Consider the following 72,089-nt stretch of genomic DNA (forward strand, 5'->3'; position numbering starts at 1 on the left):
ATAAAAAATTTATTCTGAAATGAAATTTGTTATTTCAGTCATCTATTTGTTTTTTTGTTGTGGTTGAAACTGCATTTAAAAAAAAAAAGATTTTAAAATTGCATTGCATAGTAAGGAATCAAGTTGTAATTTCATAATTTATTTATTTTCATAATTATTGTATTAATATTATTTCACAATAGATTATTTTTTTATTTTTATGGTCATTAAAATGTACAATAATTTATGAATTAGGTTATTTATTATCAGATTAATCATTTCATTTACAATCCAATTTATTAACCTGCATTTTTGTTTCCCAATAATTACTGATCACCGGACTGCTTTATTGCCATGTCAGCATCACCACTGGCAGGGTTTTCGGTTCTCGGAAACCTGCTAACCTCACATGTCCGACGTAAGTGTGGACACTCATGCACCTGTAACATTAATCATTTTTTGCAACATTTTATGTTAAATAAAGAGAGATATATCACTAAAGTAGACAAAAATCTTTTTTTTTTTTTTTTTTTTTTTTTTAATATTTTTATCCCAATATTTTACTCATTTTATCACCCATTGCTCCTACCTAAGTGACATTCCTGGGCATTGCTCCCCTCTACCAGCCTCGGGAGGCCCTACACTGAGCTCAGGTCTCCTTTTTAACCTGAGGAATGAGCAGGCCGCTTCTTTTCTCCAGACACCGGAAATAGCGTGTGGAAGGATCACATTATTCCGGCCAGATTCTCCCCAACGCATCTGGTGTCCCGGCTGGCCAGAAGGGGCAGTGTATAAGTCATTCTATTACATGTTAATGATCTGTATAAATCCCAAAGTCTTAATTGTACTACGAGTGCAGTTGCTAGCTTTCAATTTAAGCAAAACAGGATCTCCTACTCAAACTGAAAACATCCCCTCAATAATCTCAGCTGTTTGTCAGTTAAGAAGCAGCACTTCACAAAACTTTTTCATCCTTCTCAATTTATACTTTTCTCATAATAACATAACAACACATACAGCAGCAACCTTTGCCTTCCTCTTATTGTAGCTTTTTGATCATGTATTTAAATTTCTGGTGAAATAATGCATGAAATTTGTTCACCATCAAATACAAACATCTCAAAGACACATGCAAAAAGGTATCTTTAAACCTGACTCATCTCCTAGAATTTATGTAAATATAAAACTAACATTATTTAGCCAAACATTGTGTAAAACTTAGCAGCACATGCAGCTGACGGTGGTGATAGTCATGTGACCTCAGAAAGAAAGAGACTTGAATAGTCCTTGAATTCTGAAATGCCTTCAGAGGATTCTTTTTTGTTCTCATTCTTGCTTTCAGATGCAGCACAAAAGTGAGCGCCAAAGAAAAACACATTTGGAAACCTTCAGCTTGAGCTCCTTGAAAAAGTATGAAAGTGTTTGCGTTTTAAAAAGGCGACATTCACTTCAAAGTCAAACAATGGTTTTAAACTCTGTGAAAGCACCAGCGCAACTTCAAGAAACAAAAAGGAAAAGAAAAAATTTACAGCTATCTGCGCATATACGGTTCTGACTCTGTGATAAGTCATCACTGGACTTTTGCAGACGCTCATTTAAAATCCACACAAGTGCAGCGATAAAACAAGAAGAGCCGAGAAGAGCCAGTGCAACGCTTCAGATCAGTGGGAGATATGTTTTCTGCCCTTTGGAGGGCAGAATGTATTTACCAAACAGTTCAGAAAGGTCTCTATAAAAGCTTTGCTATTCACTGAAGACATTATCAAATGAATGATTAAAGACTGAAGTCACTGAGTCATTTCATCATTGCCTCTTAACATTCAAATGTATCACTGTGCACAGTGTTTGGCTATCAAAGCTGATGATAACATGTTTCCAATGGTTTTCTTGTTATGTCATTTATAAGCAATGTTTTTAACTGAATTGCCTCAGACTGAGCATTGTTGATAGAGTATCTTTAATAATTCAGCATTCAAACTTTGAAGTTGTAAGACACTCGGGCAGACAATTCCAATGGAGCTCAGTGCAAGTCCCAGTTCTGTCAGCAAGCATTAGTAAACCTTTTTTTATTTTTCTCCATTGTAGTGCAACTTGTCACCCATTTAAGATTAATTCTTTGTTGTCTGCATATACACCCAACCATAGATGTCTCTGCCAACCGCAAGCCATTAAGCTGTGCCTACAAGCTCAGAGAGAGAGAGAGCCTCAAACAGTCAGATACCTTTTCTCTCAGATATTGAGTGACTGTTTGAAGTCACCCGAATTGAAATGTCTGAACTTCCAAGAAAAAGATAAGTGTTAAAATCTAATATTAAATGGGTTATTTTCTGTCATTTACCAATACAATGACGAGCTTGCAGATTGTTGTCTTGAAGGTACATTAACGCACCATTTTCAGCTCTTAGCACATCACTTTGAATGGCGGCAAAATGATGCAAGTGTCTATAATTACAGATGGCATGCTATTTCTTGCAAGGTTAGTTGTAATTTCCTGACAGCAAAGTCTTATGTGGCTGCCAAAGTCTAAATGTCTGCTATAAAACCAGCAACTGTGTGGCGAACTGAATTGCAGTGCAGTGGAAATTTCCACTCAGATATCAGATGCATGAATTCACTCAAAAACTATTACAGACAAATGCCGAAGTAATTATATTTCATCTTCAAAGCGGTAGATATATTCAATGCTCAAAATATAATTTCAATTCTTTTCAGTCTTTCAAGTTTTCTCTTTTTGAAACCACTGGAAGCTCTATAACAACCTTAATCCTTATCTTGAGTTTGTGTCATCTAACTGTTCTCTTCAGAATCTAAAGGGAAAACTAGCCAATGTCATAGAGTACTTTCTTCTATCGCATTATCCTTTCCCTAAATTGAGTCTCTCTATATGATTTTGAGAAAAAAAGGTATATCTCTTATATCTGTGTGTTTGAAATAAGAATAATAATTAAAACTTCAAGCAGCGATGAACAGGCCCTCCCACGTGCAATTTTCAATAATAAAAGTCTAGGACTTTAAGTAGGAAACTAAGTCCGATGACACCACCCATGACTGTTTCCTCAAACAATTCAAAAGTTATGGCAGAAAATACGAACTATCACATATTGACCAATCAGAAGAATGGGCGGGGCTAATTTGCACCAATTATGGTCAAAGACTCAAAACCATGTCCGATAACACCACCCACGAGTCTTTATGTCAAACCATTCAAAAGTTATGGCAGAAAATAGGAACTATCAAATATCGACCAATCAGAAGAAGGGGCGGGGCTAATTTGCACCAATTAAGGTGAAGGAGTCAAAACCGAGTCTGATGACACCACCAACGACTCTCTATGTCAAACCATTCAAAAGTTATGGCAGAAAGTAGGAACTATCAAATATGGACCAATCAGATCAAGGGGGGGGGGGGCGCGCTTTTTGGCATCTATTGTCGCCACGGTAACGCTTTTGACTGAGAAAAGTAATGCCCATCGTTGCAGGATCGAGACGCACATTTTGATGTATAACACACTTGGGTGCACATTACGGTTCGGGCCGCATTAACGGCCGAAGAAATGGCATAAATTGCGCCAAAATTACACGATTAATTCAAAATGGCCGACTTCCTGTTCGGTTTCGGCCATGGCGCCAAGAGACTTTTCTTTAAGTTGCGACATGACACAGGTGTGTACCGATTTTCGTGCATGTACATCAAACCGTATTGTGGGGCTTGAGGCACGAAGTTTTCTAGGGGGCGCTGTTGAGCCATTAGGCCACGCCCATTAATGCAAGCTATTAAATATCACATTTTTCGACCCTAATAATCAGGATTAGGCTCATGGGGAAACGGAGGCCCAGACCTCCTTTTCCCTAACTAACACCTCCAGTTCTTCCCAATAAGTTAATATTAATACCATGTAATGGAATTCCTGCTGTGCTTGCCTCCCTCACCTAAGTAGCCTAAAAATTAAGGATGAATAAATCTAAAAGGTAAAGTAGCCAGGTACTGATCTGTTCTCAGTTCAGCAGAGAGAAACAATGTGCCCATCATGTCCTTAGTCTGCCTGAGGGTCTCCTCATGGTTGAATATGCTTGCCATATCTCCCAAGGGAGCTGTCATGGGGACATCCCATGCAGGTGCCTGATCCACCTCAGCTCTCTCCACCTCAATGTGGAGCAACCGTGACTCTACTACAAGTCACTTCCAAACAACTGAACTTCTTGCCATTTCTCTAAGGGAAAATCAGTTATCCTGTGGAGGTAATTCATTTTAGGCACTTGCATCTATGATTTACTGACTGAATAACCTTCACTTTTTTTCTCTCAGTTTTACCACTTTATCACAACAAACTAGAACAGAATTTGCTCTATTCTTCCCCCAGTCATTAACAAGACACTGATTTTTAAGCTACTCCACTCTTAATTGTCAACCAAAACAAGTCGCTCCACTCTTTTCTAACTGAGAACCATGGTCTGTGAGGTGGACGTGCTAACCCTCATCCTCCCCGCTTCACAATCAGCTGAGATGGAGTCCTAAAGGCCACCAAACGAGAACCTCTCTGCCCCGTGGCTGCACTTTGAGATTGTGTCCATAAAAGTTATGAACAAAATCAATGACCATGGGCAGCTCTTGCAAGGTCCAACTCCAACTCTATAATATCACTCCTATTGAATAGGAACTGAATGACGCCTAGCCTAGAGTATCCCATACTCCTGGAGCAACCTCCACAGAATGTCCTCAGGGACAGGATCCAATGGCTTCTCCAGTTCACAATGGATCTGTGGAGGAGTTGGACAAACTTGCGAAGGTATAGAGCCGGTCCAGGGTTCCTCGCATAGTTCCTCTTGAATCTGAGGTTTGACTGTCAACTGGACTCTTTTCTCCAGGACTCCACATTCCCTTTTCTTCTCCAGACATCCCAAAATGGCTGAGGAGTGTCATTTCCCTGTAATTGAAACACAGTCCTCTTTTTTAGGAAGGAGTTCTGCCACCCCTGATGTACTCTGTACCATCTGTACAGCCCTGATGGTCATGCAACTTTGCAGAGACGTGTCAACGAAGGAGGAAAGCCTCACAACATGAAGAGTCTTCAGGAACTCATCCCGTGACTTATCCTGTGACTCCCGTGACGTATCATGAAACTTTTTAACTACTTTGGTGGCCTCAGTCCATTTTAGAGTCCACAGGCTCATCTTCCTCTGTAGAGGACGTGTTGGTGCAATTGAAGAAAATAATTTGAATAGTCGTTCCACCATCTGAAGACATCCTCAGTCAAACCTTGATTTGTTTCAGAGAAAATGAAAAAAAAGTCCTGAAACGCATCTTAACCCCCTATAATTAACCTTTTAGGACAGATTAAAAACGGATGTGGTCACAAATCATAAATGTTGCAGATGGAAGTGTCCAGTTCTGCAGCCGAGGGCCTCCATAAACAAGGCTGCATTGCAGTAAACTGGCCACTAGGACCAAAGCAGATTAATTTATAGCACACAAACAGACCTGTTTATTCTCAGTAGCCTTTATCTCACTTGCAACACAAGAGGAGCTTGTTCGACAATACCAGCCATATAAATATGAAACTGATTACCTGTTCACTTCTTTGGGTCTGCTCAAAAAAAGAGAATGCTGCATAGCATTTTCTTTGAAGCATACTTTTTTTCTAATCTTTCTAATCTTTTTACTATTAGATAATACAGACGTTACTGTAATGTTTCAATAAATCAAGTTCTGGCAGTGTCAAGATATGATGTATTTTTTATTTCCTTTGTTCCTAGAAGATATTGGTAAGTGAAATGATCAATAATCCAATGCTTGATCACTTCTGGACCTGCAGAGAATCAGTAACAAAAAACATGTTTTCATACAACCAGGCCTTGTGTGTAGCCATTAACCCAGCAGTGGAAACATGAAGGTAGGCTCATTTCTATATTTACAGATCACTGCATCTTCATTCAGATAAAGGTGGACTTTATTTCAGGACTCAGATTTAATACATGTGCACTTTCTGACTTGAAGCAGATTATTTATTGTTGACAAGAAAAACAAAGTCCCCTTTTGGGCCAAATTTAGAAGAACATAAAAAACTTTAAAAATCCCCCTCAAGACCTACTGGAACTACCCTGGAGCAGACTGAGTTCGAAGCGGTGCTTCAGTTCATAACAGTAATTTGACGACTCACAGTAGGAGATGCTGCATTGTTAGCTTTGGACAGAGCCCGACTGACTGTAGCTCTGCTTCTTGCTGAGTGTGTTGATGACTAATTGTGCACCTACAGACTGAAGAATCAAATTTGCGTCAAACTACCCATTAAATGTAAGATCTCCAGGTATTCACATTAACAGCAGACTCAGCTGGTCGATGCTCGCTGCAGATGCAAAATTCGGGCACATTTTCTTTCTCACATTCTCAAACCACTGGAAAATTTATGCATAGATGCAGATTTCATCTCTCCACAGCAGAGAGAGGTATGCTGCAAACTCAAACGATGAAACTCCATGAGGAAGAGTAATCAGAGCAGAGAGCTGCCGGAGAGAGCTGGAAATATCTTAAAATATTTAATGTGTGGGGCGGGGGTGGAAGCTCGCTGAAAAGGGAGATGGTTAAAGATAAGAGAGGGGAGAAGGACTGATGCTGACTGAATGAGCCCATTTTCTCTGAAAGCGTGAAAGTAATGACACAATGGAAATGCTTTAATGAGTCACATTACACTAGAGTGGAGTCAGTGTGATTGCAAAAAGCTTCACTACAATCTATGATAATTTCCATCAGAGGATCTATCCAGGCAGGCAGACGCAGCCTCAGTGGCTTTGCATGTGCTCTAATTATTGTCTCCTGTTCTCCAAAATAAGAACATTAGTTTCGCAATATCAGGGAGTTATATTCAAAAGATGGTTTCCTTTTTTTCCTTTTTTATTGCAGATGAGGCAGTATATCAATTCAAGGCGTCTTATATTCAATTGTTTGACACTGATGGCATTTTCACAGCCACCATGACACTGCTTTAGCACTGTCATGGTGGCAAACTTCATTACAGATAATTCTCATAAACCTCATCCTCTAATATCCTTCTAATTACATCTAAACACATCTAAACAAGCAACACAAATGAGCAAAACTGATCAACAGGTCAAATAAGATAATTTTTGACAAGTAAATACAACACAGAGACGGGTTCAGATTCTGTGAGTGTGAAAGTGTGAAAATATTTTCCTATCCAGTGAGTTAATGACTCACGAGCACGTTAAACTCCTGTCAGTCACACACATTTCACTATATCGGCATATTATCCACACTACTGTACATTTTCTACATTTGCTGTAAATTATCTCTTAAATCCCTACATGTTTAAGTCGGGAAGGGATTGAGAATGTGAAACAAGACAAACCGTGACAGTAAAAGGTCACAGCTGTCTCTGTTTGGTGAATACTATGGTCATCGTGGATTATTATTATTATTTATTTATTTTTTTTTTATCCCTGATTTTTTTCTCCCATTTTTACCACCCAGTGCTCCTACCTAAGTCAGTCCTGGGCATTGCTTCCTCTGCCAACCCAGGGAGGGCCCTGCACTGAGCTCAGGTCTCCTCCTTAAAGGAGCATGAGGCTCCTTTTAAGAAATGAGACTCATTAGCGCCACCTTCGCCATGACGGCCGTCGGGGGTACTGCAGCCAACAGCGAAGCCGGCACGGGAGAACGGGGAGAACGCGCATGCATCGTCATTTGACGTCACATCCGCAGGACAGCGCGGGAAATTCCGGCCTGGAATTGCAGCACATTTTGCAGCACACAGCCTGTTCAAGGCAACGGAGGGATACGCTAGAGGGCTCATTCTTTTCGGTTTGGAACGCTTCATCTGACATTATTACTAGAAAACTTAAAACGTATATGAATTTTTTTCATAAATCCTGCCTCAATCCTGCCTCATGCTCCTTTAACCTGAGGAGTGAGCAGGCCGCTTCTTTTCACCAGACAGGGTGGGGCTTCTCCGGCAGTACGGAAGGATCACGTTATTCCGGCCAGATCCTCCCCACCCCATCTGACGCCCCGGCTGGCCAGAGGGGGCATGTATAGCCCAGGACTGTTGCATGTTTTTGTGAGAGAACACGTGGAGAACATGAAAACTCCACACAGAAAGGCACTTTCTCCAACCCCACCCAGGGTGTGGGAGCTGAAGTCATGGACATGGAGTCATGGCCATGAACCCAGGACCTTCTTGCTGTGAGACGGCTGCACTACCAGCTGCGCCACCGTGCCCCCGTCATTGTGGATTATTAAATTCTTCTTCAGTCAGTTTACGTATGTCATTGTATGTTTTTGCCCATGATAGTAGTGCATGGAGAAGAACATAGGCGCAAATAAATAGTACATGTGGGAAGTGCAGTAACATGCCGGCTAAATCTGAAAACGTCTATAGCCAAGAAGCAGAAAAAAGATGAATTTAGCTGTTTTTGGTGAGATAATCTGTGAAACCAATCTTTTTTTGTTAGAGATATGTTGAAGTGAATAGATGTTTTTTTTTCTAAAAGTTGTACAGGTGTGAAACTTGGCAACTACGGTCACCGCAGCCATGATATTTGCTTGAAAATACACTTAGGTGCTAATTGCCAATATCATGTAATTTACTTACCACCTTCATGTATTCCAGTCTCATAAATTCGTAGTGTTGGAAAAGCACGAACATTCAGCCTTAGGCTCTCTGTAAATCCAGTGGCAGGCTCACTTGCATAAATATATAAATATGCTCCTGTCCTGGGAAAACAAACAGCATCTACTCATTTTTTTGGAAACTCCTTGAAAACAAAATTCAAATGCTTATTAAGAAATACCAGCAGATTCACTGGGATACAAAACATATCCCATCCTTGTTGCACAGTCATAAACTTTAAGTTCAAAATCATTGCTAAAGCTCTATGGCGCCGTAGAAAGTCTAAACAGGAAAATAACATCTCCAGCAGAAAGTGTTCTCAGCATCCTGCAGACCAAATAGACGTACAGTATGTACACTCACCAGCCACGATGGAAAAGCTTTAATGAGTCACATTACACGCAAATGTTAACTACAGCATACATTTAACTTACCTCTCTGGCCTCTGGTTACATTTAAGATTATAGGCAATCATAATAGCACTTTAGCACAGTCGGAAAACACAGAAAAGCACTTTGATGACAGTTTAGAAGTATCATTTGCGCTGATTCAAGAGACGTGAGAGTAAAAACAGGAATCCTAAAGTGAAATCAGCCCCTAAAAAGAAGTCAGGAGGAAATAATATATTTTCCATAGAGCTAATTGATTATTGTACAAAATAAACAGGAGATATGTCTTCTGTAAGTTAGGATGTAAAAAAATACAACAAAAAAACTACATTTTCAATACACTTTTTTAATATATACGTGTGAATGTATAAGAAATGTAATGATTTGGAGCTTCAGGTGCTTTAAGTTGAGACTGATGGGATAATTTCTTTTTTGGGGGGGTAAGTGGTGAAAGTTTGGGGAGCCTTGGTCATTTGGCGCAGCTCCTTGTTGTGCGCTGCACTCCTGAACATGCTGCCAGGCACATTTGCTCAGTTGAGCAAGCACTTAATTATGTGAGTTACAAACTCAGACAGGCTGCATTCATCAGGCATCGCGGAGAGGCCGTCTGTTATCGTTGCATACCCTGCTTTTCTTTTCCTTTGGCAATCTCATGGGCGCAGCCCTGTACAGCGGATTGACTTCCTCTGTGATCCCACGTTTTAACAGAAAGCTGTGGGCCGAGCTCGCACCGCTGCTAACACAGCACAATAGTTTGACCTGCAAAACTGCAGCCTCCGTAACAGTTTGCTTGTTATAATTTGCCTTTCAAATGCTTTTTTTTTTTTTTTCTAAACAAAACACTATTTACATGAAACAACTATGGCAGCAGTGGGAGGCTGTTGGAGTACTAAGTAAAAAAAAAAAAACATCTACTGATATAAATCACAAATCACTGCCAAAACACTGTGTTTTTAAGGGATGGTGGAACATTCTGGTCTTAATGTTTATTTGTCATCATACTAAAATGTAGCTGAAAAGATTGATAGCATTTTAATGTCTTTGCTAAAATCACTGCACCACTGAAGGTTGTGGATCCCAATTGACTAATCAAAAGCTTACAATGTAAAAACAAAAATTCACCTTTCATAGGGAGCATGTACTCGACCATCTCATGGCCAGGACCATGGAGTTCCATCTAGTTGCCTGGCAACTGGAAATGGATAGGAAATACAGCAGTTCTGCACATAAAACACACACGTGAGTGGCATGGTAGTAACCCTGTCCCACAGAGACTACTGTACGTTTGCCTGTGATTAAATTGTTTTCACAGTTATGCTGGGGCAATGTGACAGTTGGATTTGCTTTATGAAACCATCATGTGCTAAGTGCTAAAACCATCCCATAATATATTTTGATGGACTCATTGCATCCAATGAAAGATTAGATTAAAGCATGCAGAGCTTTGATTTATAGCATGTATAGCAGTTTTTGAAACTTCATCCTACACCCTTTCAAACAGGTACGGTAATATTTATCTATCGGTATATACATTTTATGTATTCTGATTATTTTTTTGTTTTTGTTTTAACCTGTTTGAATAAATAATTAAATGAAATGAAAAATAGCAGCTTGCCAAACAAACTAATTTACTGTAATGCAAAATTTCAACAGAAATGGTGATTTTAATTTCCCCTTTTGCAAGATTGTTTTGTAATTAAACACAAGGTTACACTCCCTTTCAAGAAACCTTTCCTTTGATGACACAGCTGTGATAAAATCGCCTGAGATGACATTTAGTTGGTACTTGGTTCCATACAAATACAGTATAATTAAACTGAACTGGGTTTTGTCGTTAACGTGCAAAAGTTCCATTCTCTACCTTCACATTCTACTTACGCTTCCAGAATGCAAAAAGAATAATTCCTTATTTGACTGATATTTACTCATAGACAGGAGCAGTGACTACGAAGACACTTCCTTTCTTCTTCTTCTTTCTTTTGACCATGCAGTTGCTCTCTGTCCTCCACCGACCAGAGTTATTTTTATGTTTTGCAGGACAACAAACTAATGCTAATCCCTTCCTTGCTTACACATGAAACAATATATCTGTTAGCCCAGAGGGTGGTTACCAACCACGGCTGTATCCCGGGAGCTTGAATGCATCTTCCACGTCTATCGCTTAATTAGACGACTGTGTGCCTGGAGACCCGATCTGCATTTGACCTTTTCTCAAGGTAAGGCATGTTCAACAGACCACAGGAAATGAGATGAGGGGAAAGGTTCTTACACGGGTTAGTGGTGTGCGTGTACGTCTCCATACAGCAGGCATTTATTTGCGCCTATGTTCTTCTCCAAGTATGCATGGGTTCTGTAATGAGAAACCTTGCACTGAAATATTTTGAAGAAAAAAACTTGCATCTGCGGGAGAAATAGATCCTTTTCGTACATCTTTTAATTTAAAAGCACAGCTTGAAGTACCTGGAGATGTACAGTGACAGTTCGAGAAGAAACCCCGGGGACTGATGACATATTCAAAAGGTGCATCGATGCAGATAGAGGTTAGCTTGCATGCCATTTTAGTATTTAATGAGATTTCCTCTGGAAGAGTTTCTGGCTGCCAAGTTTCAAATCATCTAAAGGAAAATCTGCTCTTCTCATTGTCCATTTGGAGAAAGGAAGCATCCTCATTATCTTACATGACTTTGGCTCATTAGCAGGGACAAGGAAATGTCTTGGAATAAATACTTCAAATCTGCCTCCCAAACAAAGGAAGCCATTTTGGTGAAACTGCACATCCCAGCGTGTCGCAAAGATGAGATCTGTTCCATCTGAAAATGTCAAGTGATGCGAGAAAATTACAGTAAATGTGGTACACAGATAATCTAGTGTTTTATTTACTTATTGTTTTAGTTTCACTGATGGCTTCTTGTTTTGCGGCAGCCTTTAGTTGATGTCCTTTCTGCGACGCTCACATTTGCAGCTGTTTTGATTAAGATGTCTCTGTCACAACACAGTGATTACAGTCAATAGTTTGCAATTTGCAGGATTTTAACCAGCACCATTAAAAGCCCTTTGAGGTCTTTTTTTTTTTTTTAATAAAAGGGGAAATAAATGGCTGAAAGGGATTTTAGTGTGAGCTGTTAGACATTTCTTATGAGTGGCAAAAATATATTTTAATCTCTGAAACTTTCAAAGTTCATGACATTTACCAACAGTTTCTTTGGTATTTACTGTGAAGGTTAAAACGGTCAGTCAGACAGCTTTTGGTTGTTCACTGACGCCTTGTATCTTCATAATGAGGAGTAAATACAAAATGTACACAACATCTGCGCAGGTGATATGGCAGGTGTGGGCTGTTGTTGTTACGGTTAGAAAATGTACAAAGAACGCATGAAATTTACCAATAAAAGTCCAGCTGTTATCTTGTTTTGTAACAGAAGTCACATAGAAAGAAGCAATATGAAGTACTAATAATAGATTAAAGTATTCATCGGGTGTCATACGGTTTGTGTTCACGAGATTTTCCTCTGTGGCGTGTAATCAAGCCCTCAGCATTCTTGGGGAGAAGTTATAATTAACTGAGCTGAGATAAAGTTATTGCTAAACTGGCGTGCCTGCTGATGGCTCACTAAGTAGCGGGCAGCTGCAGACAGCACTGGCAGGTTAATCAAATATTAATAGAGAGTATCACAAATGACAGCTTAAATACTGCTGCTGGCCAACAGACATGTGCTGGAGGAGTCCAGCTGGAGAGCAAGAGAATACCTCATTTCCTTAATGTGGAAGGTCACATTGTCACATTTGCACATTATTCTAAGAGTGACTGGATAAGGCTACTGAAATCGCAGCGTTGCAGCCGGGGATTAACCAGGGAAAGTGAAACATGAACGGCAAAAAGTCACAGAAAGTCTTTCATATTCATATCCGAGAAGATAAAATGTTAATTTGCATTATTTTTACTAGAGTAAAATATTTTAAGCAGTGTTTGGATGAGACACTTTTAAAAAAGTTATTTTGAATGCTTGTGAATAAAGCAGTTTCTCAAATTCATGATATAAAAAAGAAAAGAATATTCTGTTTTCCCTTTAATCAGAAGTTGATTGGATACATTTTGCTTGGTTGAAATTCATAAAGTGAGTGTCTCAATTAAACAGTTGACTCTTGATTTTTCCTAAATATGCCACTGGATGAATCTCAAATATTCTGTTTCGGTACAGAACGTCATCAAACTCAATGCAACACGGTGCCGACGCTCCGTGTTGCATTGCAATGAATCGTGCAGGAGCGTCCAAGAGCCACCTATAAACTACCAAAGAGGCTGAAGTATTGTTAATAATACCTTTGATCAAGTCTCTTAAACGGTAAACCGACAGCAAGCCTTCCGACTGTTCTAAATACCATCTTGTGTGTCTGTTGTTGATTCTAGTCTGGTTGTTTAGCTGGTTACTTGTTTACCTGTCCAGTGCCTTTAAGACGCGGTGTCATCTGCATATGTTGGTACTGCCCCCTAAAAATCAAAGTTGAAAGAAATAAACCACAAAGATTCTTAGTATTGAGAAGGAAAAGAATTAGATGGTAGGCAAGACTAGCGTCGCGTCGCCCACCTTTTCAATCCACCTTAATGTAAGGAATATCAATATTGATATCAGTTAGACGAGCTGATTTGACATTAAATCTATTGTACATGCGGAGAGTTCCAACACAAGTGGAAGACCTTTTCCTCTATTTAATGCTGAACCTATTTTTTACATAACCATATCAGATAGTGTAAATTTGCATACAAATAATTTGGATTTCATATTATTTCTATCCCTATTACATCTTGCACAGACTGATCCTTTTCATATCTGAATTATTCCACGTCTTTTCTGCAGAGGACTTTAGGTGCACTGGTAAAAATCATTAGTGACAACTCTGATGGGCTTCATGGTGAAAATTTCAGGAGGTTAATGTAGCTGCTTAGCATGGAGAGCCTTTCAGAGGAGAGACACCATCAAATCAATCAAAAAAAGGAATTGTGGAAGGTAATGAGATCAATGGCATGCATGGCAGCACTTGGAGAGGAGCATTTTATTTGTGAAGAGCCACATTGGAAATAATTCTGCTAAACGCTCTTGTTTTTTCCATTGAATGTCCTCAGCAGATGCAGATGAATTCCCATTTATTTGATGTTACGGCTGAAAAATTAAACCCCACGTCTCCGCTTATCCAGGTCCTCCAGGTGTTTGCTGCATATGACTTTTGATTTTGAATAATATTGTATGAAACATTCAGTGTTTTTTTGAACCATGTGTATATAGTTCTATGACATCAGTCTTGGCAGAAATGCCCTCGGTCCCTGGCATTTGTGAGATACATATGGTAACCTTTAGCACTAGTACCAGAATCTCCTGGATATGGCAAAAACACAGAAAGCTCAATTTTATCCAGTGATAAAATTCTGTAAGACATTGGAGGGTAAGCCCCAAGAGAAATTCAACACTGCCTGGCCAGTGGTATTTTTCTCTCCGTTTGCTCTCATTATATAGTTAGATTTAGGCAGCAGAATCTCCTGGTTATGTTTAATTACTAACTCTAAAGTGAGGAAAAGTGATCTGGTTTGAATAATATTACAAATCAAGCTCTTTATTGTGTTCACCATGTGTTGAGGTCTCTGTAAAAGGCTCTCTATAGGCATGTTTCCACTAGTGGGAGTTCCAGGTAGATTTTTCGGTGCCGGATCGTTGGTGCGTCTCTGTAGTGGGAGAGAGGGAGTCAGATTGGCCAACAGGAACTTCCTGGCAATAAGCACTTCTATTTAAAACACAAATCATGTGAAAACCACTTTTTGGCACCTACTGGACCAGAAATACTCAGCTGCAAGTACATTTGATGAAGTTGGCGATTATGAGAAAACAAAAAGATCGATGGGCTGACGAGTTGGTTCAGGTCTTGTTGGCGTATTTACGCGAATGTGGAGGTTATGGGGGTATTCTTTTCATCTCAATTGCTAAGACCACGGTGTACATTAAAAAAGAAAAACAAAAATGCCAATTGCATCCCTCGTTTACGTGTTTCTTATTATCCTTCTTCTTTTCCGGCATTCTTCTTTTTGTCTCCTTTTATGCTGCTGGATGTTTGGCAACAGCCAGAAATGGATATTACCTCCACTTGGTGGTCGGCTGTGTTAAATGTTCTTGTGCAGTGTAATGGAGAGATGTCGGCTAAAGGGGCCGAGGATGCAGTCGGACCTGTCAAGAGGTTCTTATCTGGCAGGTTTACCCTGGATCCCCGCTAATGGAACCTTCTTTGTCGATTTTTTAACACTGGAACCTCAGTTTTTTTCATAAATCTTATATCCAAACATCACATCACCAGCTTTCTTTTAAACTTTTCTACAAGATAAAAAAAGTTGAGGATAATAAATACTTGAAGTAAAGAATTCAACAAAAGTTAAACGTGTCAGTGTCTAGGCAGCTCCCTGTTAGAGCTGTTATTTCCCACCTCTCATTTACAGTACATTTGTTCAGTGCATCTGACACTGTTGCTCATAGCTTTTGACAGCAATAAAGAGATACATTTAATTGCAGGATAATCAACAATGATTTTATTATTCGTCTGACATTCAGAGGCGATGTGATGATGCTCACGTTGGCGTCTCATTGTGACAGTAAAGATGCCAGTTCATTTTCAGAGGAAATGTTGACTGAGTAAGCAATGTAAATTATTAACATGAAAGTCGTCGTGGTATGTCTGGTCTGATTAAATGCAGGAAGGCTTTATGAGGATTTTTCAGCACGTTGGCTAGAAGGAAGCTGGGTTGGTATATACTTTTTGGGTGAATAAATTACATATACCAAGTGCATGATGGGAAACTTATAGAGTTAGATTTTGTATACAACTTTATAACAATCTGAACCCTATACAAAGTTCATTAAATAATTTGTTAAAGACATCCTCATTTTTGTGTGACATGTCTCCAGAGGTAGCCATTTGAAGAACTGCACTTATTCTTTACATTCAATCCCATTTGAAATCTTTTCCGACAGTTTCATAGAATTTGATGTTAAATGGCCTATAAAACTCCTGCAGCTGCTCAATGACCTCCTGGTCGATCTGTACGTGAGTCCTGCCCTTGGATTTGCCAAGACATCGCGGCTGGCTGCTGCTCTCGGGCTTCTTCAGACAGGGGAAACCTTTGGTTCGATTGAAGTAGAAGTGCTTGTCCGTGATTATTCGTTTGAGCCCTAAAAAGTCCTGAACGCGGCCCATTTCCCCAGCTGGATCCGTTATCAGCCGCTCACCGCTCACAAAGTGTATCTGTGACAGGCGGAAGTACTGCAGCCAGTTCTCCAGGTGCAGGATGTACATCCCAATCCGAATGGCATTCCAGGACGTGTCCACGAGGCCCGAACTCCTGTTCTTAAAAGCTAGCTCTTCAAATGTAGGGATGTCAGGCTTCTTGGAGAGAGTCTGTGTGTAGTCCGAGATGGCTCGCGTGACGGGGTTTCGCACCACAACGATGAGCTTGGTCTCGTGGGACATGCTGGAGATCCGTTGAGGTGCTTCTCTGGTCACAAAGTAACTGGGAGTCTTCTCCAATGTGATCTGGCTGTCCAGTGTCCGTGGCATCAATCCCCTTGTGAGGAAAAACAAAGAGGAAAGCAAACAAATCAGTCAGTTTTAATTCAACGTCAAGGCCAAGTTTATTCTCATAGGACACTTAGAAAAACAACTGACATTGACCAGAGTGCTTTACAGGCAAAAATAAAGCATTATAACTGATGCAACATGATAATAATATAACAATATTATCAAGACATCCATTTTCAGCTTCAATTGAAGCCCAATCAGTAGAAATAATTCTTGAGTAAAGATTTAAATGTAGCAACATTTCTTTTTGTTTCACAGAATGGGAGCAGCGACTGAAAAAGCACCTTTGCTTGAAAGTCTGGATCTGGGAACATCAAGAACCGTCTCCTGGAAGATATCAGTGCTCTGACAGGAGCATGAACAAGAATACGCTTAAGCATATATGGTGCTGCCGATCCACTACAAATCTTGGAAATAAGCAATCTTAGAATATATCCTAAAATAGACAGGAAGCCAGGGGAGTGATGCAAACACTGGAGTGAAATGTTAACTTTTTCTAGTTCGGGTTAAGAGCCATCATTTCATGCCAAAAGTTGGTGAAGAGACAACTGATGCAAAACAAAACAAAAATAATCTGTTATGCTTACAAAATCATTATTTAACCAACATAATAAAGTGGAAGAAGATGCTTTTTACAAAAGAGATAATCAATTTGAATGTATTGTCAAAAAATCCCACACAATTCTTTTGCAGATTGCATAATATTGCAGTAAAATGACTTGATGACACTAACAAGAATAAAAGAGAGAAAGTACTTTAGTCTTTGAATCTTGCTTTGAAAGTCTTACTCGAGTAGCAGGAGTTAAAAATAAACCAATACCATGTGGCAGAACAGGTGCATCACATAACTGTCTTTGCAACACACGGGTGGCTGAGACAAATGCCTCAATATGCATGATGTGAATATATTTGTTGGAGAGTCATTGTTGATGGGGCAGGTTGTACAACCAAAACATGCATCATAATTATCATCATCATGCTGCCAAGATAATGGCTTTGCAAACCACGGGCAAATGATTGCATTTGTCTTGTTTCTCGTGAGAGGTTTCCGTCCAAGTGTAATATGTCATTCTGCTTTGGCACTTTGGTTCAATAAACGCTGATTAATAACCATGTGGGGTTGGCAGTTAAGAGAATGAATACCTCATTTTCAATTCAGAGATCAGTCATACAGCTGCAGCTCTCCGTTTCCTCAGGATGGAAACGTGACTCAGCTCTAGGATCAGCACAGTAATTCAGAAGTTTTGGAGGGAATAATTTTGTGACAGTATTTATTTTATTTTTCATTAATGTGATGATCTTAGAAGATATAGAGTCTAAATTTCTGTCGTCACGGTCACAGCAAGTTGGCCAGTTTCTGGGCTTCAGTTACGTCGCCACACAGTTACGATGATAAATGGTGCAGTCTTCTTATTTTTACTGGAGGAAAGCTTCGATTAAAACCTAACCTTTCTTAAAGCTTCCTCTCACAAGGTAGGGGTAGCCAAAGGTTACCCCCAAAGTCTTAGAAATATTGATCCATTTACTTTTATTTATGAATCCAGAATAGTTGGCTTGTGTACCTCAGGGGCTCCGGGGAACTATTAATACTTTATGACAATAGCACCTTTGCAAGCCAACGCTTTTACTAGAGAGAGACACAGAGATACATCAACACATGCATCCACGCACAAACACATAAAAAAAGATTGAGGGTATGGAGAGGTGCCTTTGATATCCACCTTGTCAGTCGCACACGTTTCCCTCCATCCTCAAATACAGAATCCTGTGCATCCTGCTTTAAAAAACTGCAACTTGTCATATCACAGAACACAACTGACAATGCTGACACCTACAAAGAAAGGTCACATATGGTTGTGCTCAAAATAACACAGCCACCTGGTATTGACTGCACAACAGTTCACAGTGTTGTCTGTGGACATGTTCGCACTAATGCGGCACAGCAGGAGGAAGCTGGGACATTGTGGAGGAAAAAAGAGGATGTTAAATTCAGGATTTAATTCACGCTGGAATCCTCCGCTCACTTTGGTCGCTTCGTTTGCATGCAGACTGTAGAAGGGAGCCTGTCCATCAGATAAAGTTGCAGCATCTGCTAACTTGTCTTGAGTTATTGATTTTTACAGCTGTTGTGTTTGTTTACTCCCAGGGAGTTTTAGTAGCTCATAGATTAAATGACTGCCACACCGAAGATGTACGACACCAGCAGAGCTGGTAGGAGCGAGATGTACGTCAAGTAAAACGGAAAACACATGAAGAAGCCAGCAGGGGAGAGCTTAAATACATACAATACAGTGTATTTTTCCAGTAAGAAATGCACAAAAAAATAAATAAATAAATCCAACGGTTGACTAAGTTGAATAAAGTCATGTCCAGATGCACTATGATGAAGTCCTTGATGAAGTCTCATCCACATGAGGTATTCATAAGATGAGAGGTGGAAAAACACACCCTTCAAAAGTCGTTAATGTGTCCAAAACACATTCAGACCCAAAACACATCTCGATTTCATCGGGAGGCGGTCTGAGTCATTGTCACAGCAAGATGATAAGGTCTAACTGTGTAGGCTTGTTAAATGCATGAAAGGCAAAAACTTAAAAAAAAAAAAGAGAGAGAGTGACATCAGCGACTGGACTGCAGTGGGAGTTTTGTAAGGAAGCCTGTGGTTTCATGGAAAAGAAGCTTGTATAGGTGGATTATCTGAGCGTCACATTGAATGCGTAGGGAATGCGTGGTTAAAAGACACCAATATTGCATGCGCGGCAAACAAAGAAACTCCAGTATTGAAATCTGAACATTATCCCGTTTCCCTTGTTGTGGGAAAAGTCATTGAATACAGTATATAGATAAATAGAATAGATCATAATGTAACCAGATCAATAGATGAAGGTCTCTAAGCATAATCTCTCTGAATAACGAGCTATTACCAAATATGAGATTAGTTAATTATTTATTCGCTGCCCATTCACACACACTTTCGCAAAAAAGCAAAAGTTAACAATATCTTGATGCGCTCATTAAAAGTGAACCAAGATCTGGTTCGATCAGTTGTCCATTCAGAGATTTGTTTATCTGTACGTGCAAGCAAGGAAAACATGGAACAATCCAGTCATCAAACAACACTTTTCTTTATTTAATTTCATCTTTTTCTTCTGGAAATCAGTTCGCAGAGGCTTTCATGTCAGCAGCCGGCACCAATAACTTCCCTGCTGCCCGTCTTGGAGGGATGTTAATGAGGAACACTGAAGCGTGCCTGTAATTTCTACAAACATCCTTTTTATTTTTTATCCATCATTCTGTAGTCATGCTCAGGTTTATTTATCTGACTGAAAGAAAATGAGTGTGCTCATTACAGATGGCTAGTGATTTCAGGGACTGTATGAACCTTTTAATGTCCCCTTTTAAGTGAGGAAACAAACAGAATGGGAATGTTTTGATAAATGATGACAGTGATAATTTTATTTAAAAGGGGATGTAAGTGCTTATTTTGAGAAGCGTTTTTAGTTTTATTTGTTCATTTTGTTTCTACATGACAATAATAAATAGTTACATAGACATTATTAGGATGTCCTTGTTGGTGATAATTGAGGGAGAAAAAGGAACCGAAGAGTGGTTATTGTAAGTCTTTTGGACGGGTAATTGTATTTCCCCCTTTCAGGTATTAGATATGGTTCAGGTGTGTTGATGTCTTGTTACTAAACATTAGCAACACCTGGCTTGCAGTTAGGTTCTCTGTTTACGTGGTACGCTGGTGTGAGACTGACTTTGGCTACGCTACTTGTTCACCTCCACATTTACACTTAAGTTTAAATGAGCATGAAGCAGGATTGAGGCAGGATTTATGAAAAAAATTTGTATACGTTTTAAGTTTTCTAGTAATAATGTCAGATGAAGCGTTCCAAACCAAAAAGAATGAGCCGTCTAGTGTATCTCTCCGTTGCCTTGAACAGGCTGTGTGCTGCAAAATGTGCTGCAATTGTGCCTGGAATTTCCCGCGCTGGGCTGCGGATGTGACGTCACATGACGCTGCATGCGCGTTCTCCCCCTCTCCCGTGCCGGTGTTCTGCCATTCCATGCTCCCTGCCAGAAAATGCTACTTTGTGGTTCTGCGCATGCGCACAGTCGTTTTTCAAAGTTTGATTGCGACGCCAATCATTTCTTGCACAATGTAAAAAGGATAATATGGGATGTCGAGTATTTGATCCTTCAAAATACATTACCCATGACATGAATTGCATTACACTTTGTGAAAATTATACGATAAAGAGGAGAAAAAATTCAATTCTATCGCTTTATTTGAAATTCATTCAGTCATTCACCTTTATTTAACCCGGCAGGTCATTAATAACACATTCTTACTTACAATGACGGCCTGGCAAGAGACAAGGACCACTTGGGGGAAAAGGACGTGGTTTAGGGAGTAAAACACAATAAAATTGTAGCTCTACAAAGGTAGAAAACCATTAGGTAGCATTTTTTGGCAAAGCAGCGGCTTCACTGTTGGCTGCAGTACCCCCAACGGCCGTCGTGGCGAAGGGTGGCGCTAGAGAGTCTCATTTCTTAAAAGGAGCCTCATGCTCCTTTAAGTGCACAAATACCATCAGACTTCTTTTCGAGTCCGTTGCAATCTCAGATGTGGTTCTGCCAGTATCTGGAGCGGGTCACAGCTGTTGGGGTGGGTTCCAGGTCCCGGGGGCTGCACTGGGGGGCCTCGTAACAGTCCAGTAGGTGGGACATTGTCTGTACTGCTCCACAACTACATGTGTCTTCTGTCTGGTAGCTCCATGCGTTTATGAGTGCTTTGCATCTCCCCTGCTTCACTCGTAGTCTGTTGAGGGTTTTCAGGGTGGGAGGTCGTGCCCGCTGGCCTGGCATTCAGTCGGGGAGATTCCTCTCTCCATCCAGTCATGGGCTCGTGTGTTGAGCTGGTTCCATTCATCTTTCCAGATGCTTGACCATCAGACTGACAACTTTGTTTATGTGACAAAGTACCTGTAGGATCCTGGATGATGAACACAAAGTGGTCAGAAAGTTGTATGTGGAACGCTGGACATGTAACACACTCTTGTTGAAGTGTTGGATGATGGTGAAGCGTCTGCCACAATCTTGGCTAAAAGAGATCAATTTGCATCTTACCCTTATACCGTCTTATCCTTCAGCGATGACAACACAGCTCTGATCTCTCATTAATGAAAAAAAAAACTGGTTATATTTAAACAGTGAAAATTAGGTTGACTAAGTTGAATCCTTGGGGTAAACAAAAGAAAAAAAAATCAAGCATCGTCATTTTCGTTTCACAGCGGTACTTTTACGTTGGGACAAAAGTTATTCGCGACACAGCACATGGAGGAACACAATAATATGCTGTGCTGGAGTGTGTCGAATAAAATATGCATTTGTACCACACCAGTTAGCTTGTAGTCAACTTCAATTTGCATATTGTTCTGAGGAGCAATCAAATAAATATGCAGCTACCCGTATAAATAATGAGTTGAATAAAAAAGAAGAAAGCTGCAGCTATGTAGTCACAAAGTGCAGCAAATTACAAGGCAATAAAGTCTTTAAGAAAGACAGGCTACGAGTTGGGATTACTTGAATCCTGTTGAGTTTTGCAAACAAATGTTATTTAAAATGGTAAATCATGAAATGGTTGTCATGGGCATGTTTTATTCTAATCTGCTCACTTAGCTGCTTTAAAAGGCCCAGTTGAATCATTTCCATTTTGTGTGGTTTTATACAGCCATATATTTAGTTTGGTAGGAGCAAAGATGGCTTGAATGACCTCCGCTACTGGATGGCTAACAAAATCTACATCAGCCCCCACATAAGATGACAGGCACTTTTTTTTTCCTGGCTAGAAGCGGGATTCTGGAGGTGGTTTTTCATGGAACTTCGATGGAAATGCCTGAACATTTTGGTTGTACACTTTCAAAATGCATCTTACTCTTGTAAAATTACTGGGCATCATCAATGCCACCTGTAGACATCTTTTCTCCAAAGAGATGGAAAGACTGGAGAAATAATGTTACCTGAGGAAGGTACAGTACCTAAACTGGCAATCTGAAGTTTGCTTTTTCAGGAATTCTTCTCACTATCCAGAAGAAGAAAAAAAAATATTAAGAAGAAAAGCCCTCCATATAGCACCTGGAATGTAGAGATTAACCAAGGGTGTGTGCAGGTCCTAGGGTGCTTCAGTCAAAACTTGGTATTTATAATTAGAAGGTCAGTACAATAGTAGGTCCAGTGGCAGCGCTCCAAGAGCAATTACTCCTTTTGGAGCTTGGAAGCGCACTTTAATGTGAACATCTCACTTTTTGCGCAGACATGTGGATGCAACACACACACACACACACACACACACACACACACACACACACACACACACACACACACACACACACACACACACACACACACACACACACACACACACACACACACACACACACACACACACACGCACACACACACACACACACACACACACACACACACACACCTTGATTAACTGACATTTGAGTGAAGTGCCCTGATTGATTACTACCTTCTCACTCAAAATCAACAGCAAATTTGTTGGGGGTAATTTACAATCTTCTTCACAATTCTCACTCAAACGCCGAGTCAAAATGCATTACAGGCTTAGCAGTGACATTTTAATCACGCTGACAAAATGAAGTCAAGTGTGGAAAATCTGCCCGATACTGTAAACGAAACCTTCTCCTGCAGAACCTGGTTGAAGGCTAATTTGTCCAGAATCTGCATTGCATTGCACAAGCGTTTACTGCATTTTCCTGAATCACAGCCAAGAACATTGAACAGAAAGTAGCAATTAATTATGTTAAAACACAGAAAACAACACAGCTTTCACTGCATGACTGCATGGCCATTAATGAATACTCCGTTGCCTTTTCTTTAAAAATGAAGTTTCTGGTTTTGGTCCCTTCACAACAGTAAGATGTGATCCTGCACAACGCGGTGGACGTTTTAAAATTGTTTTCTATTTGAAAAAAAACTTAAAATATTAGGGGTGTAACGATACACTAATCTCACGATACGGTACGATACACGATATTGCGGTCACGATAACGATACGATACAATATTTTAGCAGTATTTTTTTTTAACAACCTTGAATGAGGAACATATGACTAGAAAAAATGGTCTTTTATTTGAAAGACACAAAATACAAAACAATGCTGTGCGTTTGCCCTATTGTTACAGTTTGTAATGCTTTAGAACATTTTCAGTTTTAAATAAAAAGCCAGGCCAACCATTTTCCACAAACTGAACTAAAAGTAAATGTCAGGTTTGCATTATGCATCTTCAGTTTCATACAAGTACAAATATTTTGCCACAAACTGAATAGTTTCTCTCATGTTTGATATATTTGACTTTTTTCTTTTCCAGAAATTTAACAACTAAAATTGAATAAATAAATAAAAGTAAATTAATACATGCAATTTTATATCATAAAAAAGATTAATTCATGCTCACCTTATAAGTGTAAGAAGAGATTTATTTTTGTTAAGAAGGTTATTTTGGTAATTCAGGGTTCATTATTTTATAAATATATTCTTTATATTCTGATGTAAATCAGGGACTATAATGACACTAGTCAGTTTATCTGTAGTGTTTAGTATGTTTTAGATTGGGCGGAGTGATACGCCACAGTACGGCACTAGGTGCTGTGTTGATGTTCTAAAATCCTACGCTGTTGAGCGGACATTAAAGTACACTCGAACTCACACAGAAGTTGTCCCCATGTTTATCCTACTCACGACCCGAAAAAGGTTTAATTTAATAAGGTATGGCTTAACTCTACACCAGACTTAAAAGTTCAGAGCTCAAAACCCTGCAAGAGCCCCATGAGCGGGACCGCAAAATGGTACTACTTTCTTCTGAGCGTAGTCAGATTTTGGTCCGGGGGTTGATGCGCGTTACTAGTCAACACAATATATTAATATTAATAACCCAATATCGCGATACACTTTGTCACCTCCACGACACGTATTGTGACGTTTTTGTATCGTGAAATTTCGTGGAATGATATATTGTTACACCCCTATCAAATATTAAACTCAAACTGGCTTATTTAGATGGTTGTCATGAAGTAAAATTTGAGACTGTTGAGATGTTGTAATGACTTTGTTATTAATGCATACATCTCTAATCTAAAAATTTTTTATGACTTGTTTTACACCGACATCTTGTAAAACCATCATTCGACAAGATAAATAAATTACAAAATAAAAGCCCTTGTGTTACAATTTGCAGTCACCATCTCTCTTGATGAGGAATGCACTGAAATATGAAATATATTAAAGGGAACTTATTCTGAGATTTATGGCGTTCCTGTAGACACTGTGAAAGTCAGACAACGAGAATAAACTGATGCTTCTATATAATGACAATAATATAAACACTGATATCTTCATTTCCTCACTTTTTGCAGCAGAAAAGTCCGCTTAGGGCAGCAATGAGACCATCAGGAGTATCAGACTTTTCAATTTAGCCGTTTTAATCTCTGATTTCATGTGGCATTTCTTTGACTTTTGCAGATCAGCTAATATATACATTTTTTCCAGCTCTTCTCCTACACATTTCTTGTGGGATTCTAGTCTTGCAGATGTACAGAGGTGGAGAATAAGTTATTCTGGAAGAAATCTATTGTAATAATATAAAAAAAAAAACAAAAAAAAAAACAGTATCTTCAATCCTTAGGCCTTGCAGCTTTTCTTTATAGTGGGAGTTTGAAACCATATTTCTTCTGTGCAACCACTGGGAACTCCTACTCAAGTGTACACACATGGACCTGTGAAAAAAAATCTTAAAATTTGAATGACATCAATATCTGCTTTCCGGTGTATAGACAGTATGAAAAGACCTGGACAGACCCTCTGTCAGTGCTGTTAAATGCACATCTAAATCAAGCTATTGGCAATAATCTATCTAAGGATTAAACTGGAGTTTCCGAGAAATCCAAGTATACATAAGCGAGAAGACAAACGATTATTGGGTGAGGTGCGTTCGACTCCGTTATGCTAGGTGACGCCAATGCACACTTTTGCGTTGGCGTTTTTCCGGTTAATTTTTTGTTGTTCGTCTTCTTCTTCTCCTACTGTGTTGATATTCTGGTTTTCACGGTGTTGTCACTTCAGGAAGGGGGAGTCCCGGGGCAGCCAGTAGCTCGGCTAAGCGAGGGTTGCATATACATGCTGGAATAACTCGAATTAGGACGCATTATCTGGCACTAATAGCTCGATCTCAAGAGCTTCAGTTCGGTTCGACTACAGCCCGGCTAAGGTGTATACAAGTGTGGCAGGGTGGAGGTGCAGCCACTCAGGTTGATTAGGGCACAGGTGTTCCCAATCAACCTCTCCAGCCTGCCTGCCTTCATAAGGCGTGGCTGCACAGCAGCAAGGGGTATCCCTGGGAAGCTGCTGAAGGTGTTGGTGCACGTGTGTGGTGGTGTATTCTAAAATAAAGAGTTTTGCACTGAAACCCCGTGTCCTCTCTGTCCTGTCGGTCGGGCCCCCGTAGCACTCGCCCTGCTACACTGGCGCCCAACGTGGGGCCCGACGGGATGGAGGAGGGAAGCAGAGGCTGCGGGCCGCCAAGCGACGGCTCCCGAGGCGGCGGGACCCGCGGGGCGACCCACCCCGGCGCCACGCCGGAGGTTTTGCCGCGGCAGCGCTGGTGGCGCTGCAGCCGACAGGCCGGGAGGCAGAGGTTGCAGGCCACCAAGCGACGGCTCCTGAGGCGGCCCCAGCGACGGCGCCACGACAGGGGTTCGCCACGGCAGTCCCGGAGGATGCGGTCCCGGAGGATGCGGTCCCGGAGGATGCGGTCCCGGAGGATGCGGTCCCGGAGGATGCGTCCCGGGGGATGCGGTCCCGGGGCCTAGGAGGCGGAGACGCACCCCGGCCACGGCCGCGGATGCCGTCTGGCCCGAGGCCACCCTGGGCCCGGTCCCGAGAGCGGCCCCCTCGGCGGTCGGCCCGTCGCAGAGGGCGACCTCCCAACCGATCCCGCTGGTCGGACAAACCAGGAAGGCCCGGAGGCGCAGACGGCGGTTCCTGGCTTACTCTCCCGCTCTGAGGGGGGGGGGGGAGTTGGCTCGGCCGGAGGGACCCCGGCCTGAGTGTGGCGATGGGGGTGTGTGGCAGGGTGGAGGTGCAGCCCCTCAGGTTGATTAGGGCACAGGTGTTCCCAATCAACCTCTCCACCCTGCCTGCCTGCCCTGCCTGAAACCCCGTGTCCTCTCTGTCCTGTCGGTCGGGCCCCCGTAGCACTCGCCCTGCTACAACAAGGCTTATAAAAATTTGATATCGATATCAGATTACGGCAACAATTCGAATTTCTGTTTGGGCATGAAAACATACTGTGTGACATCTCCCATCAGAGACTGTTTTACGCCTGTTGTTGTTCTATTTCACCACATTGGCAAGAACTGACCCAGCCCAACCCTGGTTAGACTGAATGTGTGCAAATGGGAAGTCCAGAAACTAGTTGGAACATAAACACCTAACCTCACCACAAACTAGCTGTTATACCTTGGATTAGCTCATGCTAAGATAACAATCATTACTGTGGATTCACACCGAAAGCGTCAAAAACCGCCTGCGGAGGCTCAGGACGCCTGCATCGTGCTGCTTGCCAAAGTCTGTCAACGCCTGCAGTGGGCGGGGCTTTTAAGCTGCGCTGCAGAACGGGAGGGAAAAAAGTACATATATCTATATATATCTTCGGTTTCATCTTTTATCATGGATCGCACTTTGGGAAGCCTTCTTTATACTTCTTTATTTTCGTATAGACAAGAGTGAATTTGATGCTCTCTTTAACGAGGTTGGTCCACAGATCAACACCGTTGGTCCCGGTGAAGCTGCAGTCTGTCTGCATAGAACACCACTGACACACCGGGTCGTAGCAGATTTGGTCATATTGTTTAAACTGTGTTTTGTGATTAATGAGCATGTTTTTTTTTTATTATTTTGCGTTGGATCGATGTAGCAAATACAATAGTCCATCCAGCTCTTCAACCATCAGTTACGTGTTTCAGCAGTTCAGGTAAAAACGGCAGTCAAATCAGCAAAAATGTCAGTTTGCTGAATGAAATATATTAATTCCTGATAGAATAAGTTTGTTAGTGCACAGCTATGCTCATGCATGTGAATGAGTGTACGTTTGTGTGTACACGAAAGTACAATGTGCATTGAGGCTTCTTGCTTTGGGAATCCCGGTCTGTGATTGGACGCTGCCTCAGCGTTGCAGCTCCTCATTTGCATAAGGTTGAGATCCTCTCAACTTCAAATTGACGCTCTGGACGTGCTGTTCCCGACGCCTCCAAGGCCTCCAACGCTTCTTGCAGCGTTTCATTGAAAATGAATGGCAGCCGGACGCCTATGACACAGGTAACGCTTTTGGTGTGATTCCACAGTTACCTCAGAGTCATTCATATCACATCCTAATTTCTGATGTAGCTGCTGAAATAACATTTGGAGATGAAAAACTGAAGCGAGGCCTGCCAGAGCCCCCGACTGAGCTCCTCCAGGAACCTCTACTAGCGGACGCTTGGCTAGGTTTCAGTGAACGGAGACCTCCCCTGGAGGACCATCAACAATTGGCTGGGGATTAATACAAGTCCAGGCCAGCATAGAGGATGGCTGGGCTGAAGGAGCAGCCTATTCCAGCTGCTGCAAGGGTTGGTAGCAAATGAGCTTGAGGCAATCTTTTACAGGAATGGGGAATGAGTACGACCGGAGTACAGATAAGTGACATGAACAACAGTGCTAATGAAATAGCTTTTCAAAAAAACAGTAGTATTGACAATCCTAACGATTCCCATCCCTAGTCTTCCATGCCAGCAGCAGTAGCAAGCTTTGGCCATGCCTTCTAATGGCGCTTTTCCACTAGTATCTGCTCAGCGCGGCTCGGCTCGGGACGGCTCGTACCGCCTCTACCCGCTTTGTCCCCGTTTGTTTTTCCACAGCCAGGTGAGAAGTGGGCCGGTTGGGGTGAAGCTGCTGTGACGTACTCGATTGCGCAACACCTTTGTTCGTGTCGGCACAGATGAGAAAATCAGCCGGAGCCGCGAGCGGGTGAGAGTAAAACAGCCCGTCTACATCCCTTTTTTAATTCTCTCGTTAGCCACCAGGTTTATGAACATCTGCACCTCAGAGTTGGATCATGAAACAGACGTTTGCGCTGTATAATAAAATCGCCGCGAGCCGTGAGTCGCTCTCGCGCTGACTCCCGCTTCCTTATTCAAACGTCTGACGGCCCCGCCCCCCGACCAATCAGTGGCCTGTAATGTGATGACGTCAGATATAGTGCCAGCTCAGCCCGGTTAGAACCTCGGCAGAATGGTTACAGAAAAAGTATCGGCTTGGCACGGCTCTACCCGCCTTGGCCCGTAGTAGAAAAGCGCAAGACGGGGGCGTGGTGGGTAGAAGCGCGCTGAGGTGGTACTAGTGGAAAAGCGCCATCATTTGCTAACCTTCAGTGACAGTCATTTAAACTACTAAGTGTGTGAAGACCATGAACTGACGAAGTGCTTCCTCTTTTCAAGAACTTAACATGTTCCTAACAGGTATGTCTATTTATGCATCTTCAACCTCTGAAGAGCAACGCTGAGATCATCAAAGATGCAAACCATCAAAACAAGCAAAGGTCAGACAGCTGCGCCCAGAGGAGTCTTTGACTAACCAATTAGAGACCAGCATGAAGTCACATGGAAGAAAAGTTTAAGAACATGCAATACACACTCATTTGGCCGGCGCCCCTCGCCATTGAAATCTATGTATTTCAGTCTGCACAAAAAACAACTCTGAATAAACCCAGTATGGGATGGGAAGGCTTGAAAAATTAAGTCAGACACATTTTATGAGTGCACAGATGTGATAATTACTTTTTATTACGTAATTTATGTGTACTGTGTCTATATTTTTATTTTTTTTCCCCAGTAATTTTAATGGGGGCGGCACCCTAGCGCCCCCTATTGACAAGCCACCACTGCCGGTATTATCATAATACAAAAAATGATGATTTTTTTCAGTCAATGACACCCTATGAGACTTTGTTGACTAAAGTTTTGACCCTATGTTTACCGTAGCTCAAGAGAAAGGGCAGTCATCAGCCAGTCCGAACGTTTTTCTGGCTTGGTCACAGTTGAGGGGCAAGACAATTATTTACTAGCACAGCGTCTCATGCATTTACCTGGGTGTGAGTCCATGAAGACTAAATACACACCTTCACACATGTATGAATGTTTGTTTGAGGGATCATCATAACTAAAAAAAAGTGTGCCATATGAATAAACTATTTTCCTGCAAGTAAAAACGAGTGAGTCTACGTTTGCTTTACTGCAGCCGTGCTGTGGTTTTCGCTGTGGTTCTGTTAATGTAGGTTTTTTTGTTCGTATGATAAATGGCTGCCCATTGATTATATTTGCATCACAGCAAAGCTCATATAAAATGAAACTGTCTTTTACTCCTCTGATTCCGATGGAACCAAGTAATATTTCAGAGGCTTAAATTAACTGTTTTTTTCCAATCAGGATGCAGTCAACAGTGACAATGATATTTTGTACAAGTTTTTGCAAAACACATTATTTTTAATATGCATGAAAGCTTGATGTGTGAATTTGGCTGGAAACATCCCTCTGTTTTAAGCATTTCATCCGACATGCTGTCACATTTAATCAAAGTATTATTACAACATACTAGTAATAACCCAGTTTAATGAGTTGCAGGATTTCAGGCAAACGCTGCCCTGGGATTTAACTTCGTTTCTGTTAATCACAACCTGAAGAGTGTCAGCATGGGCAGGGCAAAGAGATTTAGTGAACGGCCCAGACCTCCCACCGGACAACAAATGTTCGTCATTACAAGGAGTGATAATGAACTCTGGCCACTAAACAATAAGCCCTCCCACAGAATGACCACGTCCAAGTATCCATTATGTTCTGTGTTGGTGCGGCTCTGAAGTAATTTAGCAACAAGGCTATTGCACTATAAATTCTGAGGAAGTCTCCTGGGGTCTCATTGGGAACGTCTTGAGCAGTGTGCATGAGTAATGAGTGTCCTGGTCCTCGATGAAACAAGCTCATCTCAAAGACAAAACTTTCTCGAAGAAATATGCTGTGATAAATGAAAAATAAAAGAACATTGACATCTTGTTTAGTGAGAAATTAGTCTGAATTGTATCCTTGTCTTCTGCAGAGGAACCTGAGTCCAAGAACGTTAGGGTTGAGGTCATGATTGGTAGTTAAAGAGCTCAGTGGTGGTAGAGCTGGATGTTTCGATGTTCTGGGCTGAACTACCATTGCGGGGACGTTGCAGGACGTGCTTTTGGATTGACAGACTTGGGTGATAATTCCCCATTCTGTATTTTATTCCTATGTTCAGCACTTTGGTTCGAGGTTGCTACACCAAAGTGTTTTATAAATAACCTCAGCTTGGTTTGGATGGATAAAATGTGTTTTTGGAGTTACAGTCAAATTTCAGGTTAAATGTAGTTTTGTTGTATTTTAAACTGCATCAGCCAGTTGTTTGAGTCCATTTTGCTTCGCTGATAAGCGTTTTGCATATTTTTAATCACAGTTAAACACACATGAGAGTTACACATTTCTGCTAAACATTTCTATCTTTTCTGTCTATAATGTGTAAAGAAAATTGTACAAACCAACTGTCCTGCAATGTCCCAAAAAGCAAATATCAGACAGACCTGCTACCTGAACAAAGACAATGTTCTTCTGCTGCAGGATTCTCATAACGTCTGTCTCATTGCACTTCCTAAAAATGGCATCTCCCTCTTTCCTGATATGACGGAGCGGATCTCGCCCGGTGAGGCTGCTCCATTATTAAACTATCGCTCACTTAGATTACAGTTCTGATGACATCTTATCATTAATCACCAGCAACTGAAGCCTGCCATCCCCAAAGTATATGAAGAGTTAACAGTCCAGTGGTCCAGGTGATTACAGCAGTCCTGTGGGCAATTCAGCTTGGAGAGCAACAGAAGTGAATAACAATTCAGGAACATATATATAATATATTATATATATATATATATATATATATATATATATATATATATATATATATATATATATATATATATATAATATATAAATATATATATATATAATATATAAATATATATATATATAATATATAAATATATATATATATAATATATATATATATATATATATATATATATATATATATATATATATATATATATATATATATATATATATATATATATATATATATACATACATACATACATACATACATACATACATACATACATACATACATACATACATACATACATATTTATATATTAACAAACAAGCGACTGGGCAGCAGCCTTTGTACAGGTGTCTGTAGTTGCACGTCAACATGCAAGTTGCCTGTCCATACTAAGAAAGGAAACTACATTATTGTGCAATTTTTGAATCTTTATTGTAAAGCGATGGTTTGGCTCCGAGGACCAAATGAGGTATTGTAGGTTCTGTCATGTGATTGAGTTGACCAGGTGTCTAAATTCACGCAGTCCTGCAGCACAACAAAGAATCGTATAAAATATTTGACCTTGAACAAAATCCCATTTAACTGCTGTCATTTCAATGCTGTGTTCCTGTTTTTTTTTTCTTTGAAATAATAATTATTCATGGTTGGGCCTGCAGAGGGGAATGACTGACACTTGCTCTCCTTGAGCAATAACACGTTCAATTGAATCGAGCGCCGGGCTGTCACATTAACATGTGGCACGGCAAAGAATCCACCGACACCGGCGGGAGGAGGCCATGACAGACCAGAAAGCCTAAACTTCACACTTTTAAACAGGTACTATTGTTTCCTATTTCTTGGGTGTTATTTCTTTTGAATTAACTTGCATCTCATGGACTGAAATCCCAGCCGACGATCAAAATAAATTCAACTGAAGAAGCTTCACCTTCTACAGCAGCATCAACTGTGTGGCACCTCAAACCGAACGTGTGCAGCTTTGCTGCAGCACCTCAGCATGACTGTTGAGATCTAGATCAATGCAGTTCTTTTTAGATTTACTGTGTAGCTTCCAGCAATGTGACAGTCAATGATATTTATAAATGGAGTGCAGACAAATTGCATAACTTTGGGAGTTTTCTGGAGAAAGTACAAAAGAAGACTGGAAGGGGAGATAGAGGAGGGGGAGCTTAGACAGGATCTGATCTCTGGTCAGCACGGGCACAGTTTGCCGGGAGGGGATTATTAACAAGCTAGAATCTGTAACAGTGGCCCGACTGCTGGATGTTTCCACATTGATAACGTCTGTAAAAGGACAGAGCTGTTTTGGTTTGGCAGACAAACAGCCGAGGCTCGTACACGGCCGTGAGTCGGGACCTGCACACAATTTGTGACCGAGGAGAAGTAACCTTGTTTCCTTGAGTTTGTATCTTTTCCTTCAGAGGATTAATTTAACAATAACCTCTAGTTCCATTCCTTCAGGCTTATCAGGACCTTGATGCTGAAGAGTCCTGTGTGTGGTGTGATTTGATGATGCTGTACATTGTTCAGGTAAACAAAAGTAACAGGGATCTTTTTAAAAACTAAAGAGGAATTTCAGCCTCCCTTCTGCCTCCGCATCGTTTTTAAGCCGTAACAAGGGGCTCCGAGTTCATGATGAAGGGTTTGTTTACATCACGGACCAAGCTCTGACTAGAATTATCCCGCTTTCACACCTTTTTTTTCAACCTCATCTTGATGGGAACAAGACAAAGGAGATGACTGGATTTTAGAAGGAGAAAAAAAAAGTCAAACACTATTCCAATCCTGGGAGGTGAAATGCAGATTGTGGAGGAGTATAAATACCTCCGTGTTCAGTAGGAATGGGCGATATTTTACCGTTCACGATATACCGTCAAAAGAATTCCTCACGATAAGAATTTGTCATGTCGCGGTAAAAACGCTAAATTCCCGTTGATGATGTTTTTGTGTAAAGCTGATTTTTGGAAGGAAGGAAGGAAGGAAGAAAAGAGGAAGGGAAGAAGGAAGGAGAGAGCAGGAGGACAGAAGGAAGGAAGGGGAAAAAAGAAGGAAGAAAGGAAGGAAGGAAGGAAGGAAGGAAGGAAGGAAGGAAAGGGGAGAAAACAAGGAAAGGAGGAAGGAAGGGAGAAAAGAGGAAGGGAAGAAGGAAGGAAAGAGCAGGCGGAAAGGAGGAAGGAAGGAAAGAAAGAAAGAAAGAAAGAAAGAAAGAAAGAAAGAAAGAAAGAAAGAAAGAAAGAAAGAAAGAAAGAAAGAAAGAAAGAAAGAAAGAAAGAAAGAAAGAAAGAAAGAAAGAAAGAAAGAAAGAAAGAAAGATAAATTCCCGTTGTGACAAACATGGCGGATCTGAGATTCATAGTTAAAAAGGTGGAGTTGAATTGGTATTTTTTTTATCGTCATTTTTATCGTTATCGGGATAAATGCCAGAAATAATCGTGATACATTTTTTAGTCCATACCGCCCATCCCTAGTGTTCACTGATGTCCACAAGAAGGAACAAAGCAGACAAAGCGTCTGGAGGAAGCCTAGGTCCTTCAGTGTTGTCAGAAAGATGTTGCAGATCTTCCACAAGTCTGTGGTAGAGAGCACAATTGTGTCTGCAGTCATCTGCTGAGGGGGGGCAGGACATCAGGACCAATGACTTAAAAAAGTTGAAAAAACTGGAAAAAGGTCTGTTTCTGGAGCCTCTAGAGCTCAAACTGTGGAAAGAAGGACGCTTTATAAAATAATGTAACCGACAATGCTGAGTGTCTGCAGTTAGAGGCTTCTTCAGGCTCGCTGCAACACAGATCCTTCCTGCCCTGAGTTACAACCATCTACAGTGACTCTGAAAAGCTGTAGCTAAATTATTGACTGACCATCACTGCAACACAAAGTATTATTGAACTGAATCCAAACGAACAGGTCATCAACCAGCCTCACATGTTGCTGTACATCAGAAGTAGGCAGTATGAAGAGTCGCTCTTCAAAAAAAGGATGGAGTGAAGAGGAGTGTCAGACTCCACCACCTCCTGACACCTGCTGCTTAGGGCTGTTCGATTAATCGATTTTAAATCGTAATCTCGATTATGTAATTAGAACGATGTTAAAACGTGAAAATCGTAAAATCGATTTTTCACTTTTTTTTTTTTTTTTTTTCTTTTACCTTGTCTGCACACATATTAATGATTGATACCATATTAATGATTGATGGAAATGCCTCTCAATACCTGCGACAAGTGCCCCATCAGAGAGGCTCTTTAGTGTAGGAGGGAGCGTTGGAACATGCCACCGGGCATCCCTCAAGCCAGATGCGGTAGACCGGCTCGTGTTCCTTGCAAAAAACTTGCAAATGTGAATAGCAAATGTAATGACTGACATTACACACCTCTACCTCCTTCATGGGTTGCATTATTATTTAGCATGCAAAGACCCAGTTTAGTATAATTAGAAAATGTCTTGTTTTATTTAATTGGAAATATAACTTACTGTATGTTTGCAAGTGCTGATGAGAGTGAGAGATAAAACTTTATATTTTATTATATTTTTTAAAACTTTTTTTCAACTTATTTTACAGAGTTTTGCACTTTATTCATTCATTTTTGGTTTAATAAGAGCAAAGTTTGCACTTAAAGCCCAATGGGGCAAATGTTCAATAAAAAAAACAGCATATTTGAAATAATTTCTTTGCCTTTTGTCAATTCACAAAATAATCGTAATCGTAAATCGGATTTTGAGAGAAAAAAATCGAGATTTTATTTTTGGGCAAAATCGAACAGCCCTACTGCTGCTATGAACAGAGCTGCAGAAACACGGCTGAAATCTGTCTCTTTGATATTTTAACAAAGCATGTCATGTAAATTGACTTAATGCCTCGGGAAATTAGGTGTGCTTTTGAAGAAGGAGCATAAAATGACCCCTATTTATGTTAGGTCAACGGATTCATTTTAAATGTAATTAAAAGTATGATACTGCATTTATTTTAAGTACCTGCATGAATACAGACAATCCCAATATGCGCAGCTGCTATGAAGCTTATTCATCTATCTATTTGTGGATGTGTTGGTTAGTAACAGCTATTCAGTTAAAGAGTTGCTTACAAGAGATTGTTTTTAAGCTCGCATAAACAGAACTGGAGAAGTTATTATAAAACCACAAATATCTGTAATCCAGACTTCCTCATCATACCATTCAGTAGCTTCTGACTTATTGGATCAAACCAGTTGAGTGATACGAAGGCAAGGAGTGCAAAACACAATGACTTATTATGTCATATGTGTGAAATTATTTCTTAGTTGCCAGATTGAACCGGCTCCGTGGACTGTTTAACTGGCTCTGATGTCAAAAAGCGTTGGTATTTCCAGAGCCATTTCCTTGAAATAGTGGCAACATTTCTCTTTTTTTTTTTTTTTTTTGCAGACATCATTCACAAAATGTCAAAAAAAAAGAAGAAAAGATTTATTTTGTAATTAATGTCAACCAGTACATGTCTCAGGGCTGCACTGCAATGAAGACTGCTCATTAATTATATAGAGTTGTGCCTCACCATCCGTCCTTCTATAACATAGAGTTTTCCGTGTTAAATGAGGGCCAGGCACATCTCTGTCCTCATCAACCCTTCTGATGCTCCTGTTCCAGAGTTCCCCTGCCTCCCCGAGCCAATTAATGTGGACTGGCAGAATATTTGTAGGCTGCAGCCTCTCATACAATTTCAACACTTCTCTGAGAAGCATCTGCAAGTGCTTTTGACTCCTGCGAAATCAATAGAGCTGAGATGCCCTTTTAAGTCTAGCAATGCGTTTCTGTTTGATCTTTATGATTCTGTAGAGAATGAGAGAAAAGCTCAGAGAAAAGGAGGGAGGAAATTGGTGGCGAAGGAGCGACTGTTTCATCGGGTCCTGTACGGTTATGCGACGACCCGCACACGAAATAAATGAGGCCATGCGGGTGTTCTCTTCAGGAGGCTCGGTAATGAACACTGCGCCATTTGTCTAGTGAGTTTAAATGGTCTGTCACAAGCTTAATGTAACAAGATAGACTGCCCAGCACTGGCCAGTGCGCTGAAACTTAGGGGAGTTAGTTTGGTGTTGCATGTTGTATGTTAATGCATGTTCCACAGATAAAGCCTGCTGAGACTTTGATGGGGGAAAAAAAAAACACTCCATCCTCTTAAATAATTCTGTTTGTGGTATATTGTCATTTTAGAGCCCAATGAAAGTATGAATATAAATAAATAATATAAAAATCAATACAACTACATTAACTTTCCAAGGTTCAGGTCAGTATTCCAAAAGTAAATTTTAGGACCATGTTAATGTCAGACGACTCAGATATTCATTACAAATCAACTGAAATATTGCAAGCTTTTTATTATTTTAATATTGCTGATTATGGCTTACAGTTTAAGATTAGGATTCCCAGAATATTCAAATTTTTTGAGATAGGATATTTGAGTTTTCTTAAGCTGTAAGCCATGATCAGCAATATTAAAATAATAAAAGGCTTGCAATATTTCAGTTGATTTATAATGAATCCAGAATGTATGACATTTTTGCATTACAGAAAATAAAGGACTTTATCACAATATTCAAATTTTCAAATATATACATATATATATATACATATATACACATATATATATATACATATATACACATATATATATATATACATATATACATATATATATATACATATATACATATATATATATATATAATGAAATACAGTACTTCAGAGGGACTCTGCTGTAGTGGGGCACCTGAGTGATGGACAGGAAGCTGAATGCATGGAGCTGGTAGACAGTTTGTGTCGGAACCTGAAAATGATCAGGACATAGATAAGATAATTGTGGATTTTTGTTAGGATCGGGAATCCCTATTTCCAATATGACAGACTGGATTAGAGATGTAACACCGAGGCTGGAAGGGACATGGAATTCTGTACCTCTCGAGGAAGTTTAGGTGCTTCAGTGTTTGCAGAAAGATGTTTATCTTCCAAGAGTCTGTGGTGGAGAGAGCAGTTTTATCTGCAGTCATTTGTTGGAGCAGCAGCATCGGGGGCCAGGGACTTACAGAAACTAAACAAACTGATAGAGAGGGATGAGTCTGTGCTGGGGATTGGGGTAAATAATAAAAAAAAAAGGCATGAGCTGTCTAAATATATGAACTACATAATCCTGTGGACAGCAAACTGATGAAACTACGCTGCGTAGGCAGATGCTTCTTCAGATTTTCCACGAGGTTGTTCCTTCCTTTAACACACGATATCTCTTCATAATGACTATGTGTTCTACCTGCTGTTAACACTTTATTATTAAAGTCGCAACAATATGATTTTCATTTCTGGAATAATAAAAGGTCTGGTGGATAGAATGACATAATTAATTCCCCTTGTTAAACTGCCAGCTCCTTCCTCCATCTCGTAGTAGCTGAGGAAACTCGTGGGAGGAGGGCTTATTAGACAAATAGTTTGGTTAATGCATAGTCATTTTCCTTTATCCTGCTGTGAACAAGTCATGGGCGTAACCATGAATATGACGTACTAGTACCCAAACCCCAACTGAAGCCCAATAAATGAATGTCTGTGGTGCTAAAGTGGGAGTTATATATGCAAGTTTTCAGCTTTCTGGCTGTTTTGTTCTGCATATATAACATTCTTTATCTACGATGAAAACTCTATTTAATGTAGCCTATATCATTTATGGCGTAGCGTCGTTGTCATAATCATTGAGATGGGGAGGATTTCACAGCTGCAGAGGGGCAAAATAAATAGGCCTAAGACTTTAGGGATTGTTCAGTACAGTCAGATCTGATAAAGAAAATAATAAAAAATAACTTCACAAAACAACAACAAGCCCAAAGTCGCTTATAAGCGGACTTGGCAACACAGATTATGAGTTGATGGAGGAAAAGGGGATTATGTCTCCTTTTTCTGCATCAACCACGCCCACTCTACATTGCTGACCAACCACACAACAGATCTCAGCAACCACACGAGAAAAAAGTTCTGGACGGATGATGCATCGAGCACAAGCTGAGAGAACTTCCAAACCAGACCCTCCAGAACACAATGATGTCATTTTGTTGTGTGAACAGGAACACGTTTCTCTGTTCTTGTGGAGGATGTGTCAGGCGTTACAAACGTGGTGCATTCAGATGGGATTTAAATCACAGACGTCCTGTGTGATTATTGCAAATTAACCCCAGATCATTTTAATCCCATGCAGAGTTAACTACGCACGTCGCTTTTACTACAGACGTTGGGGCAACCTGGAAGTGATAACGTGTGGGAGAGGATATTAACCTACATTGACTGCATTATGCTCAGCGTGTAGTATAATACTCAAAATATATAATCTCTAAGACAAGCCCACCGTGCATAAATTAACAAATACATTAAATGGTGTCTTGGCCGGTGTGCATCTGTTGAACAGGGAGATGCAGTTTAGCTCCTTTGAACAGTTTGGTGATTTTGTGGATATAATTTGAAGGAACCACGTAGTGGGGTGTGTGGAAGAGCAACCTGTCGCTCGACTTGCCTGCATGAACCAGCTCACAGGCGTCAGAGTTCCTCTCTAAACAGAAAGACCTTTATTCACCGTAGGTTCAACTCTCCAAAACGACGGTCATCAAAGCCTGACAATACTTTAATAGCTTAGGAGGTTTCACATTATTGACTAAAAAAAAAAGGAACAGAAAGTGGTAGATGGTTCCACAAACAGCTGGTGACTGACACATAGGTGTGGAAAATGATGGTGCGATTGCTGAGACGATCTCACAGTAACTAACTGCAGCGAGGTAAAGAAGCATGTTAATTAAAATGAAAGATACTGAAAGATACTAAAATGCAGCCACCGAGCAGAACACTGACACAATCTCTCCCATCCTTGTATGTAGTGTGTTTTGTATAAATTGTATAACATTTTCTGGAAAAGTACATAATATTCCAGCTTTGCCATTTTCCCCAAGTGGCATGAAATCAGCACGAGACCTCAGTGACACAGGAAATAAAACTAAGTCAAACTCCTTGTTTGCTTACTGACACATTGGTTGTTGTAGTATCGGTAATTTAGTTTTAAAAGCAGCAGGTTTCAGTGATGTGGGGTTCCCGAAGCAGCAAATGGATGAATGGTGAGGATAAGATGAGATTTGCTGTGCCCATGGCTGATGGGTTGTTGCAGAGACAGAAGAGCAACCCACAGGTGTTTCTCTCCGCACACTCGCGCACATTATAATCCTTTCATTTAAAATGCATAACCTTTGATACTTTTACAACTGGTGGCTACAACAGTTCATCGTTTTGAGAATCCGGTGATAGCTTTTGAAATGCTGCCATCCTCATTTAAGGTTGCCACTGACTTACATTCTTTTTTGCACTCAAGCGAGAAAATATTACACCCATTTGACTCTTGTATTGGCACCCATTCACCACGATCGAGAATGCTCTCTTTACTGCTGAAAAATGTGTATTTGCTTTGCGGTAACTCGAAACATATCTCTCTGATCATTACCTAAAAAATAATATCTGGTATACAACTTGATGTTTAGTGGGAAAAAATCTATTCCCGGACGGAGAAGAGACAGGCTTGTTACTATGCACAGAGAATATTCATGAGTGTGCGCTTGCCTAGATGGACTACATTATTGATCTTAACCTCTATTTTAGACTGGAAATGCATTAGTTTGTATGTATTCTCAGTCCTTGCATTTTGGTCCGTCTGCTACAGTGTTGTGTAGTCATTTGTTTATAAAGAAGCACCTGCGAGAACTAGAACATCATGTACTGCACGACTGACAGTTACATGCTTTTCGGATCACATTACAAGCACGACGAGACATTAGTGGATGAATCTTTCAAAGGAATTCGCACAACTGTCACGAAATAGCCCTACAGAACATTTCTTGTGGGTTTAATTCTTAAAAAAGCAAAAAAGCTGTTTTCTAATAAAATGATAACAGCGTGTCAGCTTCATAAATATATAATTATTGGAAAATTAAGTTCTTAATAACATGCAGATTAATGAGCATGTGTTATGTAATTGTCTCACCAGGGGATAATAGTGTGTTTTGTGTGTCTCACTATTTGTTTTAATTATGATAGCCTGTGGTGTAAAAAGTGCAGATTGCTGTTTGGGTCAATGGAGCGTTGTGTAACCAGTTTTTTGTGTGGAAGTGAGATGTGCACAGTCCTACGCCTGCATGAGCACACTGACATTTCAGAGATAGTAGTGTTTATTTTTTCATTTTCATCTATTTTGACATGAAGGAAAAAAATAAGTCAGATTTTTTTTAAAACAACAGATTATGGAGTTAAAACAAAACTTATAATCAAAGTCTAAAGTTGAAAAAATAAATGCACTCTGTTTCTAGGACTCTGTTCGGCTTCAGGTCATTCTGTCCATGTGGCCTACATCATGAGCAAAGACATCTTTTCCATGTCGAGAGTGTCAGCATGGACATCCTGTAATTAATCACTGACACGAGAAGAGACGCTTCTAACCCGGGCTGATAAAAGCCCTGAAAAATAAAGCCCTGTATGTCTGATGAGATCTGAGCAAACAATCCCCTGAGCCATGATGGACAGGTGCTCATATACATGTTAATTTGCTGCAGCCGCTGTTGTTTATTCCACGAGCGCAGCCTGAGAACAAACGCCTTTCCTTGTTCTGTAGACGACGCCGTTGCTGATGTGGGGAAAAGCATTCAGGTGCAATGTAACACACTGTCAAGCCTCTTCAAGACAAACATTTGCAAACTTGAGACTATTTTAGTAGCTGTATACCCCACTTATAAGGAAATAATACACTTTAAGATTGCCAATTTATGCTGCAAACAAAAATAGTCTGCAGTTTAAACAGAACACATATAGGAGTACAGGTGAGGCAACGTACTGGACGTGAGCTCTTTTACCTGAATGAAGCAACACACTGACTCAGCCGGAGCCTGTTTGAAGGCAGCTGGTCACCCAGAGGGCCGCTGGTGTCATCATGGGGTTGGAAGTGATTGTGTGTATGTGTGGACTGCAATATCCTATCAGACACTGCACCATGACCTCAGCTGTATGCATTGCTGTGACAACAGGATCTACACTGAAATCTCATTGATGACTCAAAAAAATTAGGCAAGGCGGTCTTTAAATGTGACACGGATATGAATTTTTTGAGTTTGACAAGGAGATAGTGGGGGTTTATTTGTCTCAGAAGTGCTTTGCATGTTCCCTTAGAGTTTAGATGCAGAAAACAAGTTAACTATCTCCAACAGGACACCTAATGATGAACCTGAGTGAAGATGTGTGAAGAAAACAAGAGAGGCATGTATGCAAAAAAGGATAAAAGCCGCACATCTCTCCACTATGTCCTCACCTGTACCAGTCCAGCCCTCTGTCATAGTTTCTGTCGAAAAAGTGCGGCTCTGTCCCGAGTGCGCGCACATCTGGATGTATCCGGATGAACTCCAGCACCGCCCTGGTTCCTCCTTTCTTCACGCCAACTATTAGCGCATTGGGCAGCTTCTTGTTCCCGTATTTTTGCGCCACACTCATGTTCCTCCAGGTCCCGTCAGCCCAGTGGCCCCCGGCCCCGGGGGGGTCGGGGGGGCGGCTCTGGTCCCGGGCATCGCTCGCTCCTCTCCGGGCGGCGGGGCCACCCGGCGCGGACCGGACTTCCAGCGACGCGCAAAGGTCCGATTTGCCCAGAAGTTTCTTCCCTCCTGCGTTCTTGCTCGGCGGGCATCGTTTCCCCTCGTAACCTCGGTTTCTCACGACCATGCTGCGATCGAAAATGATATTATAGCACACGTAGGTACAAGACAATGACAGGGTGAATATGAAGGCGACTCTAGCGCTGACTCTGTTTGCAGATGAGCGCCTATGTGCCATGTCTCCATGGGTTCAACGTGCTGCATGGTTTTCCATCGGAGTCTTGCTCCCCTGCTGGTCTGCGGACGGTCCCCGGGATGATGAGCAGTCCAAAGTGAGGCGGATCTGTGTGTGGAGACAGAGACGGCTTCTTGGAGGAACCAACTGCGCATAAATGGCACCGGACGCGGAGCCGAGAGAAGCAATAACTCGCGCTGGATGTGAGTCCAGCTGAGACAAATGAGCCATTTCTCCCTAAAATAAGTTCCTCTTCAGTAGTTTCGGGAGATTCATTTGTCTTGAAACGCATAAGACAGTTTTGACGCTCATCCTCGACCCTCCTCCTCTTTGTTCAGTGGGAATTGCGAGAGAGAGGGAAAAGTCCTTAAAACTCTCCCTGGTGCGATGGTTGTGCTCGCCCCCAGGGGGGTTTCAGTGCTCTTCCTCTCATCACCAACTTGCAAAGATTTCATTTCATTTCATTTTTATTTATTCCATATCATGGAAATAGATCACATATGTTCCATTCCATGATGGAAAAGGGGCAAGAAGAAGAAAGCCTTATATACCAAGCCCCTTTCTCAAAAAAATAAAACAATTCATATAAAGATGGTCTGTCCGTCTGTTCAACAATCACTACTTATATAATACAAAAAAAAAGAAATAATGAAAAAACAAAACAAAAAAATAAGAAAACATACACACTAACTCACCAACAATATAAAAACAAAAACAACAAAATATATTTTACCCGTTAAATTCATATTGTCTAATTGTGTGGTCTTTATACAATTTCTTGAACTGGTGAATATTTTTACAATCCTTTAAATCAGTTGTTAAGGAGTTCCATAATTTTACACCACATACTGAAGATATATGCACTTCTTCGACCAGCAGGTTTAAATATTTAATCAAGCCTCTGACGTCATGCACATGCTCATAATTCTTTGTGCGGCTGTCTTAAGGGAAGTATTGAGGAGGAGGAGGAGGAGGATCATATCTGGAATTATCAGGATGAAGGGATTCCCTGCCTCGGTGACAGCGTGTCACTTTTATTCCATTATGTTACAATTATTTTAATATTATGAAATGTAATATTTTAAAAGGATCTTGAATTTTAGGCTATGACATGGAGAATCATATGGCGGGAGGCTCATGGCTTAATTAGGTGCTTTTACAACAAATTGGCAACATGTGGAGTAAAACTGGAGAGAAAAGAAAGTGGGTCTTGTGGAGAGGAAGGGGGCAAATCCAGAGTAGAGACAGTATAGGAACTCCAAGCAAAGTTTTTTATTGAAACTAAAACGTACTGCAGTGCAGGATCCAAAGGAAAACTCAAGGCAACAACCCAAACACGACCTAACATACAATATTTACAGCCAAAACTACAACTCTCATGACTACAACCACAAACCAGCAGCAGACAGAGGAGGAAACATGGCCTTAAATACATATGAGGACTAATGAGGATCAGGTGGGAACACTTCAGGTGATCAACACAAGGGAAGACAAGCAGCCACAGACATGGACAGACTACAAAATAAAAAAGGAACTAACACACAGATATATCAACTAAAGAAAAACAGAACCAAAATGGTAATAGAAAATATATTCTGACAAATAAAGGAGGATAAAGGGGGATAAAAAGTGTTCAAAAAAGCTTTTGGATCTTATTGGGACACATTTCTTGCCACCACAGACCGAGGGCTGTTTTTAGCTTTTATGGGGCCTGAAAACTTTAGAAGACAGTTTTTTAGTTTTTTGGTGCCACAAATTTGCTAAAAAAAAAAAATAAAGTCTGACTTCATGAAATTACACATTTAAAATAGAAAATAAAATCAGTATTTCATCATGTAACTTCATGAGGAAAAACTAAAATCCAAAATGTAGTGGATCAGAACACAAATGGTGACATTTTAGTGCTTCACAGTGATGTACTTTAATTTGTTTGTTAGCTTGTTAGCTGCCCACAAATGAAGGTAAGGTTTAATTCTTCCCACATTTTGTTTATTGTTACTGCCTTGGGGGGATTTGGAGGTCCACTTGAAAATCAACTGTGGGGCCACCCTCGTAGCTATGGGGTGTCCATCCATCTACGTAATCTCCAAAGAGTAAAACATGTATCCACAATAAAACAACTCTCTTTTCCAAATGCTGTAATTTCTCTAAATCTAAATCATCTAAATGCTTCTCTTTTTATGAGAAATCAAAGTTGTGCTGTTGTCTGCACCATCCTCTCACACCACTCCCACAATGTTCACAAGATGGAAACCATTTAGGTCAAGAGTCCAGCATTACACTTGATTTTCTGATTGTCTTGGGGGCACCATCCAGGTAATGCAGTGTTCTACAGAATTGCCACCTATAACAAATTTGCATAATTTAAGATAAGATAAGATATGATCCACACCTGGAAACGGCAGCATTGTAGCTTTCTCCAGGCTCTGTGATATGCTCCCAACCTCCTCTTCCTATAATCCTGGGACGAAACCCAATTGTGTCGTGCTCACTGTAAATATGGAATCATCTGAGAAAGAGCATTGCCTCACAGAGCCCTTCTAGTCTTGCCCCACCATTTACAAACCACACCCTCAAACACAGACCTGGGATTCAAAACCTGGCATATCAATGGCATCGTCTGTATCAACGATCTTTAAACGGATTGCATTTTTTTGTCTTATGCATAACTTTCATCAAAATGTAATCTGTCAATCTTCCTCCTTTTCCGTTACTCCAAAATTAGAGAGTTTATTAAAAAAATGTTTTCCTCATTTCGTGAATCGCCTGATGAAACCCTGACCGATACACTGATATTGTACAATTTCCTCCAGTAGACTACTTTAGAACCTATAATTGCAAATTTCCCCTCTGTGGGACTATTAAAGGATTATCTTATCTTATTTTATCTTATAAACTTCATCAGCACTGTGTGGGAGAACGAGCTGTCTAAGGCATCAACAGATCTACGATGGACCTCTGCTTTAGACCTCGTTCTTTCTTCCTCCATATACACACTGAATGACCTCATTCAGTGTGTTTTTACAGGGAATCCATTACTCAAACGCAAAACTGGCCAGGATGTATCCTGCTGTTAGTGATGCCTGTAGCAGATACAAACAATCATGTGCTAATCGCATCTACACTTCTTGGTCCTGTCCCAAATTGACGAGCTTTTGGATAAGGTATCCAGTACAATTAGTGGGGCTTATGTCAAAGGCCCTCCCCTGCAGACCACCACCTTAACTCACATCCTTGATGGTCCTTGCAGCCAGCTGCTTCCCTTGCAGAAGGGGGTGGCTAAACAGTGTTGAAAGCTCATGAGAAGGCAAAAAACATGACTTTCATAGCATTTCTGCCAATCTACAGGTAAGTCAGCATCCAGTGCAGCAGGTAGATGATGATGTCTGGCCTGTAACTGAACTGCAGGTGGTTCATTGCTTTGTTCACTACAGCATGAAGATAGTTGAGGATCAACGCCTCCATGTTCTTCTTAAATCTCCTACAATTCTGTGTGTTCAGTGAGTATGATGAGGCATTTAAGATGGCTTTGGCATTGTTGTGAATTTCCTGTTAACAATTAACTGTCTTCTTTTTTCACTCATGTTTTTCTCTTTTCTTAAACTCTCTACATCAAGAACTCAGACCCCCCATAATTACATTAGACAGCCAGGAGGAAACAAAAGCACCCTGTGTCTTATTAAAGCAGCTTTAGTTTTGTCATCAGTCTTCAGTTGTGCATTATGTTCTAACCTTTCACTGGAATCAGATCGAATGATTAAGGCACAGTGGAATTTTCTACATGCTGTTTTTCTTTTGTCTTTTAAACATGTGCATCTACATCCTAAAAAAAGCCTCTATGTTGCTGTGATGCTGGATGCTTACTGTAATATAAATGTTTTATCTCCATCATCATCATTATTATTAAGAATTTAATTGTAGCTGGAACTACATTTTTCACTTTGATAAACAGGAGCTAGTAATAATATTTACCACTTTCACTTGAGAAAAGAGAATATATTGCTATGCTGTTTCTGTCTGCAACATGTATTGAGTCTTAGTCTCCCCGTTTCCCTCATATTGGCTTTTTCGTACAATTCATATGGATCCAGGTTAAAGCTGTGTATGCAACAACAGCTGTGTGAAGCAGTTAAAAAAAGATATAAGGAGCAGAGTTCAATTTCAGAAAACTTTTGCTGCTTCCGTGCAGAGTTGAAGTGAAAAAATGTAAATGTTGAAGCTATTTTTTTTTAAAGAATTATAATAACCCTATACAGATTTTACCGATAAGAGGTGAAGTTGAAGCGCAAGTTATTTTTTAAATAATACTCAGAGGAGCCAGCATCAACAGGCCAGAAGCCTATACAGCCAGTTTTCTCATCATTGTATGAAGTTCTTTTTTATGTTTTTATTTTTATATATATATATATATATATATATATATATATATATATATATATATAGAGTGGGGGATAAGAGCGGTAGCGGAGGGGGGTGGGGGTCATCTGCTGCATGTGCAGAAACACAAGAAAAACATACAACGGGCACACAAACCTTTGGAAGCTGAAAGAGAGAAAAACAATGAAAAACAGAAACAGGCAGAGACAAAAACACACCGGTTTTTAATATCCTCTGTCTATTTCTGCATCTGAACTCATCAAAGACTTGTACACTAAAGTTCATACGAACAACAGCAACAATCTCAAATAAACCCCCCAAAAAAACAAGGAAAGTGCATGCAAAAAAACGCATTCATGTTACCTATTCCTAAGAGCTACAATCAACATCATGGGAACGGAGAGTCAAGAAAATAACGATGGAAAAGAACATTAACAGACTTGTCAGAAAACAGCTGCTGCAGGAAGTACGACCATGCACGCAGATTTATTTATTTATTTTTTATTTTTGAAATTTAAAATTTTTCTTTTCAAATTTTTGTATGTGAGTCATCAGAGATGTCAGAGATGTCATCAGCTTAGGTGTTTACAATAATTGTTGTAATGTGGATGACACCACCCACGACTCTATGTCAAACCATTCAAAAGTTATAGCAGAAAATAGGGACTATCAAATATTGAGCAATCAGATTACAGGGCGGGAGTAATTCAGGCCAATGAAGGTCAAGTACTCAATACCGAGTCCGATGACACCACCCACAAGTCTTTATCACAACCCATTCAAAGGTTATGGCAGAGAATAGTGACTATAAAATATCGACCAATCAGAAGAAGGGGCGGGGCTAATTTGCACCAATTATGTTCAAGGACTCAAAACCGAGTCCGATGACACCACCCACGACTCTTTATGTCAAACCCTTCAAAAGTTATGGCAGAAAGTAGGGACTATCAAATATGGACCAATCAGATGAAGGGGGGCACGCTTTTTGGCGTCTATCGTCGGCACGGTAACGCCGACTTTTGGGGCACGTTTAGGGGGGCAAAAAGGCCCTCATTTCGTCGGAAGAAGGAGGAAAAAAAAAAATTCCTACAGATACAATAGGGCCGTCGCACTGTAAGTGCTCGGGCCCTAATAATTGTGATCTGTAAAGATTCATACACGATTCTCTCCCTGTCACACTTCAAATGTTCAAAAGTTTTTTTTTTTTTACTGATTTCTTTCGGGGCTCAGAACAGCAAAGCTCCCCAGTTAAAAATGAAATAAATCTTACCCTGTTACCCTGTTAAAACGGATCTCCCTAAAAAATCCATTAAACAGCTTAGTTCAGAAGGCTGCTGCCAGAGTCCTCATAATTCAATTCAATTCAATTCAATTTTATTTATATAGCGTCTAATACAACAGAGTTGTCTCTAGACGCTTTACAGAGACCCATACCCAGAACATGACCCCCGAGCAGTTATTACATAAACAATGGCAGGTAAAAACTCCCCTAGTGGGAGAAAAACCTTAAGCCAAACAGTGGCAAGGAAAAACTCCCCTTTAGGAGGGAAGAAACCTTGAGCAGGACCAGGCTCATCAGGGGGGACCCTCCTGCCGAGGGCCAGACTGGTGGGTCAGGGACGGCAACAGCACAGCAGGCAGGTGGAAGCAGCAACGGGATGACCGGGGGTGGGGACCGCAGGCCAGCACACAGCTCCCGAAGCTCCGGCCCAATCAGCAAGTCCCAGGTTGGGGTGCAGGGTCAGGAAAAGACTTGTGCTCCGTAATGCAAGCTACAAGCCACCCACGGCCACCTGCAGGACAAAAGAGAGAAAAGGGAGGAGAAGGGGGGGCCAGCAACGGGATGACCAGGGGTGGGGACCGCAGGCCAGCACGCAGCTCCCGAAGCTCCGGCCCAATCATCAAGTCCCAGGTTGGGGTGCAGGGTCGGGGAAAGGTTGAGAAGGGGCAGGGCCAGGGAGAGGAGTCTTGAGGGACGAACATTCTCCCCCGCCCAAAAGGGGCCGTTACCCTGCCCCCCTCACTCCCACACTGCAGGTTCCGGTGTCCGGCAAAGGATGCTGCAACATGGACAAAAGAGAGAAAAGGGAGGAGAAGGGGGGGCCAGCACAAGAAACCACAGGAGCGACTCTGACACACTAAAGTTTACACTACCTAGAGATTTACCAACACCAGCTAGAGGTTTACTAAACACTAACTATAGGCTTTACTAAACAGAAATGTTTTAAGTTTAGTTTTAAAGGTGGAGGTGGTGTCAGCCCCCTTAACCCAGATTGGAAGTTGGTTCCATAGTAGTGGCGCCTGATAGCAGAACGCCCGCCCTCCAAATCTACATTTAGATACTCTAGGAACTACGAGTAAACCTGCACTCTGATAAGACCAAGAAGGTGGACCATATACTCCAGTTTTTAGATTTTTAGGTTTCCTGTCCGTCACAGAATAGAGTTCAAAATCCTGCTGCTGTTTGTTTATAAATATTACTACTACTGTCATTTAGTAGACACTTTTATCCAAAGTGACATAGCCTACATATGAGATAACAACACAAGCAAGAAATCACACAGGAGGGTCCAGCAGGATAAGTGCTGGTCAGACTGCTGTGAGTCCAGTTTGACACATGTGCTGCCAAGCTAGTGCTAGAATTAATTTATTTTTTTTTTCCTTTCCCGCCCAACACAACAGTCCCTTTATACAAGAAAGCTACGTCTAAAAAGACAACGTCATGCAATCATCTTGTCATAAGTGCAGGCAGCTATATAGCCTATATATATATATATATATATATATATATATATATATATATATATATATATATATTTATATATACATAATTATATATATATATTTATATATATATATACGTACGTGAAAATAGATTGTCATTTGCCTCAAGAATCAGCTGCATCAGCAAACGATGTCTCTCAGACTGGGGGAATTTCAGATGTGTCCAGAAATACAATCTGTATATCGCAAACAGCACAACTAAAACCCCCCAAACAATGAAAATGTAGACGTTTTCTACAGAAACCAATGAGCAGCAAGAAACACAAATTTAGAGACAAATGTCATGATCTACATCAAACACAATCTGATTTACTGGTAAAGCTGCAACTCTGCAAACTCCCACAGGACACTTAACATCCTCTTCAATAATCATTAAACTGAAGAAGGAAAGTAAAAATGAATGAATCCTCCTAAATCAATAATTTTGCTTTGAAAGATATCTGAAATACATTTTTTATTCACTTTATTTAAATTGCACACGTTCTTACAAACATAATATATGGTGGCGTAAAGAATGTGGGAATGTTTAATCCCATTTTTTTATCTTAATTTTTATTATCATTTAGTAAATGGAGCTTACTTCTCCCGGGCAATGCTGGAGCGTATCCCAGCTAATTACAGGTGAGAGGCAGGGGTTACACCTTGGACAGGTCACCAGTCCATCGCAGGGCCACATATAAACACACAACCATGCATACTCACACTCACACCTACGGGCAATTTAGAATCACCAATTAACATAATATGCATGTTTTTAGACTGTGGGAGGAAGACGGAGTACCCGGAGGAAACCCACACAAGCACGGGGAGAACAAACTCCACACAGAAAGGCCCCTGCCAGGCCTGGGAGTCGAACCGGGGACCTTCTCGCTGTGAGGCAACAGTGCTAACCACTAAGACACAGTGCTGCCTGAATTATTAAATAAATAAATAAATAAATAAATAAAAACAACAAACACAAAAACGGTTGGGTGGGTGTTTGGGGGCAATTGTAATTATGAAATGACCAGAAAGAAAAGCACGTTCTGCACGATCTGCAGGTAATAAAAAAAAACGTGGGCAAGTGTCAGCATTGGCTAAAGATAGGAAGAGTTGTTCTCTTGAACGGTTGTGTAAAGGATTTGATGTGAATCTGGGAACTGATATTCTAAAAGGACTCCTCAGATTTTTATCTTGATTACTTGGTTTCAGAACCTTATTTCAAGTTTCTCTCTCTGGTCTGCAGGACTGGTTATCAAGACTTCGGTTAATTTGATACCTTTTGAATTTATATCAGGGCACCATTCTATATAAATGTAAATGGAGTGCCATTTGATTAAACAGGCTCCTCATATTCAGAGGATATAGTCCTCTTACAGCTGGCCCAGGTTTGACTTCTGGCCTATGACCCTTTACTGGGTATCTTCCCCCACCTTCCTGTCAAGTAGCTTTTAATCCTGGCCATGAAAGCCATAAAACCTTCAAAAGATGAATAAATACATGCGAAGTATATTGATCTATACTGACTAAAAATCTTTGAGATATCATCCGAACCAACTAAAAACAGTTCCAGGGAGGCTGAGCAGGCTGTGGAGTCTAAACCGATGGAGTGGTCTATGCAGCAGTTGAAATCTGTCAAACGATGCACAAATATTAATTTTGTGTAATTGCTGCTTAAAAGTTATATGCCAATCAGAGTTGTTGGTGTGCTTAAGGATACTCTTTGGCTTGTATCTCGTGATATAATTCAACTCAACTTAATGTATATATTACTTTAAAGATAACACATTTGACCAAAGTGCTGAACACAAACATGGATGCAAAGAAAAACGTAAAAAAAATTTAACACATGTAAAAAAATATAAAGAAGAAAAAGCATAAAAAAAAATAAATACTAAAATAAAGATCTCAAACTGAGGTAAAAAGCCATAGCAAAGAAGTGTGTTGTAAGGGAAGATTTAAAAACGGGAAGTGAGTCGGTCTGCCTGATGTGTAAAGGTAGCTCGTCCACAATTTTGAGGCAGTGACTGAAGCGCTCTCACCTTTAAGTAGTGCTGGGCGGTATGACCAAAAATTTATATCACAGTATTTTTCAAAATTATATCGGTTTCACGGTATATCACGGTATTTTTTTTTTCGTGCACAACCGGGTGTTAACCACATTTTCTATTGATTTGGAAAGGAATTGCTGCAGTAAATTGGCTTAGAATGGACTATTTTACTGTCATGAGGAGGAAATATTGTAGAAAAACATTAATGTCCACACTAGTATAAATACAGCTTTGCATGGCCTCACAAAATGATGCCGTTTACAAAGAGCTGGCGGCACTTATGATTCTAATGAAGTGAGAGAATCAGTCAGACAACACTTAAAGACTTTAAGTGTTGTTTGACTGATCTTTTACAAAATTACAAGGTAGAAAATATCTATTGAACGTAAAAAACTGAACATGTTTTAATTTCCCAGCATTATGTTGTTTTGGTTCCACCTCCTGGTGAATGTTAGGTAAAATTCTTATGTGGTTACTTTTTGAAACCACGCCCACAACCAGCTCTCTCCGCAGGCTGGAGCGGTCCTTCCTTGAGCCAGTCGGATCCGGCGCCGCGGCGGAGCGGATCCGGGTTAAATCATCCAGGTTCCCGGGTGGTTTGGGAGCTGGGTCCTCGTCGGATCAGCTTCACCCTCCGAGATTTTCAGCCAAATCTGTCGGGTTGATAACCGGTAACGGGCGATGCGCAGAGGATGCGCCCCGGAGCCGATCTGTGCGCCGGGCGCCCGTCGCACAGCATCCGCTGGGCAGATCCGGCTGAAATTCCGCTGGTCGGTCCCCGGGAGTCCCTGCTACCAGTCCAGGCGGGTTCCTGCGGTCCCGGCCGGTCGGAACCGGTCAGATTCCCCGGTTAAAGCCGCGGTGATGCGCGCTGCTCCAGCCTACTTCCAGGTTCCCAGCCGCTTTGGGAGCAGGGATTTCTGGGCTCCGTCCCAGGCTGGATCAGCTTCACCCTCCGAGATTTTCAGCGAAATCTGTCGGTTTGATCACCGGTAACGGGCGATGCGCCGCGGAGCCATGCGCCGGGCGCCCGGCGTGGGGTTGCGGGGCCAGCGTTCAGCATCCGCCGGGCAGATCCGGCTGAAATAGTGCATAAATGTTATTTATGTTGTGCTCGCCCATGTGCCCATGTGAACTTATAAAATGTATGAACACTTTGTGAATGTGTATATCCAACTTTGAAACGGCTCAGCTGAAAAGCGGCTGCAATGTGCCTCCTGGTGATCTCGGCCGAGATAGTCCGTTTGCGACCCCACTGCCTAGCCCGAGATAGCAAGTTTATGACCCCTAGAGGGGGGGTCAAAACAGATCAAAGCAAGGAAAGTTTCTGCCAGGGAAACAGACTCCCTGGGGATTTACGACACCCCCTGGGGGGGGGGCCGGACACAGCGGAGCCCGAAAACCAGGCCTCCAAAATGGTACTGCTTCTTAAATACCAGCAACCCCCCCAGCCTGGAACTGGCTTTAATGTGCCTCATAAAATGGCGACCGTGCCATGAACCACAATCCCAGCATGCCTTGCGGGATGGGGCGGCGCCTGAGAGCGACGCGCACCCAATCCCGAGCGAGGCACTGATGACGTCATCGCAGCGCGCGGAGATACAAAACTCTGTGCTGCACCAAGACTTTCTCTCTTCCCTTCCGACCAACCTTCCGTCCTGAGCAGCTGGACCTTTGGCTGTGGGCCAAAGATCACATCTCCTCCTCCCCCCCTGGGAGGGGGGAGAGAAGATCCAGCGGAGCGTTGCTCCACGGCCGGCCCATGCTCTGCATGCCCTTGCCCCAGCTTGGCCTGGAGATCCGCTGCGGTCACGGAGCGAGGCAGCGCTCCGGCCCTCCTGCTCCTTTTAACCTTTTCTCTGCTTGAGTTCCCTTAGCCCGGAAGCCAGAATCTTCCAGATCCGTGAGCCCGCGCCTTGGTGGAAGACGGCGACGGCCCTGATTCCAGTGGACTGTCCTCGCACGCCTGGAGGCGCGTCAAGCGGCTCCGTGATCGGAGAGACCTGCCCGGCTGTGAGACGCAGAAAGACTGCATCTCTTTTCAAAGGAGGAACGTGGAGAGCAAGCTGAGCAGCTGCCCGCCCCGGGGAACCCCTGCAGGATCGTCCTGCCCGTGGGGTCTCCACAGGACTGAGCCGAGCCGAGACGCATGGTGGAGCTGAGAGAAACGAGGCCGCATCGGACTGGAACCACCGACAGAGCCCGCAGCCCAGACCCAGAATCCAGAGGAGACGTGAGGTGGCGTTTGGGCGATCAGTCAGTTAGAACGGTGTAAAGCTGAACTGGTGTTTAATGAGATTACTGTATGCGTATTACTGTACGTTATCATTGTTGTGTTCTTTATCATCTTTATTATTATCACATTTGATTCTTTCTTTTCATTCCATGCATTTAACTTTAAGTTTCATTTTTATTGATTGTTGTTTTTCTAGTTAATTAATTGTTTTATAATACTTAAGTAGTGTGCCGTCAGGATCTATTGGGTATCTATTCACATCTTTGATACCCGTATGTAAATAAATTCTGATTGAATTTTTTTTACGAGTGGTTGTGTTATTTCATGCAAGATTTGGTCACAGGTTGATTTGTTTAAGCAGAGCCCAGTGTTCGGATATCACGCCTTCACTGTTATTCTGTAAGATTTGCTGTTCTGCAGAATAATTCAAAAATCATATGAGACTGATTTTCTGCTGTTTTAGTTATCGAATCCCACCGGAAGTAAGGCCCGGCGGTGGTGCCCCGAGAATTATCATTTTGATAATATGATTTGATAAATAGTCAACTTTATTAATTATTAATAATTATTAATAATATTCATTAATAGCCTTGAATAACTAATCAGCCAAGCTACCCCGAGTCGCACAACATAAATGGCGCCCCAGCGTGAGGCTCTCTAATAACGACATTGTGACTGAATTTGTATGAAATGACAGAACATTAATTTTGATCGGGAAAGAAAATATTTCTATTTTTATTCCCCTCTCATTATCTGATTCCTACGGTTATTTTAAAACCTGTTAATGGCAACCTCGCCTCACTAAGGGTTGGTTGCTTTGTTAAGTTCTTTAATTTTATTAATTTGAACTTTTATTTTTCATCACACGATTATTAATCTTGTGATTGATTTCCTCTGCAACCTTACTTCACTGAAGGTAATGGTTGGGGTGTTTTAAGTTCGGTTAGTTTTATTAACCTGAACTTTTTCTACCACTCAATTTTTGTGAATCTGTTTGAGTAATTTCCTTTTGCAACCAGGTTCCATGGAAACTAATGGTTGGCTCGCTGTAAGTTTCTGATTTTATTAACCTGAACTTTTATTGATGGATCACTATTTTATTAATCTCTGATTAATCCCCTTTTGCAACCATACTTAACTGAAGGTAACGGTTGACTTAAGTTCTTTAATTCTATTAATTGAACTTTTGCTGATTACCCCATGTGAGTTATTAATCTTCTCAGATTAATCTCTACTGTGTTTTAAGTTGAATATTTAATTTAAAGTTATTTAAAGATTCCTCCCTTTTAATTCACTTTATTAATTCCTTTCAGTTGGGTCTTGCTTCTAAGGTTATAACCAATACCCCAGTCTCTCAGGGTTTGTTATCGGTTTAATTTCTTCTAATCTGGGTGATAACGTGAGCTGACTTCGTTAATAAGTGTAATCTCTTGCCAGAATCCCAAGCGAAGCGCTGGGGCCTGGATCGTGAGCTGAGGTGTGGTTATTAATGGCAGAGAGCTCATCGCAGTGGACGGAGAACCAGCAGAGGTGGACAGGCTGATGGAGATGGACCGACAGGCAAGTCTGTTCTTAGGCTGGACCCAAAAGTGGTGAGCCCGGTCATCTCATCCCCTGAGCCCCCTGGTCAGACACCACCGTGAGTAAGCCAAAAATTAATTACCCGAAAGGAGCTGCGGCCCTTCCCAGTTGTCACTGTTACTGACGCTGAAGAAGCAGCTCAGCGTTTTCTTAAAGTAAACCAGAGAAGAACAACCAAGGCGCAGACGCCGTACCTCAGAGCGAGGGGGGTCCCACGTTTGACCTTTTTAGCAAAAGAACACTGAACAGCTGCATTACCTTGTATGCAGCGGCCCCCTCACAATTTTTCCGACCCAGAAGTGGAAGTCCGCTCCACACCTGGAAAGGGGGGTAGGATACCTTGGGGCGTTAAAGGAAATTCACGCCTACACACAATTTCCAGGCTTCCACAGCCGACATAAGTTAATTTGTGTTTTTGTCGCCTAGCAATTAATCAAAGAGTGGTTAAATTGTTACCTTTGGATTTTAGGTACAGTGTACATACTGAAACCTAACTAACCTCTCCTTTTATCTTTCGTTTACCGCACTGTAAGAGTGACGTCACTGTGTTATGTAAATGAATTGTGTTATTGCTTTGAATATGTTTTTCTTTTCATATTTTTGTGCATAACTCGCCTAGTGGACTAACCAGGCCAGCTCACGCCCTCAGAGTTTCATGACCACATGGACTGACCGTTTGTTTTAGCTCCGACGCGGACCCTGCAGTCCTTCATCAAATCTAAAACGGGGGGATGTTGTGCTCGCCCATGTGCCCATGTGAACTTATAAAATGTATGAACACTTTGTGAATGTGTATATCCAACTTTGAAACGGCTCAGCTGAAAAGCGGCTGCAATGTGCCTCCTGGTGATCTCGGCCGAGATAGTCCGTTTGCGACCCCACTGCCTAGCCCGAGATAGCAAGTTTATGACCCCTAGAGGGGGGGTAAAAACAGATCAAAGCAAGGAAAGTTTCTGCCAGGGAAACAGACTCCCTGGGGATTTACGACACCCCCTGGGGGGGGGGCCGGACACAGCGGAGCCCGAAAACCAGGCCTCCAAAATGGTACTGCTTCTTAAATACCAGCAACCCCCCCAGCCTGGAACTGGCTTTAATGTGCCTCATAAAATGGCGACCGTGCCATGAACCACAATCCCAGCATGCCTTGCGGGATGGGGCGGCGCCTGAGAGCGACGCGCACCCAATCCCGAGCGAGGCACTGATGACGTCATCGCAGCGCGCGGAGATACAAAACTCTGTGCTGCACCAAGACTTTCTCTCTTCCCTTCCGACCAACCTTCCGTCCTGAGCAGCTGGACCTTTGGCTGTGGGCCAAAGATCACATCTCCTCCTCCCCCCCTGGGAGGGGGGAGAGAAGATCCAGCGGAGCGTTGCTCCACGGCCGGCCCATGCTCTGCATGCCCTTGCCCCAGCTTGGCCTGGAGATCCGCTGCGGTCACGGAGCGAGGCAGCGCTCCGGCCCTCCTGCTCCTTTTAACCTTTTCTCTGCTTGAGTTCCCTTAGCCCGGAAGCCAGAATCTTCCAGATCCGTGAGCCCGCGCCTTGGTGGAAGACGGCGACGGCCCTGATTCCAGTGGACTGTCCTCGCACGCCTGGAGGCGCGTCAAGCGGCTCCGTGATCGGAGAGACCTGCCCGGCTGTGAGACGCAGAAAGACTGCATCTCTTTTCAAAGGAGGAACGTGGAGAGCAAGCTGAGCAGCTGCCCGCCCCGGGGAACCCCTGCAGGATCGTCCTGCCCGTGGGGTCTCCACAGGACTGAGCCGAGCCGAGACGCATGGTGGAGCTGAGAGAAACGAGGCCGCATCGGACTGGAACCACCGACAGAGCCCGCAGCCCAGACCCAGAATCCAGAGGAGACGTGAGGTGGCGTTTGGGCGATCAGTCAGTTAGAACGGTGTAAAGCTGAACTGGTGTTTAATGAGATTACTGTATGCGTATTACTGTACGTTATCATTGTTGTGTTCTTTATCATCTTTATTATTATCACATTTGATTCTTTCTTTTCATTCCATGCATTTAACTTTAAGTTTCATTTTTATTGATTGTTGTTTTTCTAGTTAATTAATTGTTTTATAATACTTAAGTAGTGTGCCGTCAGGATCTATTGGGTATCTATTCACATCTTTGATACCCGTATGTAAATAAATTCTGATTGAATTTTTTTTACGAGTGGTTGTGTTATTTCATGCAAGATTTGGTCACAGGTTGATTTGTTTAAGCAGAGCCCAGTGTTCGGATATCACGCCTTCACTGTTATTCTGTAAGATTTGCTGTTCTGCAGGATAATTCAAAAATCATATGAGACTGATTTTCTGCTGTTTTAGTTATCGAATCCCACCGGAAGTAAGGCCCGGCGGTGGTGCCCCGAGAATTATCATTTTGATAATATGATTTGATAAATAGTCAACTTTATTAATTATTAATAATTATTAATAATATTCATTAATAGCCTTGAATAACTAATCAGCCAAGCTACCCCGAGTCGCACAACATTTATATACAACTCATATTTTATTTTTTTAACAATAAAGTTGCCATTTGTGAAAATTCAGTGTTGTGATTTATTTACAGGCTCGGGCTGCTCTGGCGGAGCGAGGTTTATTCTCCTCCCCTGCTACACGTCATTCAGGGAGCCAATCAGCACAGAGCCTCATTATCATACCCCCCCCCCCCCCCTTCCCTTAGAATGAGGCACAGAAAAAGGGGTTAGAAGCAGTAAAACTAGTGACAGGGCCCACAGGCTGAATTTCTGATTTATGTAGAAAAAACAAGCTTTAGATGTTGTTTTTAAGACATTCAAGGCCTGTTTAAAATCAGTGTTGGGCAAGTTACATCCAAAATATAATACATTATATATTACTAGTTACTGTCATTTGAAAGTAATTAGTTACATTACAATATTACTATATCTGAATTGTAATGCGTTACACTACTTGTGTATTACTTTTGAGTTACTTTCAACAAAATAGCAAAAAAAGATAAATCTTGTCCCACTGGCAGATTTTTCTACTTATTTCAAGTGAAAATTTACTTGAAACAGGTGAAAATTGTCAAATAAGTTATTTTTCTGGTGTTATTTTTCTGGTGATGACTCTAAATGTTGAAATAGCAGTAAAACCACATTCATTGATGAAATGACATAAGGGATGGAAAGGAGGGATGGCAGTTTTACAGGGGGGATGATTTGGACCGTTTTTATTTCAGGGGGGATGATTTGGACCGTTTTTATTTCAGGGATGATTTGGACCGTTTTTATTTCAGGGGGGATGATTTGGACTGTTTTTATTTCAGGGGGGATGATTTGGACCGTTTTTATTTCAGGGGGGATGATTTGGACTGTTTTTATTTCAGGGGGGATGATTTGGACCGTTTTTATTTCAGGGGGGGGGTGATTTGGACCGTTTTAATTTCAGGGGGGGTGCCATCACATCACCCCTCATCCCCCCTTAACTCGAATACTGCTCACACGGAACTCAGAACTTCTTCATAAATAACTCCCAGAGAGAAAAAAAACACCAGCAAGCTAACAAACAAACCAATAAAGCTCTCAGAGTTAACAAAACGAACCAGCAATCAACAACTCGCAGCTGTTTTAACCTCTCCTCCTGATGGGCTGCAGGTGTGGTTTAAGGCTGATTTATGGTTCCGCGTTACACCAACGCAGGCCATACGCCGTGGGTTACGCGAACTACTGCGTACCCTACGGCGAAAGCTCTGCGTCGATTTAACGCGGAACCATAAATCCGCTCTCACAGCGCGACTGACTGTGAGCCCGGCTAGTGCTCCTCGCCGCGCGCAGCTCCTCGCTGACTCCGCGCTCATATATATTTAATAAATGTATAAAGCCCATATATTAATAAAGCCTCACTTGGCCGAGCCCTAACGCTGAGACCATGGTAGATTTAAGTTACACGCGGACACGCCGCAGTGTTGACTTTTCCCTGCCGGCTCTGCTCAGTGAACAGTCCCCACACAAACAGTGTCCAGCGGCGCTACGTTCCGCCGCGCCGCTTTCCCAACGCTTTTTTCTGTTGTCGGGATGTCTCGCGGACGCGGTGTTGGTGAATTCTTTAAAAAACAACAGCTAAACGGGTTAAAATGCGTTGTAACGCGCGTTACTTAGATTGTAACGAGTAAAATATTACCGAAAATGTATTAGTAATGCGTTATATTACTGCGTTACAGCAAATAGTAATACATTACTGTAATTGTGTTACTTTTGTAACGCGTTACCCCCAACACTGTTTAAAATATACATTAAATGCCATAATATGTCCCCTTTAATGTTACATTTTAAATATATATGTGTTCATCTTTAATAAATTCTTAATTTTTAAAGAATTCTTGATAAAAATGAAAGGATAAACGGAGGGACGGTTAAGACTGACTATGCCACAATGTTTCCCCTCCTCTTTTGATGATGTAAAGTATGATTTCACAATAAAATCAAAGATATTTCCATTTACCAAAGAAAATATGGATGAACAGTTACTGTACATTTTCTACACAAAAAGAACATTTTTGTCATACTATGTGACAATTTAAGTGATTAAACAGACTCAGCAGTGATCTGTCTGAAAATAAAAGGATGTTGAAACAATGACTGACTAAACCAGTTCAAGATATTATTCAGAAGTGCAACTAAAAACTTAGAAATGTAGTAAAAAAAGAAATGAAGCTGATGAGAAAAAGGTTTGTTTTTTAATCAATCATTAATTTTGGAACTCAAACTGAAAATACAATTTCTTTCTCTCTTTTTTGGCGTCATGGTCTTCACCCTTCTTCATGTGTATTTTCTTGCTGATCTACCAAGAAAAGACAAAAAAAAGCAGCTTTGCAGCCAGCAAAGGGCAGAGAACAGCAGGTTACCTCTCTCTTTGTCAGTCACACTGTCTGATAATTGCTTCTGACATTTTGTCTTTTTTTTTTCTTTACAATGCTTTGCTTTCTTTTGTTTCTTTACCAACAAGGGACAGAGTTTAGAAATGCCATCTTCTTTGCTGTCTGCTGGGAATCTCAATATTTGTCAAAATCTCCTAATTACCACACAGTTTGCTTCGACGGTGCGCAGCGGTTTCCTGAATGCAGCAAATGTGTCTGATCTGGTGGACAGGGAAAAAACTCAACATGCATACACATGGCTGCCAGCAGGTAAATAAAAGATGACAATCTGATATAAGTTTCAAAAGTGGGGAAGAAAACATCAAGAGGGGAGCCTGGTTTCTATACACCTGAATCATAAACATATCTTAACTGAGTGATTCACAGTTGGGGCACTTTGTTTTGATGCAGCAGCTTTCCAATGATGGACAACTGCCTTCAAAAGGTGGACATCAGTTTTTTTCAAAAGAAACCATCTATGTGCTTGTAGTATTTCAGACCAAAGCTGCTTATTGATTCAAACAAACCACATGGCTGATGGATTTTTGTGGGTTCTATTTAGATCTCGGCGACACGGACGACGAGTAGCTTCAGTGAATGATTGATCACTGTATATGGAACGATACACCCTTGTTTCTGTTGTCTAAATGTGGAACGTTTATTGATGGCATTGGAGCGGTTTTCATTGTCCTCTCAGCGGCTCTCAGATTTGTATTCTCCGATTGTATCACAGCTTCTTCTTTCTGGTTGACCAGCCCACCGTGGAAAACATAACAGAGAGGGACTACCTATCACTGCTGTTCAATCCAGGCGAGCTGGGGAATGTCCCTCAGTGGGGCAAATTTGGAAGAAATACTAATACGGACTCTCTCTATGCTAATAAACGTGTTACCATTACTTGGTACTTGTACTTAAATAAATATAGTGAACCCACTCTATTCAAACCAATAAGAAATGTTGACAAAAACCATGAAAAGTTAAGAATCACTTTGCACTTATTGCTGACGCGCCAGCGAAATCATTACGAAACGAATTAACAGCTTCCAGAGTCTCAAGTCCAACTGAGATGAGAATATTTAATTTGATGACGTTCTGCTTCAAGCAAAAATGGAGATTGTTTAATTTTCACATAGGCTGATGTGACCGCATGAACAGAATATAATGTGAAGCATTTATGAGTTCTGCAATCGTCTCAATTAAATTGCCTCCCAAATTAGCAACCCGAGCAAGGAAAATAAGGACAAAATTACATGTTCTTGAAATATTAGACTTTAATGTGTGAATGTACTGCTCAATATTTACAAAAAGATGAGGATGAACTAGTGAGTTCTTGCAGTTCACTATTGCTGTCTTTGGTCAGCATCAGATTTACAGTTCAGCAGTGCTAAAGGTATTAATTCATGCATGCACGGTCTCCTTACAGTTCAGAAGTTGATGATATTATTCACCATTAAAGGTGGAAAAGCTCTTGTGCTTTGAAAAACTTTGTGCTTTGGTTGGTTATCATGTGATCAAAGTGATGGGACTGCCACCTAAATAAAGTGGAAACAGCCGGACGTAACTCTGGCAGAATTTTCTTAAAAAAATAAGAAATACATGAATAAAAAACATAATATTGATGGTCATTTGCTTCATTTTCATCCCAATCATAAGTGCAGATTTTACTTTAATGTTCTCTGTCTTTGACGTTTTATGCTAACATAAAGATGTCAAATATTTAATACCTTATCCGTCACATTTGGTGTGTGCGCGGCCCTGGGAGGAGGCTAATTCTGAAGTCCTTCGTTTCAAACATGAAAAGATCTGTATTCAGAGGCAAGAGACAGGAGATGTTAACCAGGAATCCTAACCCTAACTGGAAAGAGAATGAGGGGAAACCAGACATGTGCTCAAACAGGATGACAAGAGACAGGTGTGAACAATCAAGGAAGGCAAGAAGTAAAATACAGAACCAGAGGCTGATCCAGAAAGCAGGTTCACATGGTTAAGTAATGGCTGGTCCTGGCACAGAATTGGCACAGAAACTCACGACAAGGTGATAAAACCACTGACTGGCGCATCATCTCACATCAAAGATTTTTATCACAGATTGCTACTAATTCTTAGTGATACAGAACCTGCTCGCTGGTTGGTGCACAAAGTTTGTATTGTCTTTTGTAGGACTGACAATTTAATTGTGGCTCTCCTCTCTTTCTGTTCTTTAGCTCTTCCTTATCCCCTTCTTCCTGCTATACCCACACAACCTTCAGCACGAGGGTCCCCCCTTAAGATCCAGGTGCTGCCCAAGGTTCCTTTCCTTTTTCCTTGCTATTGTTTGGTTTGAGGTTTTTCTCCCATTAGAGGAGTTTTCACCTGCCATTGTTTATGTAATAATTACTCGGGGATCATGTTCTGGGTCTCTGGAAATCACCTAAAGGCAACTTGTATTGGAATAGATGCTATACAAACTTTTTCAAATTTTACTGAACTGTATTGAATTACACACGAGCAACACCAAGGGCATGGGGCTGGGGTTGGAGAGAGAATATTCATTAAGAATACCACTGAATCATTCTCAGCTCAAAATATCAGCCACAATTGCAGTGGTATCCTGTGTGAAAGGGTGATGCTGCCCCCCTTTTGTTTTACTGGCCTTAAGCTCTTTCCTGTTGGCTATGAAATGAATGTCGTTGACTAAGTAAATGGCTAATCCATCACTTTGTTAAAAAAAAAAAATAACAACAACAACTAGAAAATTTCTGGAAATTTTGATATGGGCATGCCCTACTGCCCATTCGAGCCCTCTCGCTGCTCTGGTTTGGGGCTGCAGTGTTTGTGTTCGGGGCGGTTTTATGTCAGTTTGAGGTGTTTACGGTTGTATTGCATTCATTCCTGTGCTCCCAATAGCTATTAATGGGGCGCGCTTTTTGCCGTCTAGCGTCCCCACGGTAACGCTTTTGACTGAGAAAAGCAATGCCCATCGAGGCACGATGGAGACGCATCCAACGATGTATGCCATGCATGGGTGCACGTTCCGGTTCAGGCTACGTTAACGGATAGGTTTTTTTTCCACCATGGTTTTAAAAAACCCATCCGAATGAATGGGGCCATTTGGCATGGATTTTACATTAAACTTTCCTTAAATCACAGCTTCATGAAATTTTAATACGTTGAAGGTCACAGCGTGCCGAGTCAGGGAACATTTGTATGATGTCTCTACGATAATTTGTTGCCTAGCAACAAGCGTCCAAAGTCAAACGGAAATTTAAAAAAAAATGAAAGGTCAATATCACAAAAACTTAAAAAAATGGCATAATGAGGTTCTAGGCTCCGTTAGTGCCAATCGGGCCGAGTGTTTGAAAGTTTGAACTATGTCTCTACGATAAAGTCCGGCCGAGCAATAAGCGTCTGAATTTTCGCCTTTTTTTTGGCTTTTTGGCATCTAGCGTTGCCACGGTAGCACTTTTGACTGAAAAAAGTAATGCCCATCGAGGCACGATGGAGACGCATCCAACAATGTATGCCATGTATGGGTGCATGTTCCGGTTCAGGCTATGTTAACGGATAGGTTTTTTTTTCACCATGGTAAAAAACTCCATCCGAATGAATGGGGCCATGTGGCCTGGATTTTGACATAAAATTTCCTTAAATCCCAGCTTCATGAAATTTGAGTATGTTGAAGTCCACAGCGTGCCGAGTCGGGAAACATTTGTACGATGTCTCTACGATAACCTGTTGCCTAGCAACAAGCGTCCAAAGTCAAACGGAAAAAAAAAAAAAAAATGAAAGGTCAATATCACAAAAACTGTAATACTTGGTATAATAAGGTTGTACGGTCGGTTAGGGACAATCGGGCTGAGTGTTTGAAAGTTTGAACGATGTCTCTACGATAAAGTTCGGCCGAGCAATAAGCGTGGGAATTTTCGCCTTTTTTTTTGCTTTTTGGCAACTAGCGTTGCCACGGTAACCCCTATTATGGAGAAAAGTAATGCCCATCGAGGCATGATGTAGACACATCCAACGATGTATGCCATGCATGGGTGCACGTTCCGGTTCGGGCCGCATTAACGGTCGGAAAAAAGTGCGGAATAAGAATAAGAAAAGGGAAACCTGTTCTAGATACTAATATATCGCCTTCATTTTCATGTTTTTCCTCGTTTTTCCGGCCGTGTTTTAGTTTTTGGGGATTTTTTTTTTCCACATCCGAGCGGGGTCATGCTGTACACCCGCTGGTGCGCAGTGGGACTTTTGCGACTTTAGCTTGTTAGCAAAATGCTAGCAACATTGCCCTTTGGGCCATTCTGGACGATTGCAATATGGTCATGCCACTACTTGGCATGCCCATAACAACATATAAGCTCATGAGCATTGTCCTCCGATTAATTAGGGCCCGAGCACTTACGGTGCAAAGGCCCTATTGTATCTGTAGGAATTTTCCTTTTTTTTTTTTCCTTATTTTTCCGACGAAAAAAGGCCATTTTGCCCCCCTAAACGTGCCCCAAAAGTCACCAAATTTTGCATGCAAGCCAGGCCTGGCGATAAATGTGATATTTAATGGTTTGCATTAATGGGCGTGGCCTAATGGCTCAACAGCGCCCCCTAGAAAACTTTGTGCCTCAAGCCCCACAGTACAGTTTGACGTACTGTACATGCACGAAAATCGGTACACATCTGTATCATGTCACAACTTCAGAAAAGTCTCTTGGCGCCATGGTCAAAACCGAACAGGAAGGCCATTTTGACTTAATTGTGTAATTCTAATTGTGTAATGTAAAATTTTGCACAATTTATGCCATTCCTTCAGCAGTTAATACGGCCCGAACCGTAACGTGCACCCAGGTGTGTTATACATCAGAATGTGCGTCTCCATCCTGCGACGACCCGCATTACTTTTCTCAGTCAAAAGCGTTACCGTGGCGACGCTAGATGGCAAAAAGCGTGCCCCCCCTTCATCTGATTGGTCCATACAGAAAAATCTTTGTGCCTCAAGCCCCACAATACGGTTTGATGTACATCCACGAAAATCGGTACACACCTGTATCATGTCGCAACTTAAAGAAAAGTCTCTTGGTGCCATGGTCGAAACCGAACAGGAAGTCAGCCATTTTTAACATTTTGAATTAATCGCGTAATTTGGCACAATTTATGCTATTCCTTCCGCAGTTAATACGGCCCGAGCCGCAACGTGCACCCAGGTGTGTTATACATTCTGCAACGACGCGCATTACTTTTCTCTTTCAAAAGCGTTACCGTGGCGACGATAGACGCCAAAAAGCGCGCCCCCACTTCATCTGACTGGTCCATATTTGATAGTTCCCCAAAAGTCACCAAATTTTGCATGCAAGCCAGGCCTGTATGGAGCCAAATCAAGGCCAAAAGTTTTGCTAATTTGAAAATAAAATTTGAACTTGAAAATTATTTTTTACAGTTTCAATTTTTATTTTGGTATCAGATCTTTTTTTCAGTTTCAGAACTTTTTATTTCAGTTTCAAATCTTTCTTTCAGTTTCACATCTTTTTTTTTCAGTTTCACATCTTTTTTTTTCAGTTTCAAATTTTTTTTTTTTCAGTTTAAATTTTTTTTTTTTTTCAGTTTCAGACTTTTGGCAAGAGTACCTGGCTGCAGGCAAGATGGCCGACAAGGGCACCGCCATACTTCCATCTATACCGGAAGTCCATACTGGAAGTTGGTCACTTCGTTAATATATTATTTAAAAAAAAAAAAAAAAATTTCTTTTTAAATTAATATTTGCAAACAGTACAATGATAACAAAACTTCACATTATGCAATTTCACGTTGAATTATAACATATAAAGAGTATTGGTCAAGTAAAAAACAAAACCAATGCATACCGGAGGTCCATACCGGAAGTTCATACCGGAAGTTGGTCTTTTTTTTTTTTTTTTTTCCAACAGTTCTTTATTAACAGAACAAACAATCAAACAATACAAAAGCAAGTCTTATCAATGAAATATCAAACATCAGAACATCAGCCAGGGGGTAGGCTGCTAAATACGGAAGTTGGTCTTCTTCGTGTATATTGTTCAAATATGACGGAGGTAGTTTAAAAGCGGCCATAAAACGAAAATTATAAAACATTATTATAAAACATTATGTAACATAACATACTTACTAATAACGATGTTTTTTTTAAACTTATTTATATACATATATAACAAAATTAAAAACATGTATGTATGTATATATATATATATATATATATATATATAGCCTACGGAGGTAGTTTACAATAGACTAGTTTACAAGCAGCGATTCAAAAATGATAAAACACGCACACATTATATATATATATATATATATATATATATATATATATATATATATATATATATATATATATATATATATATATATATGTATATATATGTATATATATATGTATATATATATATATATATATATATATATATATGTATATATATATATAAGATATATATAAATAAAAGATTTGAAACTGAAACACAAGAAGTGAAACTGAAAAAAAGATGTAACTGTAAAAAATAATTTTCAGGTTCAAATTTTATTTTCAAGTTAGCAAAACTTTTGGCCTCGATTTGGCTCCATAGGCCTGCCGATAAATTTGATATTTCATGGTTTGCATTAATGGGCGTGGCCTAATGGCTCAACAGCACCCCCTAGAAAACTTTTCTCTGCCATAACTTTTGAACGGGTTGTGATAAAGACATGTGGGTGGTGTCATTGGACTCTGTATTGAGTCCTTGACATTCATTGGCATGCATTAGCCCCACCCCTTCTTCTGATTGGTCAATATTTGATAGTCCCTATTTTCTGGCATAACCTTTGTATGGTTTGACATAAAGAGTCGTGGGTGGTGTCATTGGACTCGGTATCGAGTACTTGACCTTCATTGGCCTGTATTAGCCCTGCCTCTTTTTCTGATTGGTCAATATTTGATAGTCCCTATTTTCTGGCATAACTTTTGAATGGTTTGACATAGAGAGTCGTGGGTGGTGTCATCTGACTCGGTTTTGAGTACTTGACCTTAATTAGTGCAAATTAGCTCCGCCCCTTCTTCTGATTGCTCGATATGTGATATTTCCGATTTTTTGCAATTTTCTGCAATAACTTTTGAATGATTTGACATAAAGACTCGTGGGTGGTGTCATCGGACTCGGTTTTGAGTCCTTGAACATAATTGCTGCAAATTAGCCTTCCCCTTAATCTGGTTGGTCGATATCTGATAGGTCTTACTTTCCGCCATAACTTTTGAATGGTTTGATTTAGAGAGTTGTGGGTGTGGTGTCATCCGCCAAATGTCCAGGCCTGAAGACATCTACATGTAAGTCATACAAGCGCTTCCACTGCAGCACGCCTGACAAGGTTGCGAGGGCCCGTTCATCGCTGCTTGCAGCTTTAACTTTTCATGTTTCCGTCTAGTCACACCAATGATCTTGCATGCAGTTATGCAGTCAACTTGTTGCTTTTAAATTTTTTATACTTTTCTCATCTTAAGCCACTAGCAAGACTTGTTCAATTGATTCTGAGATGGGGACAGCCCGCTAATTTGGGTTTAGAAAACCCTAAGTTCAGGTTTTACCTTGGGATTTGGACGAAGTCCACAAAAGCTGTGATGCACAAAAATAACAGGTAGATGAAAAAGGGGGCAGAAACTAAATCCTTAAATGGTTATTGATCACAACCATTTTGCCCCTCTTTCATCTAGAGTAACACCAATGAGAGCTTCCTCCTCGTGTTCTTCGTAATTATTTGTTGATGTTTATCCTGCATCTCTATTTATCAAAATATACTTTGTGGATGAGTTTAATAGTTTTGAGAAATGTTTTTTATGGTGTTTCAAGATGGTGCAAGTGTTGGTGGGCCACTAGCTCCCTAATTCTATACAAGTGGTACAAGTGGACATAAACAAACCAAATACATGCTGTTGACTTTAATTCAACAGTTCATCTAAGATTAAAAGGCTTTTATCTCAATTAGACATTGCAAGAAGGCAGCATTAGATGGTCTGTAGTGGTGGTGCTTTGATGCATTTTAAATTTTTTACCCATAATTTCCAGCTGCCAAGCATCTAAAATGCTCAGCACGATCAGGATGATACATATTTGACTGAGGTAGCTGGGGTGAGCTGAGAATATATCAGCCGGTATACTTGGTATACCGAGTCCTCCACTGCACACTCCACCTTCAACAGTCATCTTACAGTTTCCCGAGCAGCCCTGCAGACCATCAGACGTCTCACTTGTTTCAGTGCAGGCAGAAGCAGCTGTTCTCTTTACAGTATCCTGCTGTAGAAACAGAAACGAGAACAGATGGTGTTTCCAAAAAGTAAATAGTGCAGACCCAGCAGCACTTGCAGCAATTATATTTTTTTTCTGAAACAGCAGAGGTGTTGCCCTCAAAGTTGTCACACCATTTACCAAGAATAAAAGTGCTAATATATGAGGATGACACTATGCTTGTAAGGTCATGTTTCATGTTTCAATTAATATGCAAAGAACTGAGCTTAAAAATCAAGTCTGATTTTATGTTTTGGATTATTTGACATGACTCCAGGAAACACCAGCTTATAGATTTAAAATATATCTGAATTGGAGTTCTCAAACATATCCATAATTGAAGTGTGAGGGAGAATGTTTAGTATAATTATCATTTTCAGCTTTTTATTTAAATCCTTCTCGTATACTTCTCATATTCAGATCTAATTTGCTGTCATCCCTGCAGACTCACCAGCTCACCCTCCAGCAATGTAGTCTCGATGAAAGTTTTTGAGGGTAAAAATAAAAGAAGGAACACCAATAGAGGTGTGTGTGTGTGTGTGTATGTTCTTAGGAAAATAAGAATAATTGAATTGCATTGCTTTGTCACAGGAATCACGCTCTTTAACGATATGGAACTGCACATGAAAAACAAGCTGAAAGACCAATGCACAAATGTCTCAACAACTTGTAAATAAATTCGCTCTTGCAAACAATGAAAGAGGTGTTCAATTTTCTGCCACGTTTGTCTTGTCACAGAGGGCTGACTCTGTATCCATATACCATCCAGTAATGCTAAAAAAAAAAACCTCCACACACAACCTGCGTCTGTTGGAAGAGATAGCGAAGTCAGGATATATTGAAGAATGAAAACACAGGTGGGAGGGATTGGGACTTCAATCACTCATTGACTCTGGCTGCTCTTCTGTCACACGAGTGGAATTATGGAATGCAGCGAGCAAAGTTCAAGGACGTCAGAAGTGTGGAAATATGTGGCTGTTTTTTAAGACCTGCCACCATTTGCATTAGAGACATAATGGAAGTCCTACAAAGTTGGTCCTGGAAAAGCTCTTTCAAATCAGCAAGTGTGTTTATAAAGTTCAACACAAGTTCAACACAAATGTTTAACAACAAATTACCTTTTGAATTAAATGTTAAAGTATCTATCTTTAACCCTTTATAGGGCACTCATTGAAATACTTGGAAATGTACAATTTCAACCCTAGAGTGTTATTGGGGGCTCCTACCAGAGTATTTTTCATTATTTCTTTTTTTCATTTTTTTTAAATTCTTGATGCAAATCAAGGTCAAAGAAGTTACCATATATGGTTCCTTGCCCATCGCGAGTAACATTGTATCTAACACTGAAGTTACCATGTATGGTTACTTGCCCATTGAGGGTGAAATTGTACCCATACATTGGATATTTATAAAAATACAAAAAACACATACAACATAATATTTATGATACTCTCTTCATAGAGATATTAGAACTTTTCTCCATAAATGGTATAACTTGACTTATAGGGCTTCTCTTTTTCTCCATCCATATATTTCATCCAATCAGTCCAATCACCTCCTGACCCTCTCTCTCCACCAGCAGCAGGCAGGTTGACCATGCCATTGACCATGCCACAGAACAAGAAGTGAAGAATAGCATTAGAATTATTGGTGGTACTGATATTATGCTATATAAATCTGTGGCAACATCCAATGCAACATCCAATATTGTCTTACCTTATAATGCGCTATTTGTAAAACGAAAACACCCAAAGTATGACTTACTAGATGCACCGGGCATATGTCTACAAAAGGACACTGTCACTTGAACTAGTTTGACCATAAGGGGGTGTATTTGTAAAAAAATGCACAAAGTATGGCTTACTAGAGTATCTGGCATATGTCTATAAAAGGTTCCTCAGTCACTTGCACTAGTTTTACCACAGAGGGGCGTATGATCATATATGGGGTCACCATTATTCATGCTAACTATTTCTCTGATTTCACTAATTCTGCACAAACAACACTTATCTCATCAGTTAGCACCATCATTCAAACACATACTGTGTGGGTGTCATTAACTTAGCATGGTTAGTTTCAGCTTTATGAACCTTTGTGTGGAAGAAGGTAGGAGCAAAAATGTGAATTTTCCCCTTCTTGAAAATCAATGAAGTTCCCGCTTCTCCAGGGCAGTGCTGATTGGTCAGATGCCATGATGACACTGTCTGTGACAAAGCATGATCTGTGCTGATTGGCAGGATTAACTCACATGTCTTCAAGACCTCACTGAGAAGTTTGGGGAAAGTAGTTTTTCATGTCCACGGAAATTACCGTATATGGTAACTCGCCCTATAAAGGGTTAACTCCAGAGCATCCCTCATCACCTCCTTGGTCCCTCAGGTCAGCTGACCTGCTGTTCCTGCAGGTAGTGAGGTCTAGAGGGAAGCTAAGAGGGACAGGACCTTCTCTATTGCTGCTGTATTTAAAACCTGTCTTAAACCCCATTTTCATTCCTTGCCTTCGTCAGCAAGACTTAGTTTATTTATTTAATCTTGGTAAGACCAATAATTAGGGCCCGAGCACTTACAGTGCGAAGGCCCTATTGTATCTGTAGGAATTTTTCTTTCTTTATTTTTCCGACGAAAGGAGGGCCTTTTTGCCCCCCTAAACGTGCCCCAAAAGTCACCAAATTTTGCTGTTAAATTAATGGGTGTGGCAAAATGGCTCAACAGCGCCCCCTAGAAAACTTCGTGCCTCAAGCCCCACAATACGGTTTGACGTACATGCACGAAAATCGGTACACACCTGTATCATGTCGCAACTTGAAGAAAAGTCTCTTGGCGCCATGGCTGAAACCGAACAGGAAGTCGGCCATTTTGACTTAATCATGTAATTTTGGCGCAATTTATGCCATTCCTTCGGCCGTTTCTTTTCCCGAACCGTAACGTGCACCCAGTTGTGTTATACATCAAAATGTGCGTCTCGATCTTGCAACGACGCGCATTGCTTTTCTCAGTCAAAAGCGTTACCATGGCGATGATAGATGCCAAAAAGCGCGCCCTTCATCTGATTGGTCCATATTTATTGATTTTTGAGTTCCTACTTTCTGCCATAACTTTTGAACGGGTTGTGATAAAGACATGTGGGTGGTGTCATCTGACTCGGTTTGGACTCCTTCACCTTAATTGGTGCAAATTAGCCCCACCCCTTCTTCTGATTCGTCGATATGTGATAGTTCCGATTTTCTGCAATAACTTTTGAATGCTTTGACATAAAGACTCGTGGGTGGTGTCATCAGACATGGTTTTGAGTCCTTGAACATAATTGCTGCAAATTATTCCCGCCCCTTCATCTGATTGGTCGATATCTGATAGTTCCTACTTTCTGCCATAACTTTTGAATGGTTTGATATAGAGAGTCATAGCTGGTGTCATCCGCTAAATGTCCAGGCCTGAAGAATCTACATGCAAGTCAT

The 72,089-nt window shown here is 41.0% G+C and overlaps 1 protein-coding gene across 1 annotated transcript; it reads right to left on the bottom strand.

Annotated features, from left to right (window-relative positions):
* Positions 1–15,610: 15,610 nt before the first annotated feature.
* hs3st2 (heparan sulfate (glucosamine) 3-O-sulfotransferase 2) lies at positions 15,611–42,815 on the bottom strand. Its single transcript, XM_061711565.1, has 2 exons — positions 41,979–42,815; positions 15,611–16,591 (listed from the first exon to the last, which is right to left on the bottom strand). The coding sequence occupies exons 1-2, from the start codon at positions 42,491–42,493 to the stop codon at positions 15,973–15,975; spliced, it is 1,134 nt and encodes a 377-aa protein (XP_061567549.1). The 5' UTR covers positions 42,494–42,815; the 3' UTR covers positions 15,611–15,972.
* Positions 42,816–72,089: the final 29,274 nt, after the last annotated feature.

This window comes from Cololabis saira, chromosome 21 (genome assembly GCF_033807715.1).
Source record: "Cololabis saira isolate AMF1-May2022 chromosome 21, fColSai1.1, whole genome shotgun sequence".
NCBI classification, from domain to species: domain Eukaryota; kingdom Metazoa; phylum Chordata; class Actinopteri; order Beloniformes; family Belonidae; genus Cololabis; species Cololabis saira.

Excerpts from the sequence above, each read along its gene's own strand:
- hs3st2 (XM_061711565.1), bottom strand. The coding sequence starts at position 42,493 with ATGGCACATAGGCGCTCATCTGCAAACAGAGTCAGCGCTAGAGTCGCC. Across the intron at positions 16,592-41,978 it reads AGAGGGCTGGACTGGTACAG|GGGATTGATGCCACGGACAC; the intron begins GTGAGGACATAG and ends TTTCCTCACAAG.